The sequence below is a fragment of the Beta vulgaris genome, chromosome 6 (assembly GCF_026745355.1).
Source record: "Beta vulgaris subsp. vulgaris cultivar EL10 chromosome 6, EL10.2, whole genome shotgun sequence".
In the NCBI taxonomy this organism is placed as follows: Eukaryota; Viridiplantae; Streptophyta; class Magnoliopsida; order Caryophyllales; family Amaranthaceae; genus Beta; species Beta vulgaris.
Window position 1 is genome coordinate 16,322,374 of NC_079207.1, and position 60,948 is coordinate 16,383,321.

At 36.1% G+C, this 60,948-nt stretch overlaps 2 protein-coding genes and 1 non-coding gene across 3 annotated transcripts; 1 reads left to right on the top strand and 2 right to left on the bottom strand.

Annotated features, from left to right (window-relative positions):
* Positions 1 to 32,614: 32,614 nt before the first annotated feature.
* LOC104895992 (CASP-like protein 5C1) lies at positions 32,615 to 38,995 on the bottom strand. The gene is made up of 3 exons (XM_010682651.4): positions 38,525 to 38,995; positions 33,117 to 33,249; positions 32,615 to 33,012 (listed from the first exon to the last, which is right to left on the bottom strand). Exons 1-3 carry the CDS (start codon positions 38,656 to 38,658, stop codon positions 32,818 to 32,820), a joined length of 462 nt encoding a protein of 153 aa, XP_010680953.1. The 5' UTR covers positions 38,659 to 38,995; the 3' UTR covers positions 32,615 to 32,817.
* Positions 38,996 to 48,252: 9,257 nt separating this feature from the next.
* LOC130591774 (uncharacterized) lies at positions 48,253 to 57,250 on the top strand. Its single transcript, XM_057395686.1, has 10 exons — positions 48,253 to 48,298; positions 48,473 to 48,528; positions 48,949 to 48,952; positions 49,034 to 49,099; positions 49,189 to 49,294; positions 49,383 to 49,515; positions 55,629 to 55,877; positions 55,944 to 56,441; positions 56,548 to 56,736; positions 56,819 to 57,250. The coding sequence occupies exons 1-10, from the start codon at positions 48,253 to 48,255 to the stop codon at positions 57,248 to 57,250; spliced, it is 1,779 nt and encodes a 592-aa protein (XP_057251669.1).
* On the bottom strand, positions 55,654 to 55,759 carry LOC125499191 (small nucleolar RNA R71). The gene has a single exon (XR_007275908.1). It is a non-coding gene; the product is annotated as a small nucleolar RNA R71 (small nucleolar RNA).
* Positions 57,251 to 60,948: the final 3,698 nt, after the last annotated feature.

Here is a 60,948-nt window from a genome sequence, read left to right on the forward strand (position 1 = left end):
AACTCTTATGTTTTGTGATGAATTAGTACGGAGCGCCTGCTCTTGTGGGCTGGGAGCAATACAAGGCTGTGGTGGAGATGGTGTTTGGTGTGGTGGTGCTGCAGTGTTTGGGTCAGAGGATGACATTGTTGGAGTGGAGGTGGTGTTTGGTGTGGTGAAGGAAGATGATGGTGTTCAGGACGGTGGTGGCGCTGCAGTGTTGTGGGCTAGAGAAGAGAGTGGTGGTGATGTAGTGTGGTGTAGGGTAGATTTAGTGTGGTGGAGGTTAAGGAATGATGTGTTTATTAAAATAAAGGTTGTGCTATTCTTTGCCAATTAACCCTTAAACTAATGGAGATTCCCTAGCTCCGGTGGAATCTCCGTGCTCCGGTGCCATTTATGCTATTTTCTGCACCATGTGTTGAAGTTGGTGTTATGCTTTGCACCCGTTTAAGGTTGTGTTGTTCCTTGCACTTGAGCTCAAGGTTGTGCTGTTCTAGTCAATTAACCCTAGGTTATAAGATGTGCTACAGCTCTATGCTTTAAGATCATATCTAAACTAGCGAGTGTTTAGGCGATGCTTGGGTTGATACTTTTCGTACTTTTTTGCGTAGCAAGGAAAAATTGACGTAATGACATGATAAGTAACTGCATGATATGTTGAAAAATAAACCCTTTAAATTTTGGGGATGAAAGCAACATTTTAACTTTCTACAAGGCATTGGAACAAGATTTATGTCTACAATTTAATACTCTCTAGTTATTATCACATAAGGTTAGGTATCTTACTCATTGTGTAAATCTTTTGATAAGATATAAGACTATTTTGAAATGCTAAACGATGGTGTTATGTTAGATTCATGGTTAAACTTTCACTTTTCATTCAAAGGTCATATGTTTTATAACTACACAATGTTTTTTAATTGAGGATTTCACTTGAAAATAAAGCAATTGCATTAGAGATTTAGAAGAGAGTGACACATGGCATACAATTTCTTTTAATAACACTTGCTAATATATTAATAAAGATTTCTAATATTTAGTAATTTATGTAAAAAATAAAACAAAGAAACGACACATAAGATCACCGACATTTTTGCTATCAAATTCTACTAAAGGTTTCGAAAATGAAAAGGGAATTAAGGTCCTTTCAAAGGGATAAAACTCCTAATCAAGTAGTTTATCCGTTTCTTTTTAATCTACAAACTTTTCTTTTTGGTTCGTACATTTTCTTTTTAATCTACACACTATTGTTTTTTTTTTTTTTTTGATAATATGTATCATTTATTTTCTCATCTTTTTCCACCCATATGATTCACTTTTTAACATAATAACCCAACTTTCCACCTTAAATTTCTATCTTGCACTTTTTACTTTCTCTCTCTTACTTTTGGCTTACTCCATGGTTCTCCCTCAAAGTAAAGTGAGTAAATTTAAAAGAGATGGATGGAGTTAGAAAGAGCAGAGAGTGGTTGCGTTGACTCAAAGAAACATAAGGCCTTATTTGCAAATAGAATAATGGGGGCGTGCACCTAGAGCAGTAAAAAACCGACTCGATTGGAACCCGCGGTGTTGGAAACCTGACCTGTGTCCTATGGCTCCATGAAATTAGTGACATGCAATCGATTTGAAACTGACACAAAAATAATAGATAATCGCCTTGACTCGATATTTTATAATCTGAAACCAAACCTTGACCTGACTCTATGATAGATTGATAGATCGAGTCAAGTTCAAACCAAAAATTATATAATCTGAACCTAAACTGTACACTGATGCAATATTCTTTTACCGAATGATATGAGCAAATGAAATATTCATATTTAATAAGCATTAAGGGCCGAGGTTAATTCAGGTTTGTTTTTCCCAACTTACTAATACATTTCTCAGCAAAAAAAAATAAATTAAGCAAATGCAAGGAAAGTCGTGAAGAGAAAGTTAATAAGCAAAAAAAAAGTTAGGTTCAATAAAAGTAAATTAATTTCAACAAATATAAGTTAAATTTAGAATAAAAAAAAGTTATAAGTTCATCAAGAGTAAATTGGGTTTAACAAAAATAATTTGAGGAGAATATACCCTCAATCACCATTTCTAATTCCTCTATCCAACCTTTTATGAATACTCTCTCCATCCCTCTAAGATTGCTCCAATTTCTTTTTATTATTTGTCCTTGTGAGTTTATCATATATGGTGATGAGCAGGGCCGTCTTGAAGATTTGGGGCTCCTTTTCTAATATGAAAATTGATTTCCCAAGTTTATGAAAATTGCTATGACAGACGTGAAAAAGAAACAAATAAAGAATGCAAAACAACGAAAAACAGACAATAGATTTACGTGGTTCACCAATTTGGCTACGTCTACGGCAGAGAGAGAGAATATTTTATTGATATGAAGAAAATCAGATTACAGAGAGAATTAGAAAATTCGTAGTCTAAATAATTAGGTATAAAATGCATTTACCGGGCACCTGCCCGATCGGGTCGGGCGACATCCGCCCCGATCGGGCGGTAATTATGAAACCCAGCTTTATTGCACGTCCGGTTGGGCGAGACTCGCGCCCAATCGTAATTCGCGAGCTCTCCCGATCGGTCGACCTGGCCCGATGGCATCGGGAGACTTCCCTTAAACTGCATTCTTTGAATTAGTCACGGGCCCGATCGGGCGGTACCGCATAAATCCTTTTTGACGCATTTTGACGAACACATTCAAGGCACTATTTTTACAAATCTCCTCCTTGACTTGAATCCTCTCACAATAACCAAAAAAACCAGTTGCATTGATCACAACGTCCAGAAACTCCCTACACCAGATTTGTCCCAAAAGACAACCAGATTAGATTAGTCCCTAAGGACCCAGAATTCCCCAAAAGGCAACTAACAATCACGAATATTGTGTAAGTTCAAACAATGTTGAAACTTACTCTGCGGAACGGGCTTGGTGAACATATCAACAGGATTATCATCAGTTCCTACCTTCTTCACCTTAATCCTTGTCTCACTTCTCAAAAAATGATAAATGACATCAATGAGTTTAGTCCTCTCATGATGGACTTGATCCTTTGCAACATATTGCACTTAAGCTGTCACAGAACACAGTTGCTTATCATGATGTAGACCCAAATCACTGATTAACCCCTTTAACCAGATTCCCTCCTTAGCTGCTTCCGTCAAGGCCATATACTCTGCCTCAGTAGTAGAAAAAGTTACAGTAGGTGAAAGTTGCTTTCCAACTCACCACAGAACCACCAAGAGTAAAACATATCCAGTCATAGACCTTCTACCATCACATCTCCAGCATAATCAGAATCAGAATATCCTGCAACTAAGCAAGCCATATCACCTCCATAAATGAGACCAATATCTGACGTACCTCTAAGGTACCGAAAGATCCTCTTGACTCCTGCCAATGCTCCTTACCAGGATCACCCATGAACCTACTAACCACACTGACTGCATGTGCAAGATCCGGCCTAGTGCAAACCATAGCATACATCAGACTCCCTACTGCACTAGCATACGGAACCCGACTCATGTACTCCTTCTCCTCAGCCGACTTAGGTGCAAAAGCCACAGACAAATGACTATTGAAGCACTTGGAGTATCTATAGGTTTTGCTGTTGACATGCCAAACCTTGACAATATCTTCTCAATATAACCATTTTGTGACAAGAAAAGTTTCTTCTGAGCCCTCTCCCTATAAATTTCCATCCCAAAATCTTCCTTGCTGCACCCAAATCCTTCATTTCAAATTCAGCACTGAGAAGTTCCTTCAATTTCTGAACATCTGACTTGTTCCTGGCAGCTATCAACATATCATCCACATATAGCACTAAGTAGATAAAAGACCCATCTGTCAGCTTGTTATGATACACACAACAATCATATGAGCTCCTGTTGTAGCCTAGCTTCATCATATAGCTATCAAACTTCTTGTACCATTGCCTTGGAGACTGCTTTAGCCCATATAAGGACTTCTTCAACTTGCAAACACTGTTTTCTTTTCCTGGAACCTGAAACCCATCTGGTTGAGCCATATATATTTCCTCCTCCAACTCTCCATGTAAGAAAGCTGTTTTTACATCTAGCTGCTCAAGCTCAAAATCCTGATGTGCAACTATCGCTAGTAGCACCCTGATGGAAGTATGTCTGACTACAGGCGAAAAAATCTCATTATAGTCTACACCCTCCCTTTGTGTGAACCCTCTTGCAACCAGTCGAGCCTTATACTTGACCCCTTCTTCAGATGTTATCCCCTCCTTTTTCTTGAAAACCCATTTACAAGTAACAATTTTTCTCCCTGAAGGCTTAGACACAAGCTCCCAAGTCTCGTTCTTATGAAGTGACTCCATCTCTTCCCCCATTGCAGCAAGCCAATGGGTAGACTCCGTACATGTAACTGCCTCCCTATAGGTTGATGGCTCATAGACATCCACCTCTTCAGCAACCTGCAGTGCATAAGCTACCATATCTTCAAACCCATATCTAGTTGGAGGTTTCCAAAATTTGTCCTTATAGGACGTTCCCGGCCAGGCTAGGCGCCTCCTCACTACGTAGAAGATGATGGTTCTTCAGAACCAATGTGTTGATATCATCACTCTCATCATGAGTGACTTGCTGCTCCACCTGTTTATCAACACTACTACTATCTGAATACTCAATGGACATCACAGTAGGATTAAACATAGAATTTTCATCAAAGACTACATTTCTACTAAGTATAACCTTCCTCAGACGGAGACCAATTCTATAACCCTTAACTCCATCTATAACCCACAAACACTCCCTTTTAGCCCTTGGTTCTAACTTACCTTCATTCACATGATAGTAAACATTACAACCAAAAACTCGCATATCTGAGTAATCTGCAGGCTTACCTGACCACATCTCATATGGTGTTTTAGATTGATCCCAGAATGAGGTCCACGATTTATCAAATAACATGCTGTATTGACAGCTTCTCCCCAGAACCTTCTAGTCATACCAGCATTAGAGAGCATGCACCGAGCTCTCTCCAGAAGTGTCTGATTCATTCTTTCTGCTACACCATTCTGCTGTGGTGTATTTCTGACAGTGTGATGCCTAGCAATCCCTTCATTCTACAGAACTCTTGAACTCAGACAGACAAAATTCCAGACCATTATCAGTTCGTAGCCTTTTGATCTTCTTCCCAGATTGATTTTCCACCAATGCCTTCCACTGCTTACAATTCTTGAAAACTTCACCTTTTAATTCATGAAATAACCAAGTCATTCTTGAATAATCATCTATGAAAGAAACAAAATACCTGTGACCTCCAAAGACTCCACGCGTGAAGGACCCCAACAATCAGAGTGGATATAATCCAGAGTACCTTTTGTTCTATGAATGCCCTTAGGAAACTTGCTACGATGTAATTTCCCAAAAACACAATGCTCACAAAACTCCAGGTTTGTGACCTTATGGCCACCCAGAAGATCATCGTTGGAGAGGATTTTGCATTCTTCTCTCACTCATATGACCAAGTCTTATGTGCCATAGCTTGGTCATATCCCCTTTCTGAATTTCAGACGACGCAACAACAGCTGAATTTGAGAGAGTAGAACCCTGCAAAATATACAACGTACCACACTTGACCCCCTTCAACATATCCTTTGAACCCTTGAAGACATATATAGCTCCACCACCACCTCTGAAACCGAACCCTTACTATCTAATAGACTAAGTGAAATCAGATTCTTAGTGATCTATGGAACATGCCTAACATTTTTCAAAGTGCAGAAAGTACCATCATGAGTCCGGATCTTGATAGAGCCTATTCCAACTGTCTTACAAACTGCACTATTAGCCATTTGAATATTACCCCCATTTACCTGCTCATAAGTAGTAAACCACTCCCTACGAGGACTCATATGACAAGACACTCCAGAATCACGAACCCACACATTACTATAATGTATTTGATCATCAGCAACTAGAGCAAGATCATCCTCAGAATTCAGATTTTCTGCTTCAACAGCAGCAGAACCAGACCCAAATTTGTTCTCCTAATGCTTCTTTTTAGGACATTCCTTTTTCAAATGCCCCTTTTCCTTACAGTAATTGTAGACATCATTAGGTTTATGACCCCTTTTAGAATTTCCAGATTTCTTAAAATTCTTTTTACCATGTCCTTTATCACTACTACTGGCCACTAAGCCAGAAGACTGATTATCTGTACCTGTATTACCACCAGATGCCTTATCGCGCAATTCCCTAGTATGCAGAGATGATCTAACTTCTTCTAGGGACACATAATCTCTACCAACAATGAAAGATTGCACACGATATAGGTAAAGAAACAAGAAGGATTAAAGCGTCATCCTCATCCTCCACCTTCACATCAATATTACACAATTCTAACAAAATTGTATTTAATTGATCTAGATGATCTCTAAGAGGCATACCTTCCTGCATTCGCAGAATGAACAGACGTTGCTTTAAGAACAACTTGTTGGTTATAGATTTTGTCAAATATACAAACTCTCTAATTTCAACCACGGACCAGATGCGGTATTCCTCCGCGACTTCAGTAATTATGTCATCTGCCAGACACAACATAATTGTGAATGAGCCTTCTCCTTCAGAATGGTCATCTCAGCGGTAACTGGATCTGTTGACTTCTTTGCCAACGGTACCCATAACCCCTGTTGCTTCGGTAAAGCCCGCATCTTGATTTGCCACAAACTAAAACTATTCCTCCTAGTTAATTTATCGATCTTCACATTCATCCCAGACATCTTTCTCACCCAGATTGAACACAAAGCTCTTGATACCAATTTGTTATGACAGACGTGAAAAAGAAACAAATAAAGAATGCAAAACAATGAAAAACAGACAACAGATTTACGTGGTTCACCAATTTGACTACGTCCACGGCAGAGAGAGAGAATATTTTGTTGATATGAGGAAAACCAGATTACAGAGAGAATTAGACTAAAATTCGTAGTCTAAACAATTAGGTATAAATAACCTATATATACTCCCGTCAGAAAAACGCGATTCCGCGTTTACCGGGCACCTGCCCGATCGGGCGGTAATTATGAAACCCAGTTTTGTTGCGCGCCCGGTCGGGCAAGACTCGCCCAGTCGTAATTCGCGAGCTCGCCCCATCGGGAGACCCGGCCCGATGGCATCGGGCAACTTCCCTTAAACCGCATTCTCTGAATTCGTCACGGGCCCGATTCTTACAAAAATTAAATACGAAAGGTTGCGTATATATATAAATATATTAAAAGGCATGCTTAAAGAAGAAACCATGTCACGTGACGCTCTCCCTATGGAGTTTTAGTTCATGTAATCCATGTACAATAAATTTTTTAGAAATTGCATAGTATAGGGTTTGATCTCGTGACCTCAAGTACATATATTAAAGTCTTAACCAGTAGACTAAGTTGTATTTATTATCATAAAGTATTATATTAATAAATAAAATTTTTTCTTACTCAGAGCATAGCCCAGGCCTAATAACTAGTTAAAGATGAAAAGTTGAAAATTTAAAAATTGATCATTAAAAGTTTTATTAAGGGTAGAAAACAAGGATAATTTTCACAAATTTAAAGTAAATTTTTTTTTTAGGATGAGGAGCTAGCTCATGTGGTAGAGCACTCCCCTCTGATCTCTGAGGTCAGGGGTTCGATCCTTACCCCCAGCATAAAAAAAAAAAAATATATAATAAAGTAAATTTTTTAAAAATAATATATATCAAAAACCATATATTTTTAGAATCCTGTACTCTTAATCTACTTACACACCCCATCTACTCTTGATGATGAGCACCAATTTACTTTTACATAGATTATGTTGGATCCCACCAACTTTCTCTCATCAACTCTACCCAACAAAACTTGGCAGGGCCGGTTCTGAGGGTAGGCAAGGAGTGCCACCGCCCAGGGCCCACGATCGTGTGGGGCCCAAAAAAAGAAATTAACTATGACCAATTAAATAAAAATTGATACAGTTTTTGAATATTTAGTGAAATTTGTGCTATTTTTGTGCAATTTTTAATAATATTATGTGCTTATTTTTTATTGGTATCATTAACAAAATATAGATTATAGTTTTAGGTGCGAAGGTTTTAATTATATGACCTATAAAATATTAGGATCGACTCATATAAGGGCCTTTATTTTTAGATCCGCCTAGGGTCCAAAAATTATCAGGAACGGCCCTGAAACTTGGTAAAGTAGAAAAACTTTAATTTAAGCAATCTACAAGAAACCGGAGACGTAATAAGATTAGGAGCGAGTACAGTATGGCTGGTTGAAATTTTGTTTTGTTTAAGGAATGTCTGGTTGAAATTTTATTTATTATTTTTTTATGTCCGGTTTGCTTTTAAGCCATGAGTTATGTTACATTTAATAATGTAGCGACACCTTGTATTTGTTATACCTTATACGTATATAGCTATCTTCATAATTATTGGAGAAATGGGTCACAGCTAAAGCGGTTATATAACGTCTGTGGTGGTTTAATTGTAACCATTGGATGATTTTTGGATAATGAAGTGGTTATGGAAGATGAAGATCTGAGCTCTCAGTTCTCATCAAGGGCCAAGCGGCGTGCAGTTTCATGAAAGGCCACACATTCTACATATACTCTACTTATCTACTAGACTGGTGTGGGCACATACCACAATTGTATTAAAATACTTTCTTATCTTTGATAAAATAAGATAATTCTCATTGCACTTTTCAGATACAATCCCGTTTTAAGATATTTGTAAAGCTTTAATCTTACAAATTAGTCAACTAAGGGGCCATACCGATAGCAATATAGCATGTGAGGAGATCATTATTGCAATAAGTTGATTTTTACATTTGTTAACCATTACAGTGTTGTAGGTGAGGAGAAGAGATAATATATAGAAAACATAGATTCATGTGATAGAAAAGAGATCGATAAATCTTCTATTGTATCTAACAAAGTAATGTTGTAACTAATCTAAAACTTATTGAAAATGTGGGTGTTGCAACTAAGGTGTATTATTGGAACTTGGAAGGATAATGAAATTTACAACTTTTATATATTTATTTCTCTCTTTTCCTTCATTTCATATTAATTGCATAGTCCATATGTAAGAAGACAGATAAATAAAGGGGATCATGGAATGAGAGAGAGATAATGAAGAATCAATATAATATAAAGTTTCTACCAAAAAGTAAATACAATATAAAGTGTTGAGGCCATTATTTTGGTAAACTTAATATTTTTATACTTTTATTTCATATACGGCTGTAAGTAGATTGGATTGATTTGAATTTTGCCAAATTCAAATCCGGTCTAAAGTTTTTTAGACTCAAGAAATTTAGTCCGAATTCGATCCAAACTTTTTATGACTCCAGTTTAGTCCAATTCGATTTTTTTTTCTTGACTCTGAATCTAGTGCAGTCCGATTATTTTATAATAGACTGGTATCAATTTTTTTCCAATTTAGTTTCGCAATATTTTTCCATGATTAAATCATTACATACATCTTTAAAGTCTTATAAAATACAAATTGTAAAAAAATTAAAAGGTGTCAAAAGGGTTGAAGTAACTTTTGCCTTTATATATATATATACTCTAGAATTTTCTGCACGCGATGTGTGCTTGAATTTTTTTCGAAATAGAAACTCGATTTTCTTCGACATAAGAGTCAAAATTTGAACATTAGACATACGAAGTATAATTGTTTTTAGTTGCAAAATTTGATTGGTTTAGTTTCTGTCACTTAAGTCTTTCACCATTCTTTTATTTGTTTTTATTTTTATTTTTCAAAGTTAAATTCTATGAACAAAATAGAAATTCTATTGAATTTATTTATGATTTCTAATATTATAATTTTTTAGTTGATTTTTGAATTAAGTATAGTACTTCATAAATTGTAAAGAAAGTGAACACTTTGATTTCAAGTTAATTTTTTCATATAGGTTGTAGTTTGTAAGTGAATTTTTAAGTTTTAGTAAAGTTTCCTCATTTTAGTAATTTGCGTAACGTAAATTATGCAATTTTATGATGTTAGTTGACTTGTGAGTGATTGTTATAATTATATTTTTGGTATTTTCGTTTGAAGCCCCCTTTGATTTTTAAGTGAATTTGTAATTTAGAATGGGAAGGGGGTAACATAGTCTCTTCATTCGAGGACACCATAGCTCCCCCCCTTCTCTTATATAATAGAGATATATTGTACTTTAATTCTTGAATGATATTTTATATAAACCTTTTTACATTGATAATTAATCGCTATTATATAATAGAAAAATATAGGTCCAAATATATGTAAAAGTTTCATTATATATAGGAAACATTATAAAAAAGTAATTTTTTTTTTCCTTGTCTATCTTCTAAATTATGATTTTACTACAAATACACCTCTATTTTTTTTATCATGACCCACCATTAATTGTGAATGGTTTTTGAGAATAGTGATTTGTAAGTAAATTTTCGTAAATGAATCTGTATGTATTGACGTTCTAGGTTATTAGTTTCAGTTTGTATGTTAATTTTAAGATTTAATAAAGTTTCCTGATTATTGGAGTGATTTCCGTGATTTTTATAACGTGATTTTCTCAATTGTATGAGTGATTTGTAAAATTTCTTCTTTTAACTGATTTGTGAGTGAGTGTTGTAAATTAATTTTTGGTAGTTTTCTTTGAGTGTCGATTTTGATTTTGACATTCCTTTTGTAATTTAGAAAGGGAAGGGGGAAAAATAGGCATTTCAAAAGAGGACACCATTACTCCCCCTTCCCTTATATATATACTAGAATTTTTTTGCACGCGATGCGTGCTTGAATTTTTTTCGAAATAGAAACTTGATTTTCTTCGGCATAAGAGTCAAAATTTGAACATTAGACATACGAAGTATAATTGTTTTTAGTTGCAAAATTTGATTGGTTTAGTTTCTGTCACTTAAGTCTCTCACCAATCTTTTTGTTTTTTTTTTTACTTTTTAAAGTTAAATTCTATGAGCAAAATATAAATTTAATTGAATTTATTTATGATTTCTAATATTATAATTTTTTTAGTTGATTTTTGAATTAAGTACAGTACTTCATAAATTGTAAAGAAAGTGGACACTTTGGTTTCAAGTCAATTTTTTCATAGATTGTAGTTTATAAGTAAATTTTTAAGTTTTTGTAATGTTTTCTCATTTTAGTGATTTGCGTAATGTAAATTATGCCATTTTTTTAGTTGACTTGTGAGTGATTGTTATAATTATATTTTTTGTATTTTTGTTTGAAGCCCCCTTTGATTTGTAAGTGAATTTGTAATTTAGAATGGGAAGAGGGTAACATAGTCTCTTCATTCGGGGACACCATAACTCCCCCCTTCCCTTAATAGAGATATGTTGTACTTTAATTCTTGAATGATATTTTACATAAACCTTTTTACCTTGATAATTAATCGCTATTATATAATAGAAAAAGATAGGTCCAAATATATGTAAAAGTTTCATTATATATAGGGAACACTATAAAAAAGAAAATAATTGTTTTCCTTGTCTAACTTCTAAATTTCAATTTCACTACAAATACACCTATATTTTTTTATCATTACCCACCATTAATTGTGAATGGTTCTTGAGAATAGTGATTTGTAAGTAAATTTTTGTAAATGTTTTTGTATGTATCGACAATCTAGGTTATTACTTTTAGTTTGTATGCTAATTTTAAGTTTTAATAAAGTTTTCTGATTATTTGAGTGATTTGCGTGATTTTCTCAATAATATGAGTGATTTGTAAAGTTTCTTCTTTTAAGTGATTTGTGAGTGAGTGTTGTAAATTAATTTTCGGTAGTTTTTTTGAGTGCCGATTATGATTATGACATTCCTTTCGTAAATTAGAAAGGGAAGGGGGGCAAAGTAGGCATTTCAAAAGAGGACACCATTGCCCCCCCTTCCCTTATAATATATATATATATATATATATGTGTGTGTGTGTGTGTGTGTGTGTGTGTGTGTGTGTGTTGTGTGTGTGTGTGTGTGTGTGTTGTGGTGTGTTGTGTGTTGTGTGTGTGTGTGTGTGTGTGTGTGTGTGCGCGCTTAAATATTTTTTTGACTAGATTGGACTTAATGGAATCTAAACAGGTGAGTCCAAATTCAGTTCGAAAAATATTTGGACTCTAAAATTTGAGTCTGAATCCAATCCAAATATTTTCCAGTCCAGTCCAGTCTGACAACTTTGGACTGAACTGGATTGAACTCTGAACATTTGTAGTCCACTTATACCCCTAATTTCATATAGGATGTTTAAACTAAACATGTTCAATAAAACTCTTTCATAAAAAAGTTTAACTTTATTGCTAAGTTTCTAAAACGGATTATCTTGATCAACTATTCAAAGACTCAAAATTATTAAGTATAGTGAATATTTTGGAGAAAACTAGAATTTAATTTTCTATTTAAATACATACCCCTCTTAGTGGTGTTCGTCCTTTGGTTGTGTTAAATTGCATGAATCTCCTTATCTTAGAGTTTTTTCATTGATCAAATATATAATGGGTATAAATATACCAGTCCTAAATATGTTAGGAATCCTAGAGATATAATAATAAATATATACAAATTATATCCTAAATATGTGAAAAAATTCCATCCAAAATATAATCTCTATCACACCCCTCACAATCATAGAGGAATGAGGTAGTAGCTAAGACCGGACTTAAAATCCATAAAGAGTTGTCATAGTGTTCTTTTAATTTGATGAAGATGTCAGCAAACTGATACCTAGTAGGCTAATGAAGAACCTGAACCTGACCCAACGCAACCTTTCCACGAACACTATATATATATATATATATATTATATAATATATATATATAATATATATATATATATATATATATATATATATATATATGTTTGGTACATTGGTGTCGGGCTGGGTTGGTAAACGAATAAATAGGACGAGCCACTAGTGGAAAAAGCCCATCTGATGCGGTTAAAATCGAGCTTACTGATGTAGTTTTGGTCCGCATCAGATCGGCCCGCAGCAGCTAACAAAAAAAACTCATGCGGTTAAAAACCGCATCAGTATATTAAGAATATAATGCGGTTTTCCAGAATAACCGCATCAGATTTTGTGTGTTTTGAAAAAAAAAGTTATGCGTTGTAACCAAGGTATGGAATGAACGAAACCAACCCTAAACCAAAACAACCGTAGACGAAACCAACGAAATCAACTAACGAAATTCGAAAAAGTAATCAACGAAACAAACGAAATTCATAACTCAACAAACTAAACCAATGCAACGAAATTCAAAATTAAAATGAAACAAACATATGAACTGCAAAATACGAAATAAAAAGGGCAAAAATTACATCCAAAAAAATACTTCCTCCGTTTCTTTTTAGATGTTACACTTTCTATTTTAGGAAGTTTTAAATTAGATGTTACACTTTTATTTTGGGTAATAACTTCTCTCTATCTATCTCTTATCACATGTTCACATGGTACCCTTTTGTTTTTCATTCTCTCTATCTCTCTATCTCTCTCCTCTCCAAAAATTACCTAGGAGTCCGTGATTTGAAAAGTGTAACATCTAATAAAAAACGGAGGAAGTATAATAAAAACAAAAAAAAAACCCTAATCATAAAAAAAAATCCGAATGACAAATACTAAATTGAAACCCTGATTATAAAACTACAATTACCGAAGGAACCTATGGTGGTCGACGATGAACGGAACGAACTCAAGCAATTTAACTCGAGCAAACTCTTTTTCGCGTCTTTTCGCTTCATCCTTAGCCGGTTCAGATCTTATTCAAGGAACGAAGTGAGGAGGGTGGATTGGTTTCAGATATGGACATGAGATTCGTCGCTGAGGTTTGTCGTTTCAGAGGTTCGTTGTTTCGGAGGAGGGAGGAGGGAGGAGGGAGGAGGGAGAAGGATTTAGAAATTCGTGGCTGAGGTTCGTCGTTTCAGAGGAGGGAGGAGGGAGGATGGAGGAGGGAGGAAGAAGGAAGGAGGACAATGGGGGCGTGGAGTGAAGATAGAGAAACGAGAGAGGGGATTAGGAGGGTTAGAAATGAGGTGGGTTAGAAGAGGATTTAAGTTTAAGTGAATATAGGATTTGGGCCGCGCATATTTCTAACATGGGCTGTTTCATGGACAGATTTTCTGATGCGGTCCAACGAACCGTATCAGATTTTTTAAAAATCATAGCGGTTTTTTTTTAATCTGATGCGGTTTGTTGAGGACCACATCAGATTTTTTTGCCAACTTTTCATCCTCTTTTTTGGTTGCTTTTCGGATGCAGTTTTACAAAAACTGCATCCGTTACTAAGTGACATATAAGGTTTTTCCCACTAGTGAGCATTATCACAATAAACAACAGATGTCTGGCGAAGAGGGCAACAAAACTGAAGTAGTTTGTTATTACATAGCCAACAACAAGTACATTAGTGACGCCTCGATATTTTGCCTCTGCACTTGATTTACATAGAGTAGCTCGACGCTTAGAAGACTACGAAATAAGGTTATCTCCAAAAAAAATAACACTATCTTGAGGTAGAACGATGAGTTTCAGGATCCTACCCCAATCAGCATAAGTGTAAGTGATGAATTGCAGAGAAGTAGAAGGATATAAATGTAGCCATAATCAATAATACTCTAACATAACGCACAATGCTTTTTAATGCATCAGAATGAGATTCCTGAGGATCGTGCATAAAAAGGCATACCTTATGTACCACATAAGCTATATCAGGACTAGTAAATGTGAGGTATTGTGCTGGAGCACCTATCAAGCTGCGGTACTTACTAGGATAATGGACTGGAGGGCCAACATTAGCACTAGGCTTTGACTTGGTGTCTACATGAGTAGTTAAATTCTTACAACTAGATACACCTTCATGCTCATCTAATATTGTGTGCATACTTTTGTTGAGAAGGAAACATATGATGGTTTTTTTTGGTAACAACAATATCCAAATTTAACTCAACGGACCTAGGTCTAACATAGGGAATCTAATTTTGAGTTGAGTGATGATATGCTCCTGGAGAGCATCAGACAAAGTAGTAAGAATAATATCAACCACATATACAAATTATATCCTAAACATGTGAGAAAATAATATCCTGAGTACATTCACTATCAGGTTATTTAGCGCCATCGCCATATGTGTCGCATCAAACCATGAGTAACAGGTGATAGTCTAGTGGTATTGACATCAATTCCAATTCTAAAGATCATGGCGGCGTGTAAACTAGCTTCTAAAGTACGATTTATTCATTTTTTAATTTGTGAATTGCGATCTTTTATCCTTGATAATAAAATTTTCTGAAAGTATCAAACACTGCTTCTCGACCCCGTAACTAGATTAACATCTAGGCACTCAAAACCTATAATATGAAAAAGAAACCCATATACTTCCTCCGTTCTGTTTTAAATGAAACATTGGATGAAATGACACTATTCATTGATCAATTTTAACTCCAATTTATCGCTATTATATAAAAAAAAAACATAGTCAAGTGGGATCTTGTTAGATTCGTCTCGATGCATACTATCAAATTATAATTTTTTTATATTTTTTACGTTTACACAAATAAAGATATTAATGACTAAAGAAGCGCGTTGGGTTGCGTGAAAAAGCAAACGTTTCATTTAAAACGGAACGGAGGAAGTATGTACCTTGCTTGACTAGGTACAAGGAGTCTGAAACGGAACAATTAAATACAATGAATAATAAATTTTAGTATACTTGTTCTGTTGTGTAATAAATGTAGAGTTTTTTTTAATAACTTTTACAATGCATATAAGACTTCTATTTTTGGTTAAAGGATCCATTCTATCTATCATTCTATCTTTTCATCACATAAATCTCTCATTTTATTAGTCTTTTATCTTTTTTCTCGTCTGATGAAAACTCCTTAAGAAAAATGTTATGCCTTCACTCTTAGAGATCGTTCTTTTCACCTGAAAAGTCCTGAATTGAATTGAACTTATCTAAACTGAACTTATTGACCTGATTGGGCTTGATTGAAACTTAATGGACGTGATTGAAACTTATTGGAATTTATTGGATTTGATTGAAATGTATTGACTTGATTGAAACTTAATAGATCTGATTGAACCTGATTGAAACTTATTAGACCTTATTGGATCTAATTGGAAATTATTTGACCTTATTTGACAAAAAAAACTAATAAGTAGTTACATAATATTACCCCTAACATAAATACTATCCTTCAAAATTTATTATGAGATAATTATTAAAATTTATCTTTCGAAAAATAGTAATTATTAATTATCTCTTATGATTAACATCTTAACAAAAAAAAATCTATTTATATGCTTGTCTTTACACAACATTCACCATTAATATATCTAATAGTCTTGTTTTGATTTCATAAATAACTAGTAGGAAATCAATTCATAACATTTATATCTTAGGTTTTCTACTTACAATAATGTAACCTTGTGGCGATTCACAAATAATAGAACAACCTTTTGATTATTTCAGAATAAAGCAACCTTTATACCCCATTAACTTTGAGTAAGACAAAACCAGTTATAACCTGAAGAATAGGTAAAATACACTAGTAGAATAATTGCTTATTGCTGCGGTGGTATTGCTGTGGTTTTACCCATACGCAGCAATATATCACGTAAAAAGAAAAGGTAATTAAAATATGAAATGAAGATATTGCTGATATTTCGGCCTAAAAGTGCACAATATGATGTCAACAGGAATTTTTTTGAAAAAAGTTGACTATTTGACCAGACATATTGCTGGGGTTTTTGAAAAAACCCGCAGCTATATGTTAAAATAATATTTAAAAAATAATATTTTAATATATTGTTGCGGTTCTTGACGAACCGCGCAATAATATCATCAAAAAAAAGGGGAAAATTCCTCAGGTACCCCTGAGGTTTGGCGTAATTCCCAAATTACCCCCACATTTGGGGAATTCCTCAGATACCCCTGAGGTTTGTGTTTGGGCTCAAGATACCCTTATTATGGACGGAACCCTAACGACGTCTGGTTTTCCTTCTCTCTCCCTAATTTTCTCTCTCCTCCCATTCTGCCACCTACTGCCAAACCCCCCCTCCCTCACTCCGACGCCAGCGACCCTACCCCCTCCCTTCCCCATTCCCGATTCCCTTACCCTCGACGTTGGCGCCGGCCAGAATAGCAGAACATCAGCCTAGGGTGGTGCCTAGGGTGGTTTCGAGGAGGGTTAAAGGGTTTGGGGCGGCGTATCTGGGTTGGGAAGGGGAGGGGGTCGACTCACGACAGGAGACATGAAAGGGGTGCCATTTTCGATAGGGGGAAAGGGGGAGGGGTGGGTCGGGGTGGCTGGGGTGGGGGAATCAAGAATGGGGAAAGGGAGGGCTAGGGTGGGGTGTCAAGGTGGGGGAAAGGGAGATGGTGGGGTCGTCGGCGGGTGCTGCTGTTCTGGCTGGCGAAGGGAAGAGGGTGGGTTTGGGGGGGTGTTGCTGTTCTGGCAGGCGAAGGGAAGAGGGTAGGGTCGCCGGCGCTAAAGTGGGTGGTGGTTGCCGGCTGGGGGAGGGGGGTCGGCAATGGGTGGGGGAATGGGAGGAGAGAGAAAATTGGGGAGAGAGATGGAAAACCTAACGGCGTTAGGGTTCCGTCCAAAGTAAGGGTATTTTGAGCCCAAACACAAACCTCAGGGGCATCTGAGGAATTCCCTAAATGTGGGGGGTAATTTGGGAATTATGCCAAACCTCGGGGGTACCTGAGGAATTTTCCCAAAAAAAAAATAAGGCGCCTATTTCCCTTCAGTATATAAGGCGTGTCACTTAGGAGTTTTTTTTCCTCCTTTCATCTCTCTTAGGCAGTTAGGCGCCTCTTTCCCCCTTCAAATATCACGACTGACTCTCTCAACCCTTCTCTCGTCCTCTCTCTCCTCTCACTCCTCTCACCCTCTCACCTCTCTTAGCCGCATCATCTCGAGATTTTATCATCACCGAACGCAGCAACGCAACAAACAACTTCTTCCCATCTATCGTCCTCACCATGGCGAAGCAACGCAACATTTTCGGCCTCCGACGAAGCGAAATTCGGCCTCCATTCTCACCTCCCTCAACCGCATCATCTCGAGATTTTTTTTTCCTTTTTTTCGTTTTTTTTTATCGGTTTTTTAGATTTGTTTGTTTCTTTTTTTCTTTGCAGATCATTTTTTGTTTGCTTTTTCATTTTTCGTTTTATATAGTTTTTTTTTCGTTTTGTTTGGATCTGTTTGTTGTTTACTTTTTCGGTTTAGATCGTTTTTTTTTTCCATTTTAGATCTGTTTATTGTTTTTTTAGATTGTTTTTTCAGTTTCTTTTTCATTTTACATTTTATTCTTTTGTAATATTGATGTAATTAGATTTTTCATCATTTATATATTAATGAGATTTATGTCATTTTATCTTTAATTTGTCTGCGAATTTAATGGATAGTGAATGGATTAGTTGTTTGGTTTTAATATTTCAAATTTAATTGGCAAATGCTAAAAAAAAATATTTACCTGTACTAGGACAGTACATATTGCTGCGATTTTGGCTAGAAACCGCATCAATATACTGGATTTTTCTGATATAAAATAATAATATTACTGAGGTTTATGCTAGAAACCGCAACAATATGTTGAAATATTGATGCGGTTAAAAACTGCAATAATATATTATTTACCTATTGTTGTCCCCTTAATTGTTGCACGATCAAAACCGCCGCAATAGACCACTTAGTAACCGCAGCAATAAGCGTTTATTCTACTAGTGATGGGACACGTGTTGACTAATAATTGGTTCCATAAACAAATTTTATAAAAAAATTTAAAAACAAAAGTTAAAAAAAATAATAATAAACCCACCCCCACCCCACTGCCACACCTCTGTCTCTCTTCCCCCACCCACTTTCTCCTCCGCCCACCCCAGCCACCCTCCGCGCAACCTGAGATACCATGTGCCTTTACTGCCGAGTCCACCGCCACCCTCACCCTACCCATCTTTGCTCCTCCCTTAATCTACTGGACCCACCAATCCAACCCTAGACTCTAGGGAATGCCCCTCCCCAGTGCGGTGCTGCAACCACCTATTTTAAGGCTTCGTGATGGGTAGTCGGGTTTTGGGGTTTTTCAGTTGAGGGGGAGATGGGGCTGGAGTCAGGATGGAGGGGTGGGGTAGATTGTGGCCTTGTGGGTTGGGGATGATGAGGAGAAAGAACGAGGGGGGTGGTTGTTGTGGTAGGGAAAGGTATGGAGGGAGGTTATCGTGGCTAGGGAAGGGGAGGGGGTGGCAGTGGTGGGAAAATGGGAGGGAGGGGTGGTAGTGGTGGGAAAGGGGGAGGGAGGGGTGAGGCAGTGGGTGGAGGGAGGTTTGGGTTTAGTTTAGTTTTCTTTTTTAAGTTAATTTAATATTATTAATTAGAATTAGGGATTTTAATTACAAAATTATCATTTGTTCAGGTCACCGGTCAACTTGACCTATCCAAAATTAATGGGTATAAAGGTTGGTTTATTATGTAATAATCAAAAGGTTGCTCTATTATATACGAAATACCGAAAGGTCGCATTATTGTAAGTAAATAATCCTTATATCTTTCATTGTTATTAGCAGTGGCGGAGCCACTCAGTCACAAGGGGTAGCACCTGCTACCCCTGTTTTTTTTCAAAAAAAAAAAAAGAAATTTTTTTAAAAAAAACAGAAAAGTATAGAACCGCTTCTTCTTCCTCTCCCTCTAGTTGTGCTCTTTAGCTCTTTGAGTCTTCAACCTTAAAGTTTTCTCTATTATCAATTGTTCACTTGATCCAGGTCTCTGTACTAGACACAAAAAGCCCGAATTTTAACTCCAATTCCAACAAATTAAGCAAAATCGATGAACTAATTTCAGTAAAAGGTTACAATGTTCTCCAGAGATAGAGAAGGGGGATTTAGCTATAACCCCTCAAAATTAAATTTAAATAACTTTTTCACCAACTTTCACAAATTGGGCCGAGAACAGAGAGGGAAAGAAATAAATGAGATGTTAAAGATGTCACTTTATGGAGGAAGACTCCATCAAAGCTTTAATAAAGCTTGGAAGTAAATAAAAAGAGAAGAAAAAATGTAACTGAGAAAGTCTAATTTGATGGATAGCTGAAAGAGATATGTATTAGTAGATGAAAGAATTTTTTTTTTTGACAAGGAAAAAAGACTTAGGCTAACCCTCTAGTCAGGGGGGGCAGCCTAAAACATCCTTTCGGATGATAAGGGAGAAATCCATACAGTACGGGGGCAACCAATACAATAAAGAGGGGTAGTGATGCGCCTTCTTGGCCATGAAATTAGCCGCCCGGTTTGCTTCCCAGAAGCAATGACAAAACTGGCAATCCGCGAACAGAGATTCATCCATACCTGCATCTTTCACCATATTAGAAATCTCCCAAGGAATACGCCAAGCATTCTTCATAGAGTTGATGACTACAAGATTACCCCTTCCACAATAATATTTAGAATATCCAGAGAGAGAGCTCCTTGAACACCTTCACGAAGAGCCTTAGCCTCAGCTTGAATAATGGAAATATGGGGTCCTAAGGACTTGGCCCAAGCCAGCAACACCTCCCCCCTACTATTTCGAATCACAAACCCCAGCGCGGCATTCCCACTACTTTCCTTCGGACCATCAAAGTTTAGCTTACAGAAGTTCTCAGGAGGGGGGGGGGCAAATAAGATTAGCGCCTACTCTAGTAATATTTGGCTTAGAAGAGCGACTCGAAGCTTTCCCATTAAGATCCACATCAGCCCCACCTGGAGCTTTTAACCACTGTGCAAAAAAATTACTAATCATAGCACTAACTTTTCGAGGAGAGAAACCCTCCTCATTATAAATAACTTTGTTTCGAGTAAACCAGACAAACCACCACACAAAAGCAAACTTTGAAATGGAAGCAGTATCAATGAGAGTGACACTCCTCAATCCAATATCTAAAGGAAGGGTAATCCGACAGGTTAATAAACCCAAGGAGAAAAGGCCAGGAGTCAGACGAATTAAGACAAGAAAACACCTGGAGAGTGAAAGGATATTGAAAGCAGAGATGAGCAATTGATTCGGAGGCGTGGCAACATAACACACACTGATGTGGTACAAAACCCTTACATTTTTCAAGTCTATCCTTGGATGACAACCCATCATGGCAAGCTTTCCATAAGAACAACTTAATCTTAGGGGGAACATTAAGATTCCATAACCAAGCAAATTCCACTTTTTCGAAGTTAGGATTATAAATACCCTGAGCAGGCAATGACCTAGTCTTAACAGAATACTGACTATCAGTTGTCAATCCCCAAATCAAAGAGTCTTCTTGAGGAGAAGAGGGAAGATAAAGGGAACAAATCCTAGCAGCAATATGAGTGGGAACCAACCTATCAATCCTATTTCTATCCCATCCTCCAAAATAATTCAAAACATCACTTACTTTAAGACCGCCAGATCTAGGAGGACGACTAACCACCTGTCGAATAGGATATTGAAAAACCCAATCATCATCCCAAAAGCTGATGTCTCTTCCATTCCCTACCTGCCATCAGAGCCCCTTTTTGAACAAGGGCCTAGTAGACATAAGCTTCTTCCATTGCCAAGAAGCAACTGGAGAAACCTTATGTGAAAGCATATCGTGAGACTTGAAATATTTTTTTTAACTAGACTAACCCATAGATTATCTTTAAGCTTTATGAGTTTCCAGAGAAGTTTCATTTGTAAAGTAACATTGTTAACATCAATCTTTCGGATGCCCAAACCTCCATAAATCTTAGGAAGACAAAATTTATCCCAACCAATTAGATTTGCTGTCTTATTTAGATTATCTTTATTCCAGAAAAAGTTTCGATAGTGCTATCCAACCGTGATAAGACAGGCTGAGGAAGATAAAAGTTTTGCATCTAATAATTAGCTTTAGTTGCCAAATTAGCTTGGATTAAAAGTGTTCTACCAGCTTGGGATAATGTGTTGGCTTTCCATTTTGGTAACTAGCTAACAACTCTGCTACTAACAGTCCCAAAAGTTTCCTTAGTAACTCGCGAATCAATAATGGGACAACCTAAATAATCACCTAAGGTGCTAACTTCAATCATACCTAACAAAGAGGCAAAATTTACTTTAGCCAAATCAGGAACATTCGGGGAACGTTGAAAGGCAAACTTGTGAAAATTGACAACCTGACCAGACATAGAACAATATTTATCAAGAATTTGCATAATCACCACACAGCTAGCATCAGATGCTCAAGCAAAAATCATCGTATTATCCGCAAAGGTAAGAAACGGGATACGAACTCCAGATTTACCTATAGAAACTTCAATAGGCTTATCACGATGGGCCTTTGCTGCTGAGAGCTGTCTAGTAAGAAGCTCGACACAAAGAATAAAAAGATAAGCAGAGAGAGGATCTCCTTGACGAATACCTCTTGACGGGTTAAAGCGCTCACCCGGGATACCATTGACTAGCACCGAAAAGGAGGGGGTGGAGATACAACGATTAATCCAATCGATTATATGTTGTATCTCCACCCCCTCCTTTTCGGTGCTAGTCAATGGTATCCCGGGTGAGCGCTTCCTTTTCGATGCTAGTCAATGATATCCCGGGTGAACGCTTGATGAAAGAATTAGAATTGCAAATATAGCGACATATAGTATTACTAATGTCTAATGCTAGATAGTACGTTTCTAGAATATCTAAGACTAATTTGATGGATAGCCGAAAATAAGAAAAGCCTATTTTACCCATTAATAGAAAAGCGGACTACCTTAGTTAGATCACCATAATTTTTTTTATAGGCTGATCATTTTAATTTCTAAAAGACAATTACTTTTAAATCGTAAATGTATGGTTATTGGTTGAGGAAAAAAAATAGTTAATGCTTATTCATTTGAAGAGGGAAAAAAAGGAAAGAACCCAAATTTGTGAAATTATAGGCAAAAATGTTGTGAATTGTGAATTTTTTGTATATTTGTGTTATAGCCTTATAGGTTTAAGTTGATAATTGAGATATGACGATTAGAATAATTAAGATGAAAATGTAATGTTTGTTCAAGATTCTAATTAGATTTTATATGTATTGAATTGTGAAGAGAAGAAAAGAGAGTGATATTTGAGATTTTGAAACTGGACACAAAATGAAAGTGAAGATAATTTTGTAACTTTTCGAATGTTTTTTTTTTTTTTTGGATAGTTGAGGAAATCATGCAAGAGTGAAATTTTTTATGAAATAGAAGAAGTCAAGAAGGTGTCTTGTTTGATTGGCAAAAATATGAGGCATAGACTTTCTTAGGAAATAATTTCATGCGAATACTAAATCCTTAGAAAAAAACTACTTCTGATTACAGAACAAACAAGCACTTAATTAATATAGTTTTTTTTATAATTGATTATATTGTAATATTACGCTACTCTTCATTTGAAATCCAAGATTCGCCACTAGTTATTAGTAATGAAAACACGTAAAGACAACATAATCTGTCTTATATACCTGCCAAAAGAAAGAAGTGCAAAGATGAGTAGTAGCGTGCGAGTAACGTGTTTCATAGGGAGGAAGGGCGGGGTGAAGGAGAAAGAGTGTTACGTGGTAGAAATGGAGGATTGCAGGGACTAGGGAGCTAGCTTCGTTGCAACTTGCAACGTGAAGAAAGGAGGCACATATGAGCCCCATCAAATATCTGAACAAAACCCAACAACCCGACAAATCCACATCTGATGTAATATAATGGATAGTATATTTGAATAGCGACAAAAACAGGCCTCAACTTTGCTGGGATTTCAGACCACCACTATTCTACACCACTCAGTTGTCTCATGAGTTGCGTTAGTTACGTTGATTCTCCCTTCACCTTACATCTATTATATTCTTAATTAAATGTTGATATAACGTAATTTCTTTTGGGTTTTACTGAAATATATATTACTAGATATCTATACAAATATATTAAAAGGAGTGCGAAAACAAGAAATTGTGTCACGTGGTGCTCCACCTAGGGAGTTTTAGTTTATGTAATTCATGTATAATAAAAAAATTTAAGAAATTGCATAGTATAGGGTTTGATCCCAAGACCCCAAGTACATATACTAAAGTTCTAACTACTAGGCTACATGGTATATTTAGTATTATTATCTCTATTATATAAGTCAAGGGGTGAGCAACAGTGTCCTCCTGTAAGATTATTTTTATACCCTTCACTTATCAAAAACTGCTAATTATAAAATATTCGATTCCTTCTTGATCTATATTTATGTGTAATAACTAATAAGGAAACTTAAAATTGCCTAACTTATAATAAGATGTAATGTACACATAATATATTTCCCAAAAAAATATGCTTAAAAAGAGATATTATTGATTGAAAATTAAACTAATCTAACTAAAGCAATTCCAAACAATTAAAAAGTAAGAACTTACAAAGTTTCTTTCTAATTAAACTTCCAATTGTAATCACAATTTCAAAGAACATACATTAACATAAACATACCAAAAAAAGGGACAATCTCATCTTTTCATTTTTTGCTTTTTATAATTGTTTTATGTGTCGATTAGGATAACTTATCATTTTATTTGTTTAAAGGCTCATAGTGGTCATTTGTGTTAGTTGGGATAATAAGACACTATTTTAAAATTAACGCACGCATCGCGTGCATATAAGGCTAGTCATAAAGTATTATATTAATAAATGAAATTTTTTCTTACCCGGGACATAACCCGACCCTAATAACTAGTTATATATATATGGAGTATTTAAATACTATGTAAATGCACCAATTTTGGTGTGAGCTTCTTGTTGTGTTTGGGGATAGTAACGTTTAACTTCTTGCAGTTGAAGTATTTTTCACTTAGGAGTAGCTCTTTAGCACAATGGACTCATTAATTGCATCTTCATCACTCTCCTCTCTATCCGTTCTAAGGTTCAATCCATGTGGTAAATTGGTAAGTGGTAAGACTAGATGTGATTATGGACCGGTCCGACCGAGCTTGCTCCAAAAAAGTGGCCTATTTTGGGCCAAAGCCCCGACCGGGTCGGGCCAAATCGCTGGCCGAAATTCCCGCGACATAACCCGCACGAGCAAGACCAAGCGGGATTGTTTGGGCCATTTTTGGACCGGGTTAAACTTTAGATTAGTTTTGCATGTTTAAATTGTCTAGTGGCCCTTTTTTGCCCAAACATCGGGCCGTACTCGAACCACGGGCCGAAAAGGTGTGTCCAAAATCCACCCACTTTCAGACCGGGTGCATGTTGATCACCTCTAGGTAAGACCAGAAAAAGTAGATGTACATCAGTCGAGAGTCACTTAGGTCTATCTAACAAATACTCTTGGCCCTATTCTTTTAGATTTATTTTCAATTCAGTTCAACTTAATGTTATTTTTTTATTTTTTTTATTATTATTCATTAGCTCAGTTTAATTCAATTTACTTTCTCCTAATCAAAAAGAACAGAGTCTTAGTATTAGTCAACTTCCTGACTTAGTTTCTTGTGCTTCTTTACATGTAGGATATTTAGTTGTTAAATGTAATTAGTAATATAAATCGGATGATGTTAGTACATTGTTGATTGTTGGTTACTACAATCATTTTACATTTTACCTTACATGTAATTACTTAACAATAAAATTTATTTCCCAACTTCTTTTTCTCATTTCATGTAAGCTTCCTTGTTGACCTATCAATCGAGTTTCTTCTCTTTGATTTCTAATAATTCAACTGGAAATTTGAGTTTTAACTCACTTAACTAGCTAGTGATAATGATGAAAATGATAATAATAAAGAATACCAACAAATGAATAATATTGCCTGCTCTTATTATTGACCACACTTAACTTTTCTACACAAACTTTGAAACAAGACTACAAAGAGCATTAAATTTGTTCTTTGAGCGAAACTGAACTATACTATAAACTGGATTGAACTGAAGTAAAACTGTAAGAGGATATTAAATAAATTGAAACTGTACCCAAAAGAACAAGGATGAATTGGTGGGATTTACAGTGTCGCATGAATGACTTTTGTGAAAGAAAATTTGGATTAACTAAGTGAAGTCCCAAACTTGTTATCCAAAAAAAGTAACTTTTTTAGTTATATGGAAATAATAAAAATTGTCTCCTTTTAAATAGGTAAGACAAAAAAATCCTGTGTAATGCATTCGTACAGTTCCCCTCCTCACAGACCTATTATAATTAGTATGCACATGCAAATTCAAAGATATAACCCTCTGCGTAACTATAATTTTCCTCTTTTTTATACTCATTTCGGGAAATTTCAAATAAAATTTTCGACTTTACATACATTATCGGTATAATAGAATCAAGGTCGAACTAGTTGGTTGAATACTCTGCTTTCCACCCTTGTAGCAAAAGGTTCGGTTATTGCACAAAGTGAAATCCCCAAATTTCAACTCAAATGGTTTAAATAATACCACAAAAGGAAATTTGGGAATCATGACGCCTTGGGTATTGAGAATCATGTGGGAGCCCGATGGTTGGAGCTCCCACCTCCCAACCTCATGGTCGGGAGTTCAACTCTCATCAACCTCATATTTGGTGTGTTTGTGTGAATTTATGCTTTTGGGTATAAATCCCCAGTTTCTAGTCTCTGTAAGTTTCCTTATGGGTTGAGATCCCCTTCTTACCCCCTAACTCATGAGGGCTGACCTGAGCTTGCTTGGGCCAGTAAATTACCAAATTAAAAAAAAAAAAAAAATGAGGCCTCGGGTACCCAAAGTGAAAATTTTGCATACAAAAATGGTCCTCATCACAAATTACTCCATAATAAATTTAACTACAATGGTATTTTGCCAAAATGCTTGGCATGAGATAGGAAGAGATAAAGAGGGAAATTGATGAGACAAAACTTTAACAATATTTTTTTTATTTATAGTAAAAGTTCAAAACTTTATTCAGAAATCAAGTGTGGGTTTACTAAATGTATAGTACTCAAGGGAATTCCTTCCAACTACACTCGCATCCCCTCATATTCAGAGCTTAACTTTGCTAAACAGTGAGCTATACAATTGGCCTCTCGTTTAATATGACTAAACGAAATAGAAATAAAATTTGAGCAAAGCATACAAATGTCATCAAGGATCCTTCCAAGTGTTGAGTTTTCTCGCCTGTTCCTCTTAATACCCTATATTAGATTCCACTAACAGCTTGTTCAAGTCTGCATCACACACCACTTAAATTCCATGCTTGACTGTCTTTGCTTCGGCTTCTTCAGGTTGTTCTAAGCCTCAACCTTCCAGCACGTTGACATCATCACATCACTAGTATGATCGTGAGCAATTGCACCCAAACCAATTAGTCAGTCCCCAATCATGGCTGCATCGGAGTTGAGTTTATAAAAACCTAGGAGGAGGAGTTGTCCAACGCGAAGGGCTAATTCTCTTCTCTCAGCTTGCTCATATTCACCCACCAAACCAACTGCCTTCTCGAAAAACTCCACAACCCCTTTTTCCCTCCTATTAAACATCCAATTGTTCCTCTCAATCCATATAGCTCATGATAAAGACCAAAAGAGGCTCCAATGCCACTTCGAGCATTTGTAGCTTGCCCACAACTCCTCCATCCACTCTCTCACATCACGCCCTTCAAATTTCTTTGAATCCAATCACAATGGGGAAAAGTACCAAACTCTAGTAGCTTCTTCACAAGAGAAAAGCATGTGAGTAATAGTATCACCTCACTCCATGCATTTAAGGCAAGCTATATCCGTTTCAAGTCCCCTCTTTGCCATATTTTCTTTGACTGGTATACCACTTCAAACCAACCTTTGGGTGAAGCTTCGAACTTTGGGTGGTATCTTGGCCTGCCATATATTGTTCAAGAGCCACTTTGTACCACTCCTATCACTCGACCCCTCACCATTATCAACCTCTTGCAAAGCATAGTCGTAAGCACGTTTAACTGTGAATTCTCCCAATTTTGTAAGACTTTGTACCCATTGTTCATCTTGCGGGTGTAAAGGAATGCAAACTCTACGTACTTCCATCATTTCCCAAGCCGAGAAATGTTGTTGAACAACTTCCAACTACCATTATTTGTGGCTAGTTAACTCGCTCACCCAAAACCCCCATATCCTTCTGATGTGTCCATGGCAAAATGCATTCTCCTGGAAGCTCTGGGATCCAAGGGTCTTTCCCAAAATGTGTTGCCTTTCCATCCCCAATCACCCTTCTTGCTCCCTTCTTTATTAAATGTTTCACGGACAAGATCATTCTCCAAGTGTAGCTTATATTTCCTTTCACCTCTGCTTCAAAGAAACATTTTGTAGGGAAATATTTTCCCTTTTAACACTTTCGTCATCAAGGAGTCTTGGCAAGTCATAATTCTCCACCCTTATTTTACCAAAAGTGTCATGTTGAAAGTATAAAGATTGAGAAAGCCTAAGCCTCCTTCCTTTTTGACCAACACAACACCTTCCAAGCTATATTCATGGAATTTTCTTTTCACTGCCTTTTTTCTCTCAAAAAAATGATCTACATAGACCTTCTATCTCCTTTAGCAAGTTTTGATGAAGAATAAAACATTACTTTGAATACATAGGAATGACTCGCGCTACTACTTTGATTAGGATTTCCCTTCTAGCCTTTAAGCTTTTTCCACACTCTCTCTGGAATTGTTTGGAAAATAACGTTTTTGGACCCTCCATGAAAGTAGGAAGACCCAACTAAGTGTCGTTCATGTTCCTCAACAACCTATTGCAACTTCGCCTAAAGCATATTTTTCTTCTCAAGCTCCATATTTCGTCTAAAAGAAACCTTCGATTTTTTCAAATTCATTTTTTGTCCAGAAGTACTTCATAGGTGGATGGGATATCAAGAGTACTTTCAACCTTCCTCTTCATTTGCCCTTATAAACAACAAACTATCGTCCGCGAAAAATAAATGAGATATCGGATCAACATGCCTCCCAGTTATAACTCCATGAATTGCTTTCCTCTCTTCCGCATCTCTTAAAAACCCTCAGCACATATGATGAATTAAAAAGGTGTTGGTGGACCCCCTTGTCTCACTTCAAGAGGGAGAATCAGGTTAATTTAAATCTCCTCCACAAAGCCACAGAAGCTGGTTGTCCCCATGTAAACACCTTGATGGTTCTCCTGTCTTGTACTTGTTCTCCTCCTTTGGAAACCCATACAGACTCGTGAAACACCATACAAACGCATACCCCTCTACAATGTTTACATATATGTGATTAAATATAGGAATTGATTACTACATTCACTTTATCACTCCATAGAAGACCCGCCCCTCTACTTCGCTTCCACCCATCACCACTACCACTTAGAGCCACCATGTTTCACTGTATTCATTTCAGTATCTTTCATTTTGGTCTCCGAAAGGAAAATTATTTGCGGATTCTCTAAGGTTAGAAACCTTTTGGAGCATTAACTTCCCTAGGGCTCCCAACCCGTGGTAGTTCCAAGACGAGGCTTTTGACATGCATTGATCACCGATCCAAGACGTGGGGCCCACCACGGTATGCTTGATCTGGTCCAGTTCCTTGTCTATCTCATCCATCCAGTCATTCCTACTTCTTTATTCTCCACTATGCGTGATCTGGTCAGGTAACACATCCCCTTCCCCTTTTTGCAAAAGTTTCCATTTTCTCGATGCTTCATGATTTCGTTAGAAACTTGCTTTCCCCATCATCTCCTTTTGTCTTATCTTCCTTTTTTGGCTGCATATATTTTCCATCACACCTAGTGGATGTGAAACAAAACTAGACATTTTGTTCATTTTCATTTTCCAAAATAACAACACCCTTACTTTTAATACCCCATCCATCCTTTCTTCTGGCTGAGGAACATGATTATGTGATGATTTAGTCACAAATAATTTCCCCCTTTCTCTGTTTCCTCCTTTGTGTCCTCATGTCCCTCACTTTTCCCTTTCCGAGGTGAAGCCCTAATCCAACTTTCAATTTTTTTTCACCATAATTCTCTCAACATTCACGTTCCCCATGTCCTAGTTTTCCGCACAAATAGCATAGGAGGAGTAGTCGTTCAAATTTGACTGCCACTATAACTTCCCCCCCCCCCCTCCTCGAAGCTTCAAATGAATGGTGTCCTTCAAAGGATTTCAAACATCCTCCACCACCCTTACCCTGATCGATCTTTCCATGTCAAGGTCATCTGGTTTGTCTATTTCGATGAAAGCACCCACCTTCCTTGCAAGCGCTTTAACATTTTCATCATGCCCTCTTCCCTTAAAGAGTAAATTGTAGATCCCCGGCCCATATAGGTAAAGAGTGCACTTGCATCTCCGCTACCTTTCCATCCTCCTGAATATCACTAAAGCACATAATATGGCAATTAAAGTGCTTGGATTGGCCTTCAAGAATTATTGCATTGTCTTTCCAGTGGTAGAATTGGAAAGAAAAAAGATTTTCATCTATTCGTCTCGCTTCCAAACCGTGTATTGGGTTCCATATCTTCTTCAAAGCATCCATTAGAGCCTTCGCATTGGCTGATTTTGTTGACCATAATTTCTCTACCAAACCCAGTCCTGAACTTTTTTGAATCATTGGCAATATAGTAGATTGGAGCCCTTGTCAAAAATATACAATTTATAATAGAGCAAAATAAAAAAATGATATAGTTCTATTAAAATAATTGTTTTTAAGTGGATGAAATTTTACTGATAAATTTACAACAATTCTGTCAATAGCACCTTGCTATGATTTTAGTAACTCATTAGCAAGTTTTTTTTTTCATTTTTTCACTTCCATATAAATGTTTTTTAGGCAAGATTTCAATTTGAACATAAAAAATAAATCAAATACTCAAATTATATTACAAGAAAATTAGAGAATGAAATAACAACACCTTAGTTACCATAGTTCTGAGATATATCAACGTATGTGAATTTCATGTCAGCTCAACTTCTAATTGTGCATAAGTGGAACTCTAACTTTTCTTCTCCTCCTCCATTGGTTATGTAACTGCCTTACACCCTTGCAAGATCTCTTACCATCAACAACACAAAGACTCAAACATCAACATATCTCGGGCCCCTTTCAACCAATCAACCACCATCGATAGAGGCAGAGCAAACCCAACCACGACACTCAACAACAAAATTTCCCAGACAGAAAACCCGTATATTCTTTACTTCAATGGATTGAGACTAAAAACTTATGAGTTTATCCTTATTTAAATTGTAGAAAAAAGCACCAGTGTCATAATTAAAAGAAGCCGAAGGGTAACGAGGTTTTACATTAACATCTTAATTTTTGGGAAATATGGAAATTTTCACAAGTTTAATGATGGTTAGAGAAAATTTTTGGAATTAGAAAAAGGGTTTAATTTGAATCTTGGAAATAGAGAGAGAGAGAGAGATAGAGAGAGAGAGAGGAGAAGGTGAGAAGTCATTTGTTATGGCATGAAGTTCAACTATTCAAGTGCGTAATTCAAGGCTTTCAATTTCAGCGTGAAAATTGAAGTTCTCTCTCCCTTACTACTATTCTAAAACCTAAAGGATTGGACCCCTTTGAACCTTGGACCCTGGGCCATTAACTCTCCAAACACCCCTCAGGACCGGGCATGTTCCCTACGAGCATGAGCGATGCCTGACTTCATCATTTCCGTTATCATCCACTAGCCATTCCACTTCATCCTCACTCACCTCATCCTCCTTATTTTCAATTATTGTTTTATTTACTAGTTGCAATTCATTGTTCATGGTTGAAATTTTTTATGAAGATCTCAGGAAAACCTTGAGAAAAACCTACAAGAAGGCCGATAACTAAGAACCCTAGAGAAACCCTCAGCAGGAATTTTTCCAGTTTATTAGTCTTGCAAATTTTTTAAAAAACTTTAACAATGTTAACTATTTAAACAAAGATTTCAGAATAATCAAGAGTTAAAATTGTTTCTCTCTCTCTCTTTTTCTCTCTAAACCCTAGCCTCCCTTACCCTTTCTTCATCAGTTAGGGGGCTGCCATGGATGTTTTCATCCATGGTAAGCCCCTCTCCCTCTTTTATTTTCAGTTTTTATTTTTGTTGAATAGATTAGTATCTCTTTATGGGATTTTTTTAGTACTCTCTGTTGTGGAGATCTCCTTCTCCCCTATGGTAGTTGTGAGTATGGTTTTTTTGTTTTTAGGTATGAGAAATTGTTCTCATTGGTTGAAGTTTGAGACTCAACATGAAGGTATTGGAATCTCGGATGCGGTAAACATGACTCGATCAAGATTGTTCTTCTCAAATTATGTCAGAATAATAGACTTTCTCATCAATAGCTGTTTGATTCAGCAAATACAAGGGAGCTGCGCGGTATTGCTTGATCTGGTTCATTGTAGTTTTTCGAAGACAAATTTGATTTAACCTTGTTTGATTGTATCTTGTTTTTCTTTAATATCTATTATAGATGCCGTTTGGCTTTCAATTAATAAAATTTCTCCTTAAAAAAAAAGAGTTAAAATTATTTTATCAAAACCAATCATAATCAAGACTATTCTTGTAAAATTTTCCAATTTTTTAACCTCTTTTCTTCGCATCTGGGCGTTGGGGTCATACTCACGTTGCCGCCCTCTTAATTTCCTTTCTTTTGTCAAGTTTCAATTTCTAGGATTTGGGCCCAACAAAGGCCCAAGGCCCAAAAATCAAGAGTCTCTACTCTCTGATTCTCTGTACAGAAATCACAGTCAATACTTCCAAAAACATCAAATTATAAGAATAAATTGTAATCTTAATTTGATTGCTGTACAGTTACATACAAGTCATATAATCATACTAAGAAGTAAGAATAAGCTTATACGGAATACCACCTTATTTTTTTTGGCAGTCCATGTTCTTTCATCTTTTTTTTCTTGGCATTTTCCACTATTGGTATAGTTCTGCTTAACTATTATAGGCAATATGTACAAACAGCTATAACTTAGGAAGGATCCATAAGTTGAAGAGAGAGGAGGCAAAAGACATAAACCAAGACAAAAAAGCCATGGCAGCAGAAAGAGAATATCTGCTACAGATCTTCAGAGGACATGGTGGAACACTTGCAACCATCAAAATATGTGCGACGCTTGCAGTTGAGCTTGCTGCACCTAGTGAAAGGAATGACAATACCTGATACAGAATTGACAATGAAGTAAATGACTACGATTAACAGACGCCGCGTAGAATTCTAAGAATTAGGATAAAAAATGGAGGGATTAGTGAAGATCATATACCCAATCTCCTACAACAATTACGGTCATCACTCCAGGTTGACGTGAAGGGCTTTTAACGAAGACAGAATAGGCATCAACTAGCCCGAGTGTCATACTCCACGGAATCACCAACCCCATGACCGTTACTAAGAAGCTGCACAATGATAAGAAAGAAACTTAATAACATGCATGATGCATCTGCAAGAACATTTGATGCCAACTACGCTTCATCATTGAGAAAAATTATTACTTCGAAGTAGAACTTCAAGTCATGTTCAAAGTCTGCAAGCAGAATCCACAATATGCATCAACATTATTTAAGATTTTATCCTATTGTTGAAGACTTAATATACATGCTTAAATTTGAGTTTTTTTACTCATGGATATATATCAAATAATCCCATATCATTCAGTCTCTTGCAATTGCAGTAATTAGATTAGATCTTAAAACTATATACAATTTGAATTCATTCATAAAGGATATAATAGAATAAGTTTGGCTGCTGACTATTTTTCACAGAGAAAACATGGAGCTCCACAAGCCCACACCTCGTACTAGCATCTTCAAAGTTGTAAATAAATGATTCATGATTCACATCATCATAATTCTTGCCTATAAGTCCACAAATTTGGGTCCCTGTTTTCCTCTCCAAATGCAAAAGCAAGAACTATGTTACCCCTTAACAAATACCACCCATTTAACTACGATTCTAAAGTATTCACCTTTTAAAAATTACAATGATCTTTAAGGATATATTCGTCAATCCGCTTTTTAATTGATTGCCAAAGCATAATGCTCCCCGTAGCACCTAGAACTAGGGATTCTCTCTCACATTTTTCGCACATTTTATATTTGCACATTTATGTGATAAATGTGCAAAACATGTGCTTGAGAGCACATAGTTCTAGATGCTTTCGAGAGCACCTAAGAGCATCTACAATGGGGTGGGTTGGTCTTACTTGATTTTTATGTTTTGTCATTCTCTCTCCTTCCCTCCTTCTTACACCTCACATCCCACTAAAACTCCACCAACTCATCTTTTTTTTCTCACAATGGGGTGGGTTGGTCTTACTTGGTTTTTCCATTTCTCTCTCTTACTTTTACCATATCCCAATGTTTATTTTTATATAAATGATGATCTAAAATAATTATGCTAATTAATTTATGTCAATTAAATTATTTGGGGGATTTTGTGGTGGTTCGAATTATTTTGGGAGTAATTAGGATTTTTTGAATCCATAATATTTGCTTATTATAAATTATATGAGGTAGGAGAGAGTAACTAGAAAAAAATAAGTTGGGAAAAAGTGTAGTAAAATATATGAAATTTAGGCTCAATTTATAGATAAAAATATTTTATAGATGTTATTGTAAAATAAATAAAAATTATAACTAGTTTTTTTTTAAATAAGTTATAAATTTTTTATCCTTGTATTGTGTTGAAGAAATTACAGCAAGAAGGAGAAATTTGGGCTGATTTTCATTTGGCTTGTGCACTCCATCCAAGAGAGCATATGGTCTAGAAATCCAGACCAACCAACCCAAAGGGCCAAGTTCCCCAATGGTTAGACTAAGTAAAGCTAGCTTTACTTTTTGCTAGACCAACTAAAACCAAGCCATTGTAGATGCTCTAAGAATTTGTAGGCAAGATAGACTCTTATGAATTTATTTCTAACTATCCACCATAGGAGTATTACTTTTAGATATTCTAGAAAATAATTATGTCTAATTAGTAAATATTTGCCATCATTGCCAATACAGTTAATTCTAATTCATTCATCTAATAGGAGTATTATAGAAGTATAGTTCCCTTCCCTCGTTATATTATCTCTTTCTAAATTACATTTTTTTCTTCTCTCCTTACTTCCAAACTTTAATGAAGCTTTAATGGAGATTTCCTCCATAAGTTGACATCTTCAGCACCTCATTTCTTTCTCTCTCTATGTGTTATCCGCTCAATTTGTGAAAAGTTAGTGGGAAAGTTATCAATCTTTATTTCTAGGGGTTGGAGCTATAATCTTGTATCTCATGTATGAATGCCTCTTCTCTATCTTGAGGAAAATTGTAATCTTTTATTGAAATGAGTTCATGGTTTTGCTTGATTTATTGGAACCGGGCTTAAGATTAAGGCATTTTCTGTCAAATTGGAGAGACTTGGATCAATTGGACAATTGATAATAGAAAGAATTTGAAGAGTGATGACTGAAGAAGGTAAGGAGGAGATGGAGTCATGGAGAGGAAGAAGAAATGGTTACATATGACCAATACTTCTCTAGTTCTTTGCTATTTTTTAATTTTACAAAACAATTTATTTTTAAAAGAAAATTCAGGAGTAGTAGCATTACTAAGTGGCGGACCCCGCATCGTAAAGGTGTAAAAAGAATGTTTTTAGACGGGTTCAAAGGATATTTTATAGTCTAAGACGATATTTGGCGGTACGACAACCGCATCATCCACGTTCCCACATCAATGTGACTAGGAGTGTTCATAGAAAAACCGAAATCGAAAAACCGTACCGAAAAATCGATCTAAATGGGTGGTTACCATAGTGACAAAAAAAAAAAAGTTTTAACGATACGGTTGCCGAACCGATAAAATTAACGGTTAAATAGTATGGTTACAATTGTGATTTTTGAGTAAACGGTTAACCAAAATACCGAAACATTTTTTTCTCTATCTAATTGTTGTGAAGCATTTTCAAACAATTACATTCATTCTAATATTTGTAGCTAAGTTATAACAATTAGAGAAAGTATATAATTATTTGAAAATTCTAGTATTAATATGAACACTATAATTAGGAAATGAAGTGAATTCTTAGTGTTAGTTATGTTTTCCAATGGATTAATTATCCACTTTAAAATACATTTTATATTAGAATATATATAATATATGAAAAAAATTGAAATTATATATGTACTTTCAGTAAAACATAATAGTATAACTTAAATAACGGTTAATGGTTAACCGAAAAACCGTAATGAAAAAACGGTTAACCGCTTAAACGGTAAGTGGTCTAAACGGTTACGGTTCGCAAAAAGAGCGAACTGAAATGTTATTTCGGGACGGTTAACCATCTATAAACACCCCTAACGGTGACTGATACCAAATCGTGACCGAAACCGCATTATCGAATGATGTGTTGTACTAAGGTACTATCTATGAAGCGGAATAGATGAAGAGCTTATAATTCTAGTTTTCAGTTGGATCACAATTTTATGCATCTTCAGATTGGCACTTTCTCAAAAAAGCTCTTAAACATTAGTGTTAACAAACACAAACAGGTATGAAATAAGCCAATAACCTACAAGGCCATAACTCCAACACAAAGTCTAATGCCCTAATCGGCTATTGTCTTAGCTTAAGTTAAAAACAACCAGCTCTAAAATTAAGTTCTTAGCAATGACATTGACGTAAATGCAAAAGCTTGTTTCCCCCTGCCTCACCAGCCTAATTCATATCTGCCAAAAAACTTCCTCTTCCTAAACTTACTTCATTTAATTTCAAAGTATAGCTAGATTGTATTGGCTAACAACAGTTACTCCCTCCGTCCCTAAATAGAGTGCCCATTTTTTCATTTATGTTTGTCTCAAATAGATTTCCCATTTCCTTATAGTATTATTTTGCTTTCAACTTTTATAATATCCCTCACTTTCTCATGTGACCCACATTCTCTCTCCTTAATAAAAAAAAATTCATAAAGAGTGTACCAACTTCTATATTTAATTATGATTTAATACAATTAAGATCATAAACATGATTTCTTTTTAATACTTGTGCCCAAAAGAAATGGCACTCTATTTAGAGACCGAGGGAGTATTTCTTAAGCGTGTGCGCTTCATGGGGAACAGCGTTCAGAACAATATTTGCTGACATAGCAAGTCATTTGCTGCCATTTATAAACCACTACTGTATGGAGGAGTAGTAAATTACACAAATGCTGGTATGTGTAACTCACGAAGTGGTATACAAACTGTCCAGTGTCAATTGAGGCTCAAGATAAGTGCATTCTTGGATGTGAAGCAAAAGACAAAATTTGGGCAGGAGAAATAGCACAGAGGGTGCTAAGGAATAACCTTGCACACTGGCAAAGGAATGCTGCACAAAGAACTGCAGGAAAGTGATACAGTAGCTTGAACAGTCTGCTTTAGCAATTTGGAAGACATGTCATGGTGTGCTGAAGTCTGCAGTTTGCGGCAGACATGAGAAGTCGAGATTGGTCTACCCAGGCCGAAGCCCGAAGGTAAGACTGCACTTAGCTGCGGGGAGATTTCCATGGTGGATTACAATCTGACATGCTAATTAGTACATGTGTTCTGTACCAGGGACTCCACGAGCGTTTTGGCTTCTCACAGAAGCTTGGTACAATAACAACAATAACAATGCCAAAGCCATAATCTCAATAGGATAGGGGGGGTCGGCTGCATGAGCCAAGATTTCATCTCTAGTGGCCGTCCAATAGATCTTCCTCCATTCTCTTCTATCAAGTATCAAGTGATACATCATCTCGCAAACACAATTTCATACATCATTACTAACGCCCTTCATCAAAATCACTATTGACCTCCCTCGACTACTTTAATAATCTCCATATATAAACCATTGGTGATCTTGGAATTCTATTGTACTGTATAAGTTGGTATCTCCTTCTAACTTCCTCTATTCTTGAGATTAGGGCTTGTGATAAAGGGAAACATATCCAAGAGCGTGCAACATGAGATTGCGAATTGCGAGCGGCGTACAATGAAATTGATCACAATAGTACTTAATTCCATGATCATAAGGACCATAACAAATATCAATCAACAAACGACAGTATCGGCTAGTGAACAATTAAATGGTTGATTAGAGCATCAATAAACCAACCCAACTAACATCCTCATTCCTCAACAAGGTTCATATCATCACCTCACCTTTTTGGAGTTTCAAAGAAATCTATCATATTCGAGGTCACAATCTCATCACCATGATCTGTACTCAAAAACCCCTTAAATCTCTTAGACATTGCATGCTAAATTTGATTAATAACACTTCCATCAAAAGGGGAAAACACAAAAAACAACAAAAAAACAAATGAAAGGATGACAGTTGAACACATGCACAGAAAGATGAGGAAGTAACAGCTCTTAATTCTGAACTGTTTTTTTTTTTTTTCTCATCCACACAAATTCTTCAACAAAATCAAAATTTCTCCTTTTTCATCACCTTAAATTCAAAACTTTGAATTAGAACAATTCCACCCTTCCCAAAAACGCAATCATAGAATCTCACAACAATTTCATACAAAATTCAGTAATTTTACTCTAAACATCACATACATATTAATAAAATCTCAAGTGCAATAAAAAAATCATAAAACCCCAAAATCAAGCAACAAAAATAGTAAAATTGAAAAGGGTTTATAAAGTAAGGAGTGAATCATACATACCAGAAAGCAGTGTAGCCATAAAAATTAACATCAAGGCACATGAAAAAGAGGGCAGCAGAGGAAAACAGAGTCTGACCCAATCGAAGAGCTAAGCTTGCGCTGGTACCCAATGATCCAGGCACTTCCTCCACCATTTTCCCACCACTTTTTTCTTCTTCCTACAACTTTTCATGCACTTTTTCCCTCATTTTTTTGTAGTTATTTGACTTTAGTTTTAATGTTTTTGATAACAATAATGTTGATGTGAACTACCTAGAATAAATAAAGAAGATATAGAGTATACATAACAGTTTCTCACCCACCACTCGTCAGCCGTGGAAATGAATTGGGGAAATTGTGTGGAATCGGAGGGATTCTACGTGGAATTCTGATTAAATCAGGCAGATACAGTGTTGTTGATTATATAGAATTGGATTTTTCGACCGGCTTTATGACTTTCGGATGGTTTGTCTATTTCTATTGAATGTGGAGGGGTAGAATGGTAGATAGCTGAAATGAAATAGTGATGTCTTCATTTTAAGAAATTTTTGGATTTTGTAAAATTTGGGAGTATTTTTACAAGTTTCTAAAGAATATCAAATTAAATTTTCTTATAGATTTTAATTATTTTAGGGTTGGGCGTAATGTTGAGAGAATAGGCTCAAGCGATTCATGTTTCCGTAAAACAGAATAATGATCAACTATCCAGAAAAAACTAGCTGGCGAATATTTTTATGCAAAATAACTTAGGTACAATAAGATAATATTAGCCTATGCAAGAAATGGATATTTCAATAAGAAAAATATAAAACTTGGAAAACTAAATTGAATATCCATAGTTTTGGGAAGTGGATTGAGAAGATTGAGTATATCGAATTGTTTTGAACAATTATGCCCAAATTACTTGGTTCAAATGTTAGAAAATGTTTTATTCTAATTAGAAGCCACAAATGAATGAATGACATAAAATGTTCATGTGCTTAATTAGAATATAAACCAAAAAGATTTTGCTACTATAACTCTTAGGGGTTTTTATTAAGCCTTATAGATATTGCTCACAATAAAAATTAGTTTAAAATTATATTACTTCTGTATTTTTTTAGTTACACTATTTGCCTTTTTGCCACTATTCATCAACCAACTTTGTTAAGTTATCTCGTATCACTATATAATTGTTAGATTCAATTCAATGTGAGAATTTCAAATATCAATTTTTTATAATGTTTACTTACACTCAATAAGAAGCGTTAACGTTCAAAGAAGCGTCTCGACAGATGTGAAAAAACAAATTATGTAACCAAAAAGTGTGGAGATAATATTTATAAAAAACCCAGATGCTATATTATTTTCTTATTATTGTTTTTTTCGTACTTTTAGATGTTTCGAGTTTTCAGGATATCAAATTTCTACAATTTTCCATAAACAATGCAACAAATGAAAGTCATGTCGTGCAACAAACTGATAGGAACTAAAATAAGATTGGAGATCATATTAAGGTGGGTGGCAAAATATTGGTAATCACGTGGACCATAGAAAAAAAGAAACAAAAGAAGGTCCAGACTATTCAAGAGCAAATTACAGATGGTGAGCAGCCAAAATCAACGGATGATAGGTAATCTTGCTGCCAACCATTCTTTTTGTAGTACTTTGTTTGTAGTACCCACCAGGCCACTTCGACCCGTTGGTGGTTAGGGCCTAGGGTAAGTGGGTAACTATGCCAAATTCTATTCTTTATGCACTACCACTAACTTTTGGTCTTTGGTTGGAGGAGATGCAAAGCCAAAAAGATTGTTTCCCTTCTTAGCTTGCTACTTAGGAATGCTGCCCTATTTACAAGCATTGACCAAATCAAACTTTTCAGCTGTATCTCATTACAACTTTTACAAGAATCACTCTCCCACCTTTTCCTAGTACAAAACATTATTTTATCTTTGAAAGATATTCAACACTCTTTTCCGAAATAGAATGGCCTTATTTGGCAATGACCACACACTGGTTTTTACTAGCTAGTTTTCCACATTCCTTTTTCAGTGGTAAGATAATAAAAATCGAGGAGAGTCATATTTTGTTAATTACTCCCGCCGTCTTTTATTAGTTTATCCCTTTTGACTTTTGACACTATTTACATACATGACTTTGACTATCTTTTGTAATTTGTATTTAAGGAAAAATATAGTCATGTGAGATCTTGTTGGATTCGTCTCAATGTGTATTATCCAATATCAACTTTTGTAATTTTTGCTTATCGAAAATTAGAGATATTAAGGTTCAAATTAGTATCTCGGCAAATGTGCCCCAAAGAAAGGGATAAAATAATAAAAGACGGAGGGAGTATATGAATTTCCTCAAACACGAAAGGTGCAATGTCCTATATAGAAACTGCTCTATCCTTATAGGAACCTATGAATTTCTTTTGAATTTAGTTCAGTTTGAGTTAACGGACTTTGATGTGATTTTGGGGATGGATTGGTTATCCAAATATAAAGCTGACATAAATTGCCTCAAACACGAGATAACCCTTAGAACACCAGATGGGTTTAAAGTTTCTTATCAAAGAAGAAAGGTTAAACCAAAAACTATCTCAACCTCAAAAGCTTTCAAGCTACTCGAAAAAGGTTGTCATGGATACCTTTGTCATGTACAAGATTTAAACACACTAAACCTTCTCTGAGTGACATTTTTATAGTATGTGAATATCCCGACGTATTCCCAGAAGAGATACCTGGCATGCCTCCACAAAGCTCCCATATCTAAAGCACCATACAGAATGGCACCAGCTGATTTGCGAGAATTAAAGACACAACTAGATGAATTACTTGAGCAAGGGATATTCAACCAAGTGTGTCGCCATGGGGTGCACCAGTGTTATTTGTGATGAAGAAAGATGGAAGTATGAGATTATGCATTGATTATCGAGAATTGAACAAGATCACCATCAAAAATAAATATCCATTACCCCGTATTGATGACCTTTTTTATCAACTAAGAGGTGCAAGTATCTTTTCTAAAATTGATCTAAGATTTAGATACCATCAACTCCGCATTAAACCTGAGGCTATATCAAAAATCGCTTTCAGGACTCGATATGGCCATTACGAATTCACAGTGATGCTATTTGGGTTAACAAGCGTATGAAGTAACCATTATGTCCAGCATCTATGCATTCCCATAGATATTATATGAGACGTGTCATATGTACTCGAATATGTAAATACGACTATGTGATGCTAAGTATATGTGATTAATGTATGACTCGATGAATGTTCATGAATGTCATGAACAGTCATGTTTATGATTTTATTTAATGAAGTATGGCTATATGAATTATGGATTTATTATAATTTATGGTTGTTGTTTGTAAATATGAATATATGCAAGTTTGTAAAAGAGGATGGTTCTGCTGGCTTGGGATTATGAATTGAATTGGCAAATTGGCAGGTTACAAGTGGAGAAATTATGGTACGATATATGAATGAACACATGGACCAAAAGGGTCGATCATATGATAATGTTAATGCTATGTCCAAAACCTGTACTTGCCAATTAACTATGATCACGCAAATGATCCTTGTTAGCAGACTATTCAATGATGGTGTTTTCTGATAGTATTTCCGAACAAGTGTCAATATGATATGATGTATGCATGTGCATGAAAATGTTCATGAACTAAAACTGTTTTTACGTGTTGGAGTGAAATTATCGACTTTTCAACTCATTTTGTGTTATTTTATGTGTTTTCTCTTTTCTCTATTTTACGAAATGATTCAGGTATTATGAAGATAGGCTTAAGATCAATTATGTCAAGGATACTCTCGAAAGATTAAGTTGAAGTGATTCTATATGTATATATTTGGGATATCTAGAATACTTTGTATTAAGGTTGATTATTATTACTTTAAGTTGATCATTTGTGTGTTTGAGATCGTTTTAGGCTATTATTTTATTAATGGGCCATAACCCACATGCTTAAGTTATGTTTCTGCTAATGATTAAGGTTATGAAATTTTCGGGGCGTTACAACTTCGGAGCTACTCCTTTTAGAGTATCCTGGAAGTTCTTGCACCAAGTAGCATCATCTACTACTTGGACATACATCTGATGCTTATAGACAGAGAGATGATCATCTGGATCAGTTGTTCCATCAGATGGCTCTATGGTAGGGAGTTTAATCTTTGGAAAGAGGGGCGCTTCCATGATCTCGACCGAGAATGGGGTTGGCCAGTTGATCCGGAGGGCTCCCAGCTATCCCTCAATGGGAAGGAATGATGTGTCGTATTTTTATATAGGTTTTAGTTGCATTCTAGGTGCATTTAGGTGCATTGTAGTTCATAGTTGCATGATATTACTTAATCTGCGAAATATTACTCCTCTTGTGCGTTTTTGGTATTCTTTGATGAATTTCGGGTATCGAGAATATAATTGGAGTATTACTGGACAAGCTTGAGTACTTAGGAGCAATTGGAAGCAAGCTACATTGATAAGGATCTAGTGGCATTGGAAACTAGGTTTGAAGATCTTACCAACGATAGGTCGCACGGCCCAAAGCGAGTTATATTCTGAGAGATATGTGCTTCGAAAGTTGGCCCAGTCTTTCAGAAACTTCTTACACGCACGCAATATTTGAAAATTTTAGCCATTTAATGATTTATTTAGTTTTCTTAACTTGTAATTTGGTTCCCTACTAGTTTTAGGAGTTATATAACTACATATTAGATGTTTTCTAATTACGGGAGGACATCTATTACTCACTTTTCAATATCACGCTATTTTTCCTCTTTAGTTTTCTCTCTAGTTTATGTCCTAGTTTATTTTCTATTGCTACTTTAGAGATTCAAGATTCAAGCTTTCATATTCATCTTCAATTCAATCAAGTTTTATTCTCTCATCTTCTCTTTATTATTATTTTAATTATGTTTTCCATTATGTTTATTGCTTTAATTGTCTTTATTAGTGAATAATCTTTCTATCTAGGATTGAGTTGAACCCTAGTATGGATTGATCATGTAAACTCTTCTCTAATTCCCATGTTATTGAATTATATGTTTAGGGTTTGATAAGATTGTTGTTATTGTCAATTGTGCATCTTGATTTAGCCCTAGTTTTATATTATCAATGAAAGTTGGAGCTGCAATTAGGAATATTTGTTCGATGCTAAATTGTTATTTTATTAATTGAGTTCATCAACGAAAGTTGGGTCTTAATTTAGATACTATTGTTATTGATTTGAATTATCCCATGAAAATAGGTGAGAACTAGAATTGGGAAATGTTTGACATTGGTTCTTAATGTTTCTAATTATGTGTGTAAGCCATGAAAATAGGAGACATGCATGTTAGTTAGGCCTTTTGCTATCACGAAAGTAAGTTCAGTATTGAGAAATGACCGAGTATTTAGTTTCGGTTCGCAGTTGTGCTTTATTACTAAGACATAAGGGAATGTTAATCTCTCCTAAGCTATAATTGAATAACTGGGATGGGAGTTGTGGTTTGATCAATTCATATTAGTGGTGATGCTTAATCTTAGTGCTTTAATTATCATATTTAGTTAGTTTGTCGTATTTAGTCATTGGTCTAGCCTTTAGTTTATAAATTATTCCTCATTTCTGGATTGTGTAACTATTTGGTGATCTAAAATTGAGTAGTGGTTAATCTTGCACCTCCCTGAGTTTGACCCGTATGTGCTACAACACCGTACACTTGTTGTATAAAAATAAAACCCTAACAAGTTTTTGGCGTCGTTACCCGGGAAGCTACGGATTAGAATTATTTTGATTATAGATTTAATATATTACACTTGTTACTTTGTTTCTTGTTCATTTCTTCACTAGTTGTTTTCGAATGCGCAGGCAATCGCGATCTGTAGATCATGTGGTGTTTGATCCCGAGATAGAAGCCACAGCTAGGAGACTCAACACTGAATGAACAAGAAAGGAGCAGGAAAATATTCGGAGAGAACCAATGGCTCGTCCTCTTCGAGAATATAATATGCCAGATGTCACATCTACATCTAGCATTGCCAGGCCTGCTGTAGAGGCCAATAACTTTGAGATCAAAATCCAACTAATCCACTTCATTCAACAAGATCAGTTTTGTAACGCCCCGACTTTTAAGCATCACTATTAGGTTAATTAATTACAAAGATTAGCAACGGAAGACCTTCCTAGCTTAGTCAGCGCGTCACTGCCGTACTCTCCACACAGGAAAGTACAAGGCAACATTCACTACTACAAAAATGGCCAAAGAGACTACCTATAGGAGACCGGTTGAGGTTACTAACCCATTTCTTAAATATAGGAAACCATTGATTATCTAAAACCAGTCTCTTAAGTTTAACTATTTGACTAAGTAAAAAAGTTGTTGTGAAATAAGAGACCGCTTTCAAGTAAAACCAGTTTCCTTGAAATATTTTATTTTTTTAATTTATTTTTTTTTCAACATAATACACTATGATATGTATATATTGTTGTTGTTGTAAGATACACTACTTCTAACTAGAACCGATTTCTTTAAAATATTTTAATTTGTAAATTTAATATATTTCAACCTAATACTAGTATAGTTGTGTAGTATATTTATATATATAATTTTATTTACTTTTAATTTTTTTGTCTTTTTGAAATAACAAATACAATAAAAAAACCACCACTACTAGTATTATGTATCATTTTTCATATTATTTATTAATATGATTTTATTATAAAATATATTTTGGGTTCTAATTTTAAAAAATTGAACAAAATTTACCTAAAGTGGGAACTAATTCTTTAAGTTAGATTTCATATTTGTATAACCCAAATCAACCCACCCTTTATAAACCAAAAACACCCCCCCTTAAACCTTTCTCTCTCCCCGTGAAAACCACAACCCCAAAACCGACACTCAAACTGTGGAACCCCACCAATTCTCCCTCCTTCGCTTGTTGTGCCTCCCTCACCGGAGTTTTGTTTTTGTCACCGGAGGCTCGCCTCTCCTCGCCGGTGTTGTACTGCGCAGCGTCGTCTCTCTCTCCTTCGTGATGCTTTGTTGTTTCGTCGCTGCTGTTATTGATGCTTTTCGCCGCTTCTTTCGCCGGAGCTTCTTCTCTTCTGTCGTTGAGTAGCCACCTGGTGCTACTGCTGTTGTTGGTTTTTGTGGATGGTTGCGGTATCGTCGTCCCTGCTTTGCTCTCTCTTCACCCGCTGATGTGGTGCAGTGCTCGGCGCCACCTCCCCGCGTTGTTTTCGTCCACGTATGTGCTCAGTCGCCGTCGAAGCTTCGAAACCCTTCTTAGCCTTCTGTGTTCGTTGCTCTGTTCTTCGCTGCTCTTGTGAGCAGAGGTACACCCGCACCTCTTTGTTTCCCTTGTTAGTTTGTTTAAGCACAAGTTTAATTGCCCTTGTTAGTTTGGTTAAGTTGGACCTAAATCATGTTTTTGAGTTAATCTAGAACTGGATCCTTGTTTCATTTCAAGACTTACCTAGTTCATTGTACAAGAATGGATAGAGGGATACAATTTGCTACTGAGTTTTGTTCTACAGACCAAATTATACCACTTTCATGTGCTAATTTGTATTTCTTTGATTGGAGTTTGTAGATTTAGCGCATTAGGTAACACTAGCCATATGTCAGTATGTTTGACCATTAGTAGCTTAAATTGGGAACTGTTATTTTGCAATGGAGGATCTATAAATTTTGATTCAGTATCACTTCTTTTTTGAAGTTATAAACATGGATTGATGAATCCTAATATGGGATTTGTTTACCAGTGAGCAACTTTTGGCAACTACTTAAATCTATTGGTTGTGTTATTGAATACATTTTAATCCATTGTACAGGAGTTCTCTACATGGCACACTCTCGCCTTGGCATTCCAAACTCCTGGTGTGGTCTATGGTGATGTGGGTACGAACCCTCTATATGTCTTCACTGATGTGTTTAGCAAGGTGCCTATAACATCAGAAATCGATGTTCTGGTGGCATTGTCTGTTATACTGTATACAATAACTCTTGTACCCTTAGCGAAATATGTATTTGTAGTGCTTAAAGCTAATGGCAATGGTGAAGGTACGAGATTTTCCAACTTTCTTTCTGACTTGTTTGTTTTGTCAATAGTTATTACATGTCTACAAATAATTGGCAATTATTGGCTGCAGGAGGGACATTGGCACTATATTCACTTATAAGCAGGTATGCCAATGTCAATATGATTCCAAATCGCGAACAAGCTGACCAACAGATCTCTAGCTATAAATCTGTTTTCACTTTTCTCGCTGTTTATTGTTAAAGTGTTGATGCTGAATTACTGTTAGGATATCCTAACAATGATATTATACTGGAAAATTTAGGCGTTATTTTTTGTTCCTGAAAAAATGGCAGGATATATGCGAGTTAGTAGTTTTTAGCTACACTTTTCAGATTATCTTTTTCTTTTAGCCTTCACCTTTATTTATTAATTTTATATTTATTAATCCCTAGCACTTTCAAATTGTTGTGGATTTTAGGAAGTAGGGGAGGTTAGGGGCGGAGAGATCTTTGTCATTTTGTACTAGTTGTAATCAACAACGTACTGTTAATTTTTCAAAATATAAATTGCTTTCTATTATTACTATCATTTAAAATGGACCACACGTTTTCTATGCTTTAGGGCCATCTTTGTTTTTGTCTTTGCATTTGTATTTATGGGGGATATGTTTACTTTCAGGTATGGTATTACCAAATCCACTTAACGTTTTGTTAGTCTTTAGTAATATAATTATGATTTGGTCAATGATCTTAAAGATGTAATATTTTTGGCATTTATAATGTTATATCATGGCGAGATTTTGGTTCTGTGTGGTGTTGTACTGTTGTAGATGTATGAAGGGATTGAGATGAGTAACAAGGAAAGTTTCGAGTAATTGTACTATCGAGTATTGGCTCCTGATTTGGAATTTAGAATTGTACATTTCCACTCTTGTTGTTACACTAATCACGGATGATTTTATGGCTTCGAGTGTTGGGAAAGGAGAGAGGATATATTTTGGTTTCAGTTGAGTAATGAAAGAAGGCTGGTGAGTATGTTGTTGAGGTAATGTTGACAAGTTGTTTTATAAAATTAAGCGCTGCCATAAGTTGCTTCAGTTTTTTAGCTGGATGTCTGTAGAGGCTTAGCTGATAGATGAACTGTAATTGTGGTTTGGCTTAAAGGTTTACATGTGCTGAAAGCATCTTTATGCTGTGACTCTTGAAAAGGTGCTTACCACTTAATTCGCTTAGTATAGCTGATTCCAAGGACTAATGATTGTTTAGTGTTGGCTATACTCTTCTATATTATACTAATATTTTTTTATGTAATTCTAAATTACAGTCTTAAAATTACCATTTAATCAAACATAGATTGTTACTTCTACTCCTAAGTTTACTGATTTTGCTTTTGCAGAGGGCAGTTGGAAGCTGAGACTTGAGCTTCTTACGGATTTGAAAGCCTGTAGAAATAGGGATTGGTTATCTACTGGACATAGCTGATTAATACTTTTACATGTTAGATGCATTGTGACTCGTACATACATTTATGATCTATGGAAGCATTCAGTAGGACTAGTCGTATTTCTAAGGATCAGAAATGCAACATTTCTCCAGAGACCACCTTTGCTCCTCATACTCGTCAAGGTACGAAGTTGCGAGATATCTTGATGTCTGATAAATCGAACTTGTCATATGCGATTTCCATCATGCGATCACTAGAAATTCCGATGATGCCTTGCCTAAATATGTAGGTGTAGGTTGCCAACAATGGCGGGGTCAGATAGAAGGATCTGTAAAGAGGATGAGCTATCAGGTACATGTCACACTTACCAAGTTATTTAGAGAAAGGAAAGAAATTTCAGAGAAAGGACTGAATGTTGGTGTTCTTGACTCGAGGTGCCTTGAGAACTGGCGGTATAGTCAAAAACAGATATGATGTTACAGTATTAAGGGCCCTCAATCCATCTTATATCTACCTTTTCTTTAGGAAGAATGGTATCCAAGCATGGTCAGGTCTTGGTGGCTGTGTTTTGTGCATCACAGGTAATTTAAATAGTATTTTTGGTTGTGATTGCCATGAAGTTAGCAACAGATATCATTTCTACTTGACTTCTTTAATAAGTCAAATTGTTGTCGTTCTTTGTACCATCATTCCTTCAATTGATCACTGCTGCATAATTAGTATGATACATTTCCTATTGTTTTGCCTGCTGCAAGTAATCCCCTTGGTTCTTTCTTAACCAGATTAAGTTGTTTTAATTCAGAGAAAAATTTCTAACAAGTTGTGTTTGAAAGCCTAAAGAAATGCCGTTTCTTTTTCAGAATGCTGAATTACTTTTCAAAAAGTTTATGACGTTATGTTAACTTACCTATGTTAACATTGTAATTTGTTCGAGCTGTGTGATCGTAGGAGCTGAAGCAATATTTGCTGATCTAGGTCACTTCTCTGTATGATTCATTCAGGCAGGTCTTTCTCAGTTGCATGGAGTGAAACTCTTCCGAATTTCTATTACTACTACTGCTTATCTTTAATATATGATGACTGCAGATGGAATTCACTTGTGTTGTTTTCCCCTGCCTTGTGTTAGCTTACATGGGCCAAGCAACGTACCAGGTAACCCTTGAAATTGATGAAGTTACTACACTATCTTCTTGGATCATATGGGCTTTTTGCTGACACTTCCATTGTTTCTTGCCATGTAGAAGGACTTTTCTGGCCAGTCTTTGTGATTGTTACACTCGCTGCTGTTATTGCCAGTCAGGCCATCATATCTGCTACCTTTTCAGTCACGAAGCAAGCCATGGCCCTGTCATGTTTCTCTAGGCTGAAGATAATTCACACCTCGAAGAGATTTTGCTCTTGAGGCTGACTTGAATGATGAACTGGATATTGATAGTGTCTTAGTGAGATCAAGGGATGCAGAAGCTACTGATGATGTTGGAGATGAGCTGCGAACTCCATTGATGCATGATCAACGATTAGGAGAACCAAAAGCACTGAAATCAGGAGAACATGGAGAGTGTATTGTGGTCAGAGGATGATCCTAGCTGGCTACGCTAAATTATTTAAACAATCAAACACAAGACGATGGAGATTGAAGACGACGGTCAAGTTTGAATTGTATATACTCCCTCCGTCCCTTAATAGAGTGCCCATTTTTCCAATGCACGTTTGCCAATGCACGTTTTGTATCGTTAATATCTTTAATTTCATATTAGTAAAAATTATAAAAGTTTGATTTTCTTAATGTACGTAATGAGACGAATCAAACAAGACCCCACATGACTATGTTTTTTCTTATATATTAGAAATATTTTTTGAGGGCTTTCTTTACCTTTAAATAGTGTCCAAAAAAGAAATGGGCACTCTATTAAGGGACGGAGGGAGTATTATTTAATTATTTTAGAATTTTAGTTTTAGTAGCTAGCATTATATTATAGAAATTTTATTTTAAGACATTATTAGAAGAAATTGATATTTTGAATAAAATTGATTTTGTATATAAATTAAATGTAGCAAATATTTTTTTGATATGATGAATAAAGCGAGCAAGAATTTATATTTAATAATATTGTTGTGGCTATTGATAAATTGTTATACAAACCTGACAAAAAAATAAAATAAAAAATAAATTGTTTTATTAGAAGAAAAAAAGCGTATATACGAAGAGCCGCAAATACAGGATAATGTATGTATTGTAATATTTTACTAAACCTAAGAAACCGGTTGTGGTCAATAAATGGTTTCAAAGGGTAAGGCAAGGAGACCGGTTTTTAATGTTAAATGGTCTCCTAACCTCTTTATATATTATATACTTCCTCTGTTTCTAAATAAGTGCAACATTTCTTGTTTACACGTTTGCCAATGCATTATTTTAACCATTAATATCTTCAATTATCAATAAGTAAAAATTATAAAAAGTTGATATTAAAAAAATTCACATCCGGACGAATCTAACAAGATCCCACATGACTATGTTTTTCCTAAAATGTAAATCACCAAAGCTAATTAAAGTTTAAACTGTGAATAGTAAACACTATGCAAATGTTGCACTTATTTTGAAACGGAGGTAGTATATACTTATCTAAGAGACTGGTTTTACCTGTCAACTGGTCTCCTAAATAAACAAGGAAACCAGGCATTATAACCGGTCTCTTAGCCTAGGACACCTGTGAGATGGAGATGTGTTATAGTCCGGTTTCCTAGGCCATTTTCAACCGGTTTCCTAGGCCTTTTTTGTAGTAGTGATTCTTTCATATAACTAAACCTTTATAATAATTATAATAATTCTATAAATATATATAGATAGCTTAAGCATAGCTGATGCTACGTAATCTAGTGATCATAAACTTGGATTTCATGACCGTCATAGTCGCATGAATTAAAGAAATTTAATCCTCACTGCTACGTCATCCCATCTTCGTATGGATACCTAAAACAGAAAAAAAACAAAACGTCATGAGCCGAGGCTCAGTAACATACTACTCTAGCATCGTAAATTCATTTCAATTCATTTTATTTGCAAACAGGGAGAAGAGAATATAGTAAAATCATTTCATAAACATACACTTCGAATCAAGAATTTAAAAGTCATTTTCGTTCATATTATCTCCATTATCACATTTCATTATCAGAAAACTTCCTTTGGTTACTTGGCAAGTACAGAGAAGGCATAGCCACCGAGGATATTCATCCCCCATCAGAAGGTGGCATATAATGTCAGGCAAAGCCACCGAGGACGTTGTCCCCCATCAGAAGGTGGCATATAATGCCATAATGCGGGTGCCACCGAGGACGTTGTCCCCCATCAGAAGGTGGCATATAATGCCATAATGCGGGTGCCACCGAGGACGTTGTCCCCCATCAGAAGGTGGCGTTACCGCCACATAACAGAATGACACGTGCACGGCCCAGAGAACATAGTACTGCCATTCACCATCTTTCACTTTCATTTATCATGTTTCGTTTCTTTCGATTAGTTTTCAGAAATCATTATATAGTCATTTCATAACGTCATCAAATCGTTTACAGAACATTTCATATCCCGCACACCATATAAAACATAGCATAAACATTATATAAAATCACCATAAAACGTAGTTAGAAGGGGAGTGCGGGTGTTAGCAGTAGACGTTACATAGTCACACATTTTATATCCCGCACACCATATAAAACATAGCATAAACATTATATAAAAGCACCATAAAACGTAGTTGGAAGGGGAGTGCGGGTGTTAGAAGTAGACGTTACATAGCCACACATTTTATATCCTGCACACCATATAAAACATAGCATAAACATTATATAAAAGCACCATAAAACGTAGTTGGAAGGGGAGTGCGGGTGTTAGCAGTAGACGTTACATAATCACACATTTTATATCCCGCACACCATATAAAACGTAGCATAAACATTATATAAAAGCACCATAAAACGTAGTTGGAAGGGGAGTGCGGGTGTTAGCAGTAGACGTTACATAGTCACACATTTTTTATCCCGCACACCATATAAAACATAGCATAAACATTATATAAAATCACCACAAAACGTAGTTGGAAGGGGAGTGCGGGTGTTAGCAGTAGACGTTACCTGGAATCCTGCTTAACAACCTTGATCGTAGGGGAAAACTTGTAATATCTCTTCCTTTTTAATCTAATAATAAATTCAGGAATTAATGAAGACTTATTAATATTTTATTCGGAATTCTGAGTTTATTGATCCATTTCCATCATGTTTCCATTTTAGGAGGTATTTAGGAGTTTTATATATTAACGTCTTTGGTAGTTGATAAAAGGTCGTAGTCGCCCTTTCCACTTAACAACTTAGCGTCTATAATTCACGACTTCTGAATATGAAAGTCCTATTATAACCTTTTCATATTTTATGAATTTCAAAACGTTATGTTTTGTTAACCTTTAATTTGAAACTTATGGTCATTAATCTTATGGTTCATGAATCGGGCTTAATAACTTGTAACTATGGACCTCATAATATAACACTTTAATTATATACATAAGTGTCTGCTACTTTATTATATATAAATTTAACAACTAAATTATACTCAATTAATATTACTCTTTAGTTGATATATTACAATTATATGAAATACACTATTAAGTATTATGAGACAAATAATCTTTATTTAGTCGTTAGTCATAGTTAAGTTCATAATAATTAAATTACAAGGGTTATACTTTATAGTGAGTTTTATTATATTTTAACTAAACCACAATATCTTAATATCCAAGTTAATTAGAGAGTTAACTGCCTCACTTAGTCCATTTCATTTGCTGATTTAATTACATTAGCCAAAACACTAAGCCCAACAATAAGAGTGATTTATAAAGGTATATTTTGGGTTTCAAGTACCAATTTAAAACTAAGACTTATAACTATACCTCTGCTTCAACTTAGCAGACTCGACAAGAGAGCAGGAGAGTGAGGTCGAGGCTCCGACGGCAGCGGCGGGAGGCGCAGAAATCTGGCGAAGCTGGGTTTGGGTTCGTCGGTGCTGTAGCGGTGGTTTGGCGGTGCGCGCAGCAAGCAGAGGAGAGAGAAATAACTGGGCGAGAGCAGAGAGGAGCTGAGCGAGAGAGAGATGAGGACGAGGGAGAGGTGATACGGGCTACGGAGAAGGGTATACGGGCTGGGTCGGCGCCGCGGTGGGTGAGGTACAGGGGGTCGTCGGCGGAGGGTATTGGTGATGCGGTGGCTGAACAAAAACAGAGGGGTAGAGAGAGAGAGAATTGCGAAAAACAGAGGAATTTGAGCGGTTGATATGTCACATTTATATATAGTTTTTAGATGCATTTTGATTGCATTTAGAACTCCTTTTAGAGCATTTAGGTGTATAATGGAATGAATTACGTAAGTTGTGCTCTACTACTCCCCGTTTGGGTGTTTTGATCATTTTCAGGTTACTTTGATGCAAATTGATTATGATTACCTAAGATCAAGCCTATTAATCATTGAAGATGAAGATATCTTGCACAAGGATCACAATGCATCATTTCGGGACAATTTCGAGTTAGAATGAAGCAAAGAGTTGGTGAAAGAAGTGTCAAAACTGACACCTGTTCACTATTTTGGCCATAACTTTTGATATACAATTGATAATTAAGAAATTCCAGTTGGGTTGGAAACTAGATTTCAAGTGCTTTTCAATGATAGGTCACACGCCCCAATCCGACATCTGGTTTGAGAGATACAGCCTTCACAAGTTGACGCAAAATCACTGTTTCTCCGCCCAGTCGACCGGGCGGTTTTCCCGACCGGGCGAAATCAATTTTTCACCAAAATGCAAGGAATGTTAGCCCGGTCAACCGGGCGAGAAAAGATCCAAAATCGCTTGCGCGCCTGACCGGGCGGATTTGCTTTTTTGTCGTAGAAGTTGAATGACCGTCGCCTGACCGGGCGGTTTCTCGGGACGCGTTTTTTCGGTTTTTTTAGCCGGTTTTGTAAGAAGTATAAATAGGTTTTTTTATATTTCCGAAAGGACCATCTTATTTTTCTACGTTTTTAGGGCCAAAACACTTAGTTTATTCTCTCTAGTTTTGCTGAACTTTTACATTGGAAGATTATATAGATCGTCGATTTCCTTTTTCATTGTTCTTCAATCATTCGGTATTCTTCTTTACTTTCTTTAATTTAATGAATTCTTTTACTTTGATCATGTTTATTGAGTTCTTTATTATAATGAGTGAGTAGTCTATTTCTAGGGTTTAGAGAGGGAAGCCATGTTTATACCTGTTTGATTGTGGTTTGATGTTCTTCAATAATTGGGTTGAATTAGAATAATTCCTGTTGATTTGTTATACTTGTTTAATTTATGTAATTGCGCAATATCATGACTTATGTTTAGCTAATAAGAATTAGAATCGAAAGATCGTATTCATTAAAGGCTTATTACAATAGGTAGATTTGATTATGTTGAGCGACCGTACTGGCATATGTTAATCTAGGAGTTGTTAATGCCTGACCAAGGATTAACGAAATATTCCATTTATTTGAACCTCAATCCAAGTGTTGTTGAACTTTATTATATTGATTAAACTGGTATAAGCATGGTGGACCGATCAATTGCCCTAGGCCTTTAATTATTTGATAAATTCCCATTTTTCTGCGTTCTAGTTTATTCTAGTTTAGTTATTAATTCCTCAATTATTTTTCCTCTCTGGAAGTAGTTAGATAATTGAACATAAATCTGTAGAACTCCTCTCCCTGTGGATCGACCCGTATTTGCCAGTTTCTGCCAAACAGACACCGTGCACTTGCGGTATATTTTAAAACACATCAGCGGTTTTCCGACAAAAACTCAAGTGGTTTGAGTGAATGGTTTGAGGAGATGAACATGACTATTTATAGCCATGGTTGAGTTTCAATTTCTGCCCAAATGAATTGATGGAATTGAATTACAAAAATGGGTTATTGGGTGATTTGAGTTGAGTATGAATATATATTTGAAGATGATGTTGATTGAGTGCAAGAAACTCATTTTGATTTTAGAATGGGTGATTGAGTGATTTGGTTTGATTAATGAATTTTATTTGCAAATAAGTTTGGTTGTGTTCAAGAACCCATTTTGATTTAGAAATTCATGGGTGGGTTTTTGTGAAAAAAAACTGAAATGGAGCCATGGAGAAGAACCATGTTACTGTTTCATTGTTTCGTTATTTTTATTTTTCTTTTTCTTTTATTTATTTTTCCTTTCCTTTCTTTTGTCTTTTCTTTTCCTTTTTACTTACCAACAATTTTGTGTAGTAATTAATTGGTTATTATTAGCAACTCTAGCCATACGTAATATATATTATCATTACTTGGACATAAAATAAAAAAAAATTGATCTCAACTTATGATTAAAGGAAAAATTTAGCCACTAATTATTATTATTATTTAATTTAAAAAGTTTAAATTTTCGGGATATTACAAGTTTAGTGACAACCCTATGGAGAATCCCAATGAACATATCAATTCTTTTCTTGAGAAATGTGATACCATGAAGATTAATGGGGCTTCTGATGAAGCTCTTCGCCTCCGGTTGTTCCCTTACTCCTTGCGAGACAAAGCAAAAGAATGGTTGAAAATTCATGAAGCGAACAAGTTCACAAATTGGAATGAATGAGCCACTACTTTTTGTCAAAAGTTCTTTCCTCCAAGAAAGACTGCCAAGCTGCGTAATGCCATCACATCCTTTACTCAATTGGATGGTGAATCACTCTATGAAGCTTGGGAAAGGTATAAAGATTTAGAAAGGCAATGTCCTCATCATGAGATTATCCCAACATGGCTCCTTATCCAGACATTCTATAATCGGTTGGCTCATGAGGTTCGAATTTCTATTGATGCTGCAGCCAGAGGTGCTCTCATGGGTAAGACAGCTGCTCAAGCCAAGGCATTGCTCGAGGAGATGGCCGCCAATAGCTACCATTAGTATAGTAAATGATCTACATCTAAGAAGGGCGGCAAGTATGAGGTCGATGCGATAACTTCACTCTCTAGTAAAGTTGATGCTTTGTCTCAACAAATCAAGAGTATATCAGTTGGGGCTAATACTGAGATCAATGATTTCCAAGGGAATAATGCAAATTCCATATCTCCTGATATGAGTATTGTGGAACAAGAGCAAGTCAATGTTGTGTATGGTGATTTTAGACCTAGAAATGATCCTTACTCGAATACTTTCAATCCTGGTTGGAGGAATCACGAGAACTTCTCTTGGAGCAACAATCAACCTCAAGCACCACGCAATTCCAACCCTCCTGGGTTTCAGCAGAGACAACAAGGTCCACCCTCTCAACAACCTCCTCAAAAGTCATACACCGATTCCTTGCTAGAAAGACTCTTAGTAATCTTTGAGGAAATGAATAAGAAGTTTGATAAGGTTTATGCTCACAACAAGATAGTTGACACCCAGACTACACAGCTAGCCCAACAAATGTCACATGTGACTCAACAGGTAGCTCATCCAACTTCAGAAGGCACCTCCCCAATTTCCAAGGCAGATAGAACAAAATCCTAAGAATCATCACAATGTAAGTGCAATCACTTTGAGGTGTGAAAAGACTTTAGAGGAACCAATGAAGCCTATTGTGACATCATCGAAGGTTGATAAAGACGGCATTAGTAAAGAGGTTGAGAAATCTCCATCAAATCCTGCTAGAGTTTATGTAGAGCCGGCTCCTTTCCCTCATCGATTGGCAAAGGCTAGAATAGAGAACAAGTACGGGAAGTTTCTTGAGTTATTGAAAGATGTTCATCTTAAAATCCCGTTCCTCGACGCCATTTGCGAAATCCCTGCCTATGCTAAGTCCTTTGAAGCAACTTTTGTCTAAGAAGAAGAAGATTTATGAAGCTACTATAGTGGAGCTTTTCGAGGAGTGTAGTGCCATCCTTCTTAATACGCTCCCTCCAAAGCTTAATGATCTTGGAACCTTCACTATTCCATGTTCGATTGGAGATGTAACTATTCAAAGGACACTTTATGATCTTGGAGCCAGCATAAGTCTCATGCCTAATGCTATCTTCAAAAAGCTCAATTTTGGTGATCTTCGCCTTACTCATGTCTCCCTGCAACTAGCAGACCGATCTGTACAATATCCTTTGGGTATTTTAGAGGATGTACCCCTCCAAGTTGGCAAGTTAACCATCCCATGTGATTTCTTTGTTATGGAGATGCCGAAATATGTGTACACTCTCATTATCCTAGGTAGACCATGTCTTACTACTACTGGAGCTTTGATTGATGTGAAGCATGGTAAGTTGTAGTTGGAGTTTGAACTCCATAAAGCTATACTTGTTCCTTGTTTGGGAGATACTTGTTATCGCATCGATGTTGCTGACAGATGGGAAAATACGTCACCTAAGGAGGGTAGAGATGTTAACTCACCCAAATGGAGCTTCAAAGGTGATACGGTATCTATTTCACTAAATGCCACATGATCTTGAAGGAGTCGAGCTCATTGACTTTAAACTAGCGCTTTTCGGGAGGCAACCCGAATTTACACATATTTTTCTTTTCATTTTCTTTGATATTTCCTTTTATGGGTTGTTATTTGCATTAATATTTTTATATGTTTTTGGTGTGTTTGTAGGATTATAAAAAAAAGAAAAAAAAATGTTCGTAGAAAATAAAGTTCGAAGAAGATCTCAAAAAACACGACTCGCGGTAAAAATGGTTCATCTTACGGTAGAAACACCGAGAGTATATCACAACTCACGGCAAAAACCGCGACATGCGGCATGAAACGCAACCCGCGATTTCAAAGATTGATAATTCTCCATGCCATCGTCATCAACAATGCATCACTGTCATACTCTCACTCCTATCTGCGACTCCCCTGAACCTTCAGCGCCACCATCACCGGATTCCACCTCCATCTCAGTTTGCCTCCGATCAACCTAGCGCACCGTGTCGGCGCACCACCATCGTTCCACCGTCACCATCCCCCTTCCTTATTTTCTTTGTTTTTCTCCGTTTCACCGCCAGTTTCACACCACCTCACCTGCAACAACCCAGCAGACCACCGTCGCCAGCGCGCAGCCGCCCCAGCCCTCCTCCTCCCACCTTCTCTCCTCCCCTGCGCGACATGCTCCCCCCCACTACTCACCACATCACTTCCCTCCCACTCCTACACACCTTCAGTCGCGCACGACCACCGTTCCACCGCCACATCTGCACCTGCCGACCACCGCATTCTGCCGCTCTCCTCCTTCCTAGCACATACACCCAACCCAACTCTCCCCTGTTCTTCCCTCTCCGTTTTCCATCTTTTCTTTCTTTTCTTTCTATTTTCTGATTTTTTCTATTCATTCTTTTTCTTTTTCTTTTCCTTTTTAGTTAGTTTTTTTATTTTTAACTTTCTTTCACCTAATTTCTTTTTTATTTTTTTTTAATCCATGGTTGTATAGGATCCGCGCAAGTCGGCTACAAATTGATTCAAGTTGGTTTAACCATGAAGCATTGTGATATACATTATGACCTTATTCGACCCTTTTTTCCCATTAAATTGGGTAGCAGTAAGCCTCATTATTCCATCTCGTTGATGCTCTTGTTTCTTTCAACTTTTGCTTGGGATTTTTTTTGTATTGCTATACTTGTATGATTTTTATGCAACCTTGATTTCATTCTTGCATTGTTGGCATTTGTGTGCAGCAATAGTGGTGGTTTGGTGTGTTTGTGGGAATATTCGTTGTTGTGATGATCGATGCGGTTTGCTTACATTCCTTCTCTAATCTCATTTCTTGCAGTGAGGAAACTGCAAATTTTAGCTTGGGGGAGGAATATTATATCATCTACTGCTTTCTAGTGTAGTTTTTATTGCTTTCTTAGGTTATTACACGGTTTATACTGCTCCTTAAGAGTGAGAATTTACGTGTAACCAAAAAAATTGGACTGCTTTCTTAGTCGCATCAGCATATTAGATTTCATCTCGTCTTAGTTGCATCTATGGGACTATTGCTAGCACTATTTGAGAACCTTGTTGATATCCTTACTACAGTCTTAAGCATAATTCATCTCATTCATGATTCTTCGTAGCATGATTGTATCGCAATTGATTATTGCTTGTGGTAAGATTGGTTGATCTCTCTTTGGCTTGATTTAACCTTGTTGTTTAGACATCTTAACCCACGTGAGCTTTTGTGCCTATAAACTGACAAATTTGTGTCGGTTATATTCTTTCATGTGAGATTAGTTCCTCATTTGTTGCATGGATCTTGACTTTGACTTGGTACTCTTTGACACTTGACTTTAGCATTTGGATATGATTGATGCGTTCTTTTCAGTGTTTAGAACTTCCAGAGATATTTCTTTTCATATATATTATCCTTTCTCTAGCCCCGCTGAGCCTTTCCTAACTTTGTTATGAACTAATACCTACATTACAAGCCTTAAGCCTTTTATGATTTCTCTACCTAAGCCTTAAAGTTTATGTTTTGAGCTTGTGTTTGTGGTTTTGTGGTAATTATTGGAAGGAATTATGTTGAAAGAAAGTTGTTTGAAATATTATGAAAGTGCAAAATGAAAAGAATTATGAAGAAGTTGTGAAAAATAATTCTGAAAAAATAAAAAAAAAATGAAAGGATCGAATAAAAGGTCAATGAAATTGGTTGGAGTTGATAAAGATGGGTACTATGTTGATTTAATGGAATGTGATGTTGAACTTCTAGTAGAAGTTTTTGTGACGTTTGCATCTAATGGCCATAGATGTTAAATGTTTTTTCTCCACTAGTTGGCTTTTAACACCACATTTTCAAATATACTCCTACCCATAACCTCAGCCCCATTACAACCCTTGAAAGTCCTCATGATCTTTTTGCGTTATGATTTCGAGTGGAAAGTGAGTCGATAGTCAAAGTTAAAGAGTAAATACTTCATTTGAGTCGACATGGTTTAGGTTGAGTGACATTGATTATGCCATAAACACATGAGAGTATGAGTGCACATGACTAAAGTGAGGTCTCTCAGGTTTGGTTGAGTCTAGCTTGGGGGAGACAGTATGTGGTATGCTAGGAGAGTTAATTTCATTAAATGACGTGCTATGTAGCTTTGCTTGAGATCGTTTTGATGCTTGGTTCGTGTAGTATATTTATCTCTCGTGTTCTCGATTGTGTGATTGGCCCTATCATAGTCCCACAGTGTAGGTTTTCTTTCTTTTTCAATGTCTATGTCAAATTGCTTGAGGACAAGCAATAGTTTAGCTTGGGGGAGTTTGATGTGTCGTATTTTTATATACGTTTTAGTTGCATTTAGGTTGAATTCTAGGTGCACTGTAGTTCATAATTGCATGATATGACTTAATTTGCGAAGTATTACTCCTCTTGTGCATTTTTAGTATTCTTTGATGAATTTCAGGTATCGAGAACATAAATGGCTTAAGGCTACATTGGAAGCAAGCTTGAGTACTTAGGAGCAATTGAAAGCAAGCTATATTGATAAGGATCATTTTGGATGTATTTGAGTGCAAATTGGAGCTAAATTGGAGTTGGAAATCATTGATAGAATTGTGAAAATCGAGTCATGTTCACTCTTTTACTAATAACTTATTACTTGATGCTGATATTGGGTTGATTCCAGTGACATTGGAAAGTAGGCCTGAAGATCTTTCCAAAGGTAGGTTGCACGGCCCAAGGCGAGTTGTATTTTGAGACATATGGGCTTCAAAAGTTGGCCTAGTCTGCCAGAAACTTCTTACATGCACGCGTTTTGATAATTTCGGTCATTTAATGATTTATTTGGTTTTCTTAACTTGTAATTTGGTTCCCTACTAGTTTTAGGAGTTATAACTACATATTAGAGGTTTTCTAATTAGGGGAGGACATCTATTACTCATTTTTTAATATCACGCTATTTTTCCTCTTTAGTTTTCTGTCTAGTTTATGCCCTAATTTATTTTCTATTGCTACTTTGGAGATTCAATATTCAAGCTTTCATATTCATCTTCAATTCAATCAAGGGTTTTTTC

Bases quoted from the DNA above. Each gene is read 5' to 3' on its own strand.
- LOC104895992 (XM_010682651.4), bottom strand. From the start codon at position 38,658: ATGGTGGAGGAAGTGCCTGGATCATTGGGTACCAGCGCAAGCTTAGCT. The intron at 33,250-38,524 runs GTATGTATGATT...ATCATTGTGCAG, and splicing joins TATGGCTACACTGCTTTCTG to CTTCTTAGTAACGGTCATGG. The intron at 33,013-33,116 runs GTATATGATCTT...ATTCTGTATCAG, and splicing joins TAATTGTTGTAGGAGATTGG to GTATTGTCATTCCTTTCACT.
- LOC130591774 (XM_057395686.1), top strand. From the start codon at position 48,253: ATGGCGGGGTCAGATAGAAGGATCTGTAAAGAGGATGAGCTATCAG. The intron at 48,299-48,472 runs GTACATGTCACA...CCTTTTCTTTAG, and splicing joins TAAAGAGGATGAGCTATCAG to GAAGAATGGTATCCAAGCAT. The intron at 49,516-55,628 runs GTCAGAGGATGA...TTTTGTCAAAAG, and splicing joins AACATGGAGAGTGTATTGTG to TTCTTTCCTCCAAGAAAGAC.